The sequence below is a fragment of the Miscanthus floridulus genome, chromosome 5 (assembly GCF_019320115.1).
Source record: "Miscanthus floridulus cultivar M001 chromosome 5, ASM1932011v1, whole genome shotgun sequence".
Taxonomy (NCBI): Eukaryota; Viridiplantae; Streptophyta; class Magnoliopsida; order Poales; family Poaceae; genus Miscanthus; species Miscanthus floridulus.
This window is the reverse complement of record NC_089584.1, coordinates 107,536,901-107,608,989: the sequence shown is the minus strand read 5'-3', so window position 1 is coordinate 107,608,989 and position 72,089 is coordinate 107,536,901. Positions and strand designations below refer to the sequence as shown.

The 72,089-nt window shown below is 49.0% G+C and overlaps 1 protein-coding gene and 1 pseudogene across 1 annotated transcript; one reads left to right on the top strand and one right to left on the bottom strand.

The window, feature by feature from the left end:
• Positions 1-36,293: 36,293 nt before the first annotated feature.
• Positions 36,294-37,151, top strand: LOC136455093 (uncharacterized). Its single transcript, XM_066455254.1, has one exon. The coding sequence runs from the start codon at positions 36,294-36,296 to the stop codon at positions 37,149-37,151; it is 858 nt and encodes a 285-aa protein (XP_066311351.1).
• A 22,221-nt stretch (positions 37,152-59,372) lies between these two features.
• On the bottom strand, positions 59,373-62,586 carry LOC136452941 (uncharacterized; annotated as a pseudogene).
• Between the last annotated feature and the right edge of the window lie 9,503 nt (positions 62,587-72,089).

The window sequence follows — 72,089 nt, the reverse complement described above, 5'->3', positions numbered from 1 at the left end:
CAGCACTAGGACCGAAGACGTCGACTGGGTGGTGCTCGGAGTTGGAGAGGAGGCAATAGCCAGAGCTGCTGGCAAGCGGCCGGCGGCCAACAAGCGTCGTCAGGCCATCTTCCCACTGTTAGATGATGAAATAGAGGATGCAGACATCTTCTGACTTGTCCCTTGAAAGAGGAGACAACTCGAGTCGACCGAGCAGGGTGGCTCCTCTGTGCTAGTAGGGATCGCATCACCGACCACTGCAATGTAGAGGACAAGCGGCCAAGGGGTCGAGCACCAAGCCTCAGCGCCGGTACTGGTCGTGGAAAGAGACCCGGTGACACCTACAGAGCACGTGGAGCAAGCACGGACAAAGAGACACGCCTTCGCCACATCATTCCGTGCTTCCAAGCTATAAGTATCTGTAACCTTGATGTAAGCTTACAATTTATATTTGAATAATGTTGTCCTTTGAACTTATCTCTGATACATTAGGTCAGCATCCACCAAAAATCCTAACCAGCTAGCTAGGTGTGGCATGGCTTTGCCAGCAATGGTAGAGAAAACTGCACAGCAGCCAGTCATGGAGGAACCTATAGAAGAAAATCCACCAGAACCTCAGAAGACGAGTAGCCAGACGACAATCCCCGAGCAGTTGGTTGAGCAGAGAGCCGAGCCAAGTTCAAGTGCTCCGAGCACTAACCCTACTAAGGGGGATACTTCGGCACCGAGGAGATCAGACCAAACCGAGGAGCAGCATCCGGAGGTGGCACAGAGCATGCTTGCCGATGCTATGGCTCATGGGAAAGCCATAGCGATCGTAGAGACTACAAACTGCAGACCAGCGCCGCTTCCTGAACAAGAGGCCGAAGAGGACGAAGTAGAAGAGGTCCTGGGCCGCCCCCAAGACAAACGACAACATGTATATGTGTCGCGCTGGTAGAACAACCAGTGGGTTATGCATAAGGAAATCCCAGAGGTCGAAGAGACCTTGAAAGTTGAATGAGCAGCAAAACATCTAGTGATGGAAGTCCAGGTATGTTTGGCTTGACCACTTGATCCTGCTATTCAGTCGAATTGTCTGACTTAGCTTGTTTACATGCAGGACTTGATGAAGACCGCAAAGTACCGAAAAAAGTGCTTCAACCAGATTCAGGGGATCACAGCAAGCAATAGAGAACTGGCGGCCGAGGTGGAACGCTTGCGCCACCAACTTGAAGCCGCCGACTAGGAGAGGACGGAGCAAGAGGCACAAAACCAGAACCTAGTCGTCCAGCTCAGTAACAAAGAGTAGGAAAAAATGAGTAAGTTGTCATTTTATCACAGCAAGTGCATGACACATGTTGTTGCATTGTTGGTAGTAACAGCTGTAGTGCAGGTTTAGAAGCCGAAGTAGTCCATATCCAAGAGGAGAATAGCCATGTGGCCACAGAGTGTGGTCGTCTGAAGGAGGACAACGAGAAACTAGCACATGACCAGTCTCAACTCTAGGACCGCACAACTAAGATAAAGGAGGAACTGAAAAGTAAGTGTTCCAGACCACCTTGCTCATTCTGTTGCCCGCCTTATCTTGTCGTGCCGTTACATTTTAATGTCTTGTACGGTTTGTAGTTTTAAAAGTCAATGCCAAGAAACATCTAAAAGCCGTGATAAAAGATCATGACGGCTGGAAGGCGTGATGCTTAGAGACCACCGAAGATCAGGACACATGGAAGAACTGGTGCTAGGAAGTGGCAATTGGCATTATGCCCGTCCTCGACCTTATCGACCTAGCACTTATAGAGGAAGTGCCGAGGACGCCGTAGCTCGGACTGGTCGAGAGATGCTGAAAAGCATGGGGATGGTTCCAAGAGTTCATGAAGGAGGCGGGTGAGTACACAGGTGCACATGTGCTAAGCATGGTGCATGCCCACTACCCCCTGATCGATCTCAAGCGCCTGGAGGTTGGGTACCCGAAAGAGGTAGACCCAGACAAGGCTGAGGAGCTTCGGATGATCCAACTGGACCTGTCTTCAAAGATAATTGGTGACATTAACCTATGTGGAGGTGGGACAGCACCTGTACAGGGTACGCCATCGACAAGTTAGCTGGAAACGCCATCAGTTGCGAGCCAACCAACGAAACCTGCAGTCTTGACCAGCCAGGCATCAGTGGGGCCATCCTCTTTAGCTCGACCAGTACAAGAGTCCCTAAGACTCAAGCAGGATATCGGAAGCAGCAAGCAGCGGGTGCCGCGTGCCCCGACCAACCAATAGAATAGGCTAGAGCTGTAGAAGAAGGATGTAGTTGTGTTATTGTAAACTTGGGCCTCTTCAGGCAAGCTTATAATAACATAACTATATATCATCATAAGCTTGTTTGCTTTGTATAAAACGTATTTAAGCTTGAAACTCATGTTGGTGTAACTAAGTGAGAACATGTTAACGTTCTGTTTAGTTGTACCATTATACTCGACACGTCATCCCGAAAAGTTTGTGTGGCCCTAGTTTGTCATGTGGTCGGAGTGTGAGGTGCGTGACCTGTGCACATGTAGACATGGACAAGTCAAATCAGGGGGGACCTGCTAATCACCCGTAGCATAGAGAGCGGATCCCATGCATGCATTGGGAGGAACTAGAGATAGGGCCTGTTCCGAAAACCATAGAAGGAATGGTGGTCGGCTTTTACCGGCTAAGTTAGAATAACCATAAAATTCGAAGTAACACATTAGAGTGGTCGGAGAAATCATAATAGCTTTATTGAAGTAAATCAAAAGTACAAGAGGAGTACATATCTTAGTAGTTAAGCATAGAAACATCTAAGCTTGTCGATATACCATGAATTTGGTACGTCCGTACCGTCTAGGTGAGCTAACCTATAAGACGTTGGTCGTGTGACTTCCTTGATCATGAAGGGCCCCTCCCATGGGGTTGCGAGTTTATGGACACCAGCCTGATTTGTCTTCCACTTCAGGACTAGGTCCCCGACCATGAAGAACCGCTCTTTAATGTTCTTGTTGTAGTACCTGCATAAAACAGCAAGGTATTTGGCTGTACGTACACAAGAATCGAGCCGCTTCTCTTCTGCACTATTCACTTCTAGCTCCCGTACTTCATTGACCTTGCTCTTATCGAAGTTCTCTACCCATGCTGATCTAAAAGCTATATCTGCTAGGAGGACTGCCTCAGCGCCGTAAACCATAAAGTATGGTGAGACGCCGGTGTTACGATTGGGCTGAGTTTTGAGGCCCCAGACCACGGCTAGCAACTCTTTGAGCCATCTTCTGGGAGCTTTGTCATTTTCTCTATACATCCTCTTCTTCAATGCATCCAAGATCATGCTATTTGCTCGCTCGACTTGCCCATTAGCTCTAGGGTGCGCCATCGAGACGTATTTTACTACTATGCTTCTTTCATCGCAGAAGTCCCAAAAAGCGTTCCCGGTGAACTGAGTACCCAGACCAGTGATGATGCTATTGGGTATGCCAAAATGGTGGATGACCTAGTCGAAGAACATGACAGCCTTTTCTGAGGATGCCTGTACCAGAGGCATGTATTCTATCCACTTAAAAAATTTGTCGATCAGCACAAAGACGCATGTAAATTTCCTAGGAGCCGGTTTAAAGGGCCTGATCATATCCAGTCCCCAGCATGCGAAGGGCCAAGAGGCTGGTATTGTCTGGATCTCATGTGCTAGAACATGGATTCTCTTGGCGAAGAACTAACAACCCTCACAGTGGTGGACTAGCTTCTCTATATCAGCTACTACTGACGGCCAATAGAACCCTGCTCGAAAAGCCTTACCGACCAGCGTTCTTGAGGCCGCATGGTTGCCATAGGAGCTAGAGTGGATTTGGTCTAGGAGATGTTCGCCATCCTCCTGGGTTATACACTTCATCAAGATTTCCTTCTTTGCGTTCTTGCGCCATAACTTGCCATCGACGAGCAGATACTGCTTACTGCGATGCATTAGGTGCTCGTTTTCTGTCCGATCAGTGTAACTGCTGCCATGTATTAGGTATTTGATGAAAGGTATTCTCCAGTCGAGCTCATGAGTGGTCGGAGGTGGCTTGGTGGTTCTCGACGCCGAAACCGTAGCCACCAATTGCTGGTCTGGAGGCTTGTCGACCGTGGAATCTTCCTCTTCGATGGAAGGCGTGAGCAGGTCTTAGACGAATACGCCATATGGAACTTTGGCTCAAGATGATCCTAACTTTGACAGTGCATCTGCTGCTTGATTTTTGTCCCAGACCACGTGTATGTACTCGATGCCATAGAACCTGCCTTCTAGCTTTCTGATCGATTTGCAGTATGCATCCATCTTTTCACTGGTCATGTCCCTATCCTTGTTGAGTTGGTTGATGACCAGAGCTGAGTCTCCATAGACATAGAGATGTTTAACGCCGAGCTCAACCGCAATGCACAAACCATGTAGGCATGCTTCATACTCGGCGGCATTATTAGATGCTGGGAAATAAATCCTAAGGACGTACCGGAGCTGCTCCTTGGATGGTGACACAAAAAGGACTCATGCTCCCGCACCATTGATGTTGAGAGAGCCATCAAAGTACATCGTCCAATACTCGTCGGACCCTAGAGAGGTAGGCGTGCTTAAGTCTGTCCACTCGACGATGAAATTGATGAGTGCCTGTGACTTGATTGTAGTACGGCTTGCAAATTCCAAGGAGAAGGGGCATAGCTCCATTGCCCATTTGACGATGCGCCTGTTTGCATCCTTGTTGCTAATGATGTCTCGCAGCGGGTACTCAGTCATGACCACCACTCGATATTCGTCGAAGCAATGTTTCAACTTTTGAGATGTTATCAGTATGGCGTAGATCAACTTCTGAATCTGTGGGTACCTGGTCTTGGACTCATTGAGCACCTCACTGATGAAATAGATTGGTCACTTTAGACATTGTAACAACCCAAAAATCCACACACCAAAAATACCAACTACAAAATTTTTCTCAAAACTTCCATGTGATGATGAGTGTCATGTAAAGTAACCAACCCAGGAGTTGCATTAGAAGTAACCCAACCTAAGTCAACACATAAGCATAGCATGTCATATGTTGATTATGATTATTTAATTTCTATCAAATAGATGTTGCATACATGTTAACTTAAATTGTGATTTGGATTCTCATTGCTTTATGTTATGCTTAACAATTCCATAAAGTTATTATTAAACAAAATTCCCCAGACTCCAATGAACAAGTTACCTCAGTTTTAAATTCGAATTCTAAACCAAATTTGAATTTAAACAATGGAAAAGAAATGAAAAATAGAAAAGAAAAGAGAAAGGGAGAAGAAGGCCTTGTAGCCCAGCCGCTCGGCCCAGCCAGCCCAGCACGCGCACGTAGGCCTAGCAAGCAGGCCTAGGCTACCACAGCTGCCCGCGCGCCCAGCCCCGCCAGCTGCCGCTACCACTTGGGCCCGCGCGTCAGCCGCGCGCTGTTCACCTGCACGCCCCTCTTCCCTTCGTCGCAGTCGCTGCCAGCGGACCCCGCCCGTCAACCATCCCCTACTCATCTTCCCCATGCCGCGCCCAACCGTCAGCCGACCAGAGGCCGACAGCGAGTGCAGAGCGGGCCAGGGGGTCACACCCGAGCCATGGCCTTGCCCCCCCTTGGCGCAGCGCCCACGCCAACGCCATGCCAACCACCCACGCCCCGCAAGCCGCTCGATGCGCTCGGTGCGATCCTTAGCCATCCACCGTGGAGCTCGAAGCTCCGGCTATAAGAGCCCTAGCCCTAGAGCCCTAGCGATCATCCATCACCCGCCGCCATTTGGTGGCCATACGCTGCGCATCGGGACCAAGAGAGAGGAGGGAGAAGGGGAAGGAAGGAGAGGAAGAAAGTGTCGAAGCTGCCGTGGGGAAGGAGGTCGTCGGAGCCAAAGACGGCGCCGATGCTCCATCACTGACGTGGCTCGGCACGACACTGCATGGCCACACAGAAGCTGCACGGCCTCGAATCGACATAGCATCGCCATCCAGTCCTCCACGCCACCCACGGTGAGCTTTTTCCCCTCTTCTGGTCTCTCTCTGCCACCGGACCTCACCGTCGGCCATGGCGCTCCATGCCTGGAGCGCGTAGGCCAGTGCCTTGCCTCAGCCACTTGGAACACATGCACCCACGCGCACACCGAGACCATCGTGACACCCCACCGGAGCCCGTAGCGCACCAGCGCGTGCATCGCCGTCGGCACCATGTCACCATGGCTGCTGGAGCCCCTAACGGCCACCTAGGAGACTGAAGCCCCGCTTAAGCCCTGGATGCCTTCATCGTGCACCCACGGAACCATAGAAGCCCCCTCTGCCCAGCACTAGCCACCCGGGAGCCAGCGTGCGTGACCTCACCACCGACAAGCACTACCGAGCCACCGCTCGCCATGGCCAGCACCTTGGGGAGCTCTGGTCGCCACCTTGACCCCGCAAACACAGTCGCTGTGGCCCAGGGAAACTTTTCCCCACACCAATTAGACACCAGCCTCGCCACAGAGGCTCATCAGTGAAGATCGCCGCCGATAGGAGCACCGCCGCGGGAAAAACAGGGGAACACCCCCCCCCCTCGCCGGCCACCTGCGCGTGCACCCGGAGTACCTAGACCACGCCTAGGAGGCGACGGGTGGACTCGGTCCACCGTAGACCAGTCTGTGGTCCATGGACTAGCCTCACTTGGTCCACCATAGACCGCAGCCATGGACCACAGCCCAATAAGAGCCCACGGCCATGACGTGATAGCGTCACAGCGTGCCACGTGTTCGGCCCGGCCCAGCCTAGATCAGCCCAACCCGAAGACCAACCGGCCCAGTTAGGACCCAGCCCGTATTAACCATTGACTGGTCAACGCTGACCATTAACCTGGCCCCACCTGTCAGTGACACGGACACCCTAGACCCACACGTCAGAAGCTGACATCATGATGACGTCACGTGGGACCCACATGTCAGAAGCTAGCACAGTCGAGGTGACGTCACGTTGACATCAGCTGCTGACGTCAGCAGACCAGGCCCACATGTCAGTGACCGTGACGGTTGACCGTTGACCGTTGACTCATCGTTGACTGACGTTGACTTTGAACGGACCCACCTGTCAGTGACCCAATAGCTTTTGGCCCCACCTGTCGGTGTGGACGACGTTGATGACGTCATGCTGACATCATGCTGATGTCAGCTGGGACCCACCCGTCAGCTCAGAACTATGATGCTGACATCAGCAAGCCACATGGACCAACCACAGCATGACACGTGTCAGCCCAGGATTAATTCAGCCTTTATCCAATTTTAGAAATGATTTAAACTTCGGAAATTCATAACTAATTCATACGACCTCGAAAAAATACGAAACTAGGACCAAAATTCATCTAACATCAAGCTCTACACAATGAACCCATGTTTGAGTGCATTTGGCTCTTTTGAATTTCCCTTGCTTCTTTATGCTATTCTATAGACGTCGCTAACGCGACTATAATGCGAACGATGCAGACTCGGAGGAGAACCTGACGGACGAGGACCGTGAGTACCATGAGGAGAACGAAGACGACTACACTGAAGGTGCCACATCCCACCCAATCTCGTAGCACCTATTACACATGGCTAATATAGAACTGCTATCGCTTTACTTTACTGCTACAATTATATTATGCTAGCACTTGCATGGTAGTATGCTTGCTTGAAAGCCTTTACCTTGACGCATCCTTACCCCTGCATACCCTACTATTAGGCTAGACACATGCTTATTGCTATATATTTCATTACTTATACTTATACTACGCTTATACTACGTGCGTGGTGGAAACTGGTGTTACCTGGACTATGGGGAGAGTGCTGCGTGTGTGACTTGGGTGTGTGGAGGGTGAGGGTTGTGTCGACCAAGTTGGAGCATACAATGAGCCTGGGGCAAGTCTTGCTATGGGATGCTACCTGGGCACCCCTAGAAATGGATACCTATGGTGGGTAAATGGTATATGAGGTGGACCTAGGTGTGAACCTGTGACGGGTGGAGCCTAGGATGGAGGTGCTGTGGTGGCACGATGAATGGAAACCCTAATGGAGACATTCTGGCTTGGTCATCCCTAAGGACTTACTAGTACTCAGATTCACCGAGAAGCCTTACGTACCACTCGCCCTATATGGTGCGGGAAGGCTAGACTACTTGGTAGGATATTGCCACTACTGCTAGGTTGATAGCGGACAGTGTAAGGAGGTACGGGGCGTGGAGGATTTCCCCCACACCCTTCCGAGACTTCATGAAGACCTTGTGGACCCGGCTCATAACTCACAGTTTCAGCCACCCTAGACTTAACTTGGGGTGAACCAGGGCTGAATGGTAGAGTGGCATTATCCTAGGCTAGCAAGCAGCCGGAATCAGCCTAGTTGACGACGGTCAGCGAGAAAGGTAGATCTTATGGTTATGTAAAACCTCTGCAGAGTGTATGGTTGATCGATCGATACATGTGCCAACTTGTCGGCTATGGACCTTTCCTGGGTTTCGCTTAAACTAGATAGTGAGATGAGTCCTTCTCTTCTTCCCCCGTGAGAGAGTGTCGGTCATAGCCAGGGGCTACGGGCCTTGAGACAGTGCCGAGAGGGAGTTGGCCTGTCGACTAAGCGATGGTATGGTATGGTGATGGTATGGAGATGGTGGTATGTCGATCCCAGGATCGAAACCTGGCTCAGAAAAGGGAATGGATTGGAATGTGTGTGGGAATGGTGTTAAAACTTGACAAACTATTACTATTTACTTGATATGCTATTGCATAGGAAACCCCAGCTTTATATAGGTTCCTTTGACTATGTCCCACTTACATCCAATTTCCACAAAGCAATGCTCATAGGGATGGGAGTGGCCAGTACAAATCGTACTGATAAATTTTGGCACATAGGTTCTACTGAGGAGTATAGCTCTGAGGAGTTTGACGAATGAGGGGTTCGTGTCTACGCTTGAGTTTGGCGATCTTATATTTAAGCTGTTCTGAATGAATGCTACTTTTGATTCTGCTAATGTGGTGATGTAATAAATTATGTAATTCCACACTATTTGTACTCTGATATTATCGTTGTATGGATGTGATATTCAACTAGAATTTGGGTAATATAATCTACAATGATCTTATTACACTTCGACGCTGTGGATTTCCCTTTACGGAAATTGGGGTCATTTCAGTTGGTATCAGAGCCATACTTGACCTTAGGACGAAACCCTTAGAAATGGATGATAGAATAGGACGTAAATAGCCCTTCTTTTGGTTATATACCAACCCTGCATTTACTTTTATGCAAGGCTTATCTATTATTGACCTGCTAACACCTGTCCCCTTGAAACATGCAGATGGCAACGAACGTCGATTGGCCGTCACTAGGACCGCTACCTCTAGACCACGCCAAGCTTACCTTTGACCTATGTGAGCTCGAGGGTTTTGCACAGACCCTCTGCCGAGTTCTCATCATGTTAGGTGTCCCCGACGAGCTTGTTAAGGTCACCTGCACCGGGAAGCCAGCTAAGGAAGGAGGAATCGAAGGACCGATTATCACCTTAGTGGAGTCCCCAGCTAGCACTACCTTACCTTCTGTCCCAGCTTTCACTGAGTTGACTATAGAGGACACAGTCGAGGAGGGACTGCGAGCTATCTCACATAAGGCACTTCGTAGAGTGATGAGGGACCACTACGAGCACCTAAAGACGACAGAGTTCCGTCTACTTCCCTAGGCCCTCAACCTCAGCCTTACCCCCAGTGAGCAGAGTTTCGCAGCAGGCAGAGTTATCCTTACCGAGGAGGATAGATGCCTTCGTGTCTCAGCTATTCACCTACAAGAGCAGGACAGGTACGTGACCTAGCTAGAGCAGAGGAGACATCAGGACCAGGCCCTCCGGTGGGAGTACCAGGAATGAGATTCGTAGGGAGCACAAGAGCGAGCTAATCTACTGGAGACAGTTGCCAAGCTGTAGGACGAGCTCGATCGTCGTGAGGAGGACCACAGAGCCAAGGTTGCTGACTTACAGGACAAAGCAGCCGACCTAGGCAACCAGAACTGCTACCTCGACAGCAAGGTCTTGGAGTTGCAGAGTGAGTTGGATGACAAGAAGGCTGAGTTCAACCGCAGAGGAGATAGAGAGAGATCCAAGGGGATTGATATGCTGAAGATCCAATCTCGGAACAAGACCCTGACTCAGGAGCTAGAGGAGTTCAGGAAGAAGGCCGTTCGCAACCAGGGTCACCTGATCGAGGCACTTAGACAGACCGAGTACCTATAGGACAAGTGTGAGAGGACATGGCAGGCTTGGTAGAAGTCTGATAGGAAGTGCCTCAGGGAGATGAAGGGTATGTGGGATCAGCTACCCAAGGAGATTCGCAGTAAGACGAAGCCTAGGATAGAGGAGTTTGAGTTAGCCCCAACTCGCCTCAACCTAGACGCCTACCCTACCCTACTAGGAGCCAAGCCTACTGAGGAGCTCGCCAAGGCTTTGAAGTACGTGTCCCGACTTCACAAGTCTGATGAGGAGATCGAGATCGAGAACAGTTGTATCCCAGCTGTGGTGTACGAGTTAGAGTAGATGACCCTGCGTGGTCATAAGTCATGTCAGTAGCTTCCGTAAGTTGTACCCCATGATGTACCCCTTATGAGATGTATTATGAGACACTATGAGTAGAACGATTCTCGCATGTCTTCAAGTGTAGCTACTGGAGATGATGCTATGTAATAAAAACCATGTAATGAATGTTTCAGATCTTATTGCATCTTTATGAATCTTATTGCTTCTTTTGTAATGAGTGTTGGATAGCATAAATGTTTTTCTTTAAATTGTCAAAATCATGTAATCATATTAAATTATAAGAACTTATGGCACAAGCACTAAACTCTCTATGATCCGTGTTGCAGATGCCGAACCGCCGTTCTAATCGCCTAATGAATCGAGGACGTGTGCCCACCCCTGAACCAGTTGAACCCAATGGGGGACGCGGTGGCAACAACCGTGGTCGTGGCCGTGGCCGTGGACATGGAGGGATACCTTTCCACCTAGAGAATACTCCGCCACCTGAGGAGAACATTCCTCCACCACCACCACTGAACCTGGCAGAAGTGATGGCACAACAGACCCAGCTTCTTGTAGCTCTTGTTGAAGGAGCAAACCGTCACCAGGGGGGTCAGCAGAATGACTTCCAAAGGAAGCTAGAGGGATTTCTAAAGCTAAGGCCACCTACCTATGATGGCACCGACCCTGACCCGCTTGTAGCCGATGACTGGCTCAAGGAAATGGAGAAGAAGCTTGACCTCACTACTTTCACTGATGATGAGTGTGTTGGAGCTGCCACACACTAGCTCACAGGTGCAGCACGTGCCTGGTGGGATAGTTTCAGTGACTCCCATGAGGACCCTGCCCACATCTCGTGGGATGAATTTGTTGAAGCATTCACTGAGTATCACATTCCCAAGGGTATCATGGAGGCCAAAGCCGAGGAGTTCCACAACATCAAGATGGGAAAGGACAGGGTGACTGAGTACACTACTCGTTTCACCAACCTTCTGCACTATGCACCTTCTTATGTTGTGAACTCTGAGAAGGAGAAGTTGTACTATTACCACAAGGGACTTAACCCGCACATCAAGCTGAAGTTTGGCGATATTGAGAGCAACACATTGCGTGCTCTGGTGGATTGCTGCATCTAGATTGAGGAGGACCATGCTGAAGCTGGAGAAGAGTACAGGGATAGGAAACATAAGCCTAAGGAGTCTCTCTGTGGTCGTGATCACAAGAGGTTCCACAGAGATGCACCATCCAGGGAATGCTCTCGCCATAACAGGGATGACAACCCTGGATCGAGTAAGGGAAGTGGAGGCTACACTGCCAAATACTCCCGCCCTGCTCAGGATCATTACCCCCCGAGACCATTATGCTTAGGATCACAATAGTTAGGACCGTTTCAACCGTCCCCGCACAGCGAATGAACGCCCAGCACAGAACCGCTCCGCACCAAGCACTGGAAATTGGAAGGCACCCACACCAACCCCTACAGGGGGTACGCCTTTCACCTACTTTGCTTGTGGCCAACCAGGTCACAAAGCCACTGAGTGCCCTCAGAACTCAGCTGCACAGAAGTCTCAGTTCAAGGGATCAGCTACTCGTGGATGTCTCAACCATTTGGACGCCGAGGAAGCACAAGTTGCCCCTGACGTTGTGTACGGTATGTTTTTAGTTAATGGCAATACTACATCAGTTCTATTTGACTCTGGAGCAACTTGTTCTTACATATCATTCAAGTTTTCATGAGATGATGACCTATCTGTAACCCCACGTGAAGAGCCTATCATCACCAGCTCACCTTTAGGAGACCTAAAGTGCAACCATATCTGTAAGGGAGTGAGTCTTACCATTGAGGGTCTTATCTTTAGAGCCGACCTAACCCTGCTACCTTCCACTAACCTAGATGTCATCTTAGGTATGGATTGGTTAACCATTCACCATGGTATCATATCATGTTCACCTAGATATGTCCAAGCAACCCACCCATCAAGCCAAGTCATTAGATGTGAACCCTAGTCTAGAAAGTCCACCTCTATCCTATGTGCCCTTAAAGCAAGTTCAGAATCACAAAAAGAGAAGAAGACAGTTCATGATGTGCCAGTAGTCAGAGACTATCCCAATGTATTCTCTAAAGAATTACCGGGTATGCCACCAGACCGTGATGTTGAGTTCATCATTGATCTATTACCGGGAATAGGACCCATTGCCAAGAGACCCTATCGCATGTCAGTTGATGAACTGACTGAGCTCAAGGAACAGCTTGATGAGCTCATCTCGAAGGGATATATCAGGCCTAGTGCTTCACCCTGGGGATCCCCTGTTCTGTTTGTCAAGAAGAAGGATGGCTCAATGAGAATATGCATTGATTACCAGAACTTGAACGCAGTCACCATCAAGAACAAGTACCCCCTGCCAAGAATTGATGATCTGCTTGATCAGCTTCGAGGTGCAAAGTATTTCTCCAAGATTGATCTTAGATTAGGCTATCATCAGATGAAGATTCGAGAAAGTGATATTCTGAAGACAGCTTTTATGACCAGCTATGGGTAGTTTGAGTTCACTGTGGTGTCCTTTGGACTCACGAATGCTCCCGCATACTTCATGAACATGATGAATAAAGTTTTCATGGATGAATTGGATAAGTTCATGGTGGTATTCATTGATGACATCCTTATCTACTCTACCACCATTGAAGAACATAAACATCATCTGAGAACCATGCTTGAGAAATTGGCCCAACATCAACTCTATGCAAAGTTCAGTAAATGTGAGTTTTGGCTATAGGAAGTTGCCTTCTTAGGCCATGTACTATCAGCTAAAGGTGTCGTAGTTGACCCAGCCAAGATTGAAGCCATGAAAGAGTGGGATCAACCCTATAATGTGATAGAAATCAGAAGTTTCTTGGAATTGGCTAGATATTATCGCCAATTCATCGAAAACTTCTCCAAGATAGCCTGTCCAATGACTAATCTTCTAAAGAAGACCAAGGAGTTTGAATGGATACCCGAGGGTAAACAAAGCTTCCAGGAATTAAAACAGAAGCTTACCACAACTCCTATACTATCATTGCCTGATATCAGCAAAGATTTCATGGTTTATTATGATGCATCCCGTCAAGGACTTGGTTGTGTATTGATGCAAGATGGAAGAGTAATAGCTTATGCTTCTCGACAGTTGAAAGAACACGAGAACCGTTACCCAACCCATGATCTAGAGCTAGCAGCAGTTGTGCATGCCTTGAAGATCTGGAGGCACTACTTGATAGGCAACAAGTGTGACATCTACACCGATCACAAGAGCTTGAAGTACTTTTTCACTCAAGAAGATTTGAATATGAGGCAATGCCGATGGCTTGAGTTGATCAAGGACTATGACCTAGAAATTCTCTATCATCCGGGAAAAGCTAATGTAGTCGCAGATGCTCTTAGTCACAAGAGTTACTGTCACACCTTGATCACTGAATCCATACCACCTGAGCTCAAAGAAGAGATTGATGATTTCCAACTTGAGATACTACCACATGACTTGTTGAATGAGCTCCGCATATAGTATGATCTCACAGATCGCATCCGTCAAGCTCAGAAAAGTTGTGAAGAGATTGAGTATCTCTGTGGTCTGATGAAGCTAGGCTACAAGACCAATCACTAAGAAGATGAACAAGGAACCATCTGGTTCAAGAACAGAATCTGCGTTCCATCTGACCTAGTACTATGAGGGGAAATTCTATCGGAAGCTCACGATTCCAAATACTATATTCACCTTGGAGGGTCAAAGATGTACCAAGACCTGAAGAAACACTTCTGGTGGAAAGGCATGAAGACAGACATTGCAGGACATGTGGCATTGTTGTGACACCTGCAACAGAGTCAAGGCTGAACATCAAAGGCCTGCAGGATTGCTAAAGCCTCTTGACGTTCCCGAGTGGAAATGGGAGAACATATCCATGGATTTCATAGTTGGATTGCCCCGTTCATAGAAAGGCAATGATTCCATCTGGGTGATTATTGATTGCTTGACCAAGATTGCTCACTTTGTACCAGTAAAGACCAAGACCAACGCCAAGAAATTAGCGGATCTATATGTTGAGCATATTCTCAGACTGCATGGAGCTCCCTCTAGTATTGTATCTGATCATGGTCCTCAATTTGTGTCCTGATTCTGGGAAGCTCTACACAAGTCTATTGGAACCAAACTTGATTTCAGTACTGCTTACCACCCACAGACAGATGGATAGACAGAACGAGTAAATCAGATCTTAGAAGACATGCTTCACGCTAGTGTACTAAATTACGGCTCTGATTGGGAGAAATGCCTACCCTATGCAGAGTTCTCTTACAACAATAGCTACCAAGCCAGTATCAAGATGTCACCATTTGAAGCTCTGTATGGCAAACCTTATAAGACACCCTTGATGTGGTCCCAACCGGGAGAAAGATCATTCTTTGACTCTGCTAAGATTCAAGATGCAGAAGAAGGAGTTGCTCAGGTAAGAGAGAATTTGAGGATTGCTCGAAGTCGATACAAGAGCTATGCTGACAAAAGAAGAAGAAAACTAGAGTTCAATATGGGGGACTTCGTCTATCTCAAGGTATCCCCGCTATGTGGAACGGTCAGATTCCATGTGAAAGGCAAGCTTGCCCCTAGATTTATTGGCCCATACAAGATTTGCAAGAGAATTGGAAAGCTCGCCTACAAACTTGAGTTACCTGAGGAATTGATGGGTGTACATCCCGTATTTCATGTATCCCAGCTACACAAATGTTTAAGAGTACCCGATGAAGCAGTCCCAACTGGTGCACTTGACATTTAAGATACACTTGAGTATAAAGAACATCCTATCAGAATTCTGGGCAGAGATACCAAAGAGACCCATAGCAAGACTATTCCTATGTGCAAGGTTCAATGGAGTAATCATACCGAGAGAGAAGCAACATGGGAAAAAGAGTCTGACCTCCGGCTACGATATCCCTACCTCTTCGAAGAGTACGTTACGCTTTAATCTCGGGGACGAGATTCTGTTAAGGGGGTAGGACTGTAACAACCCAAAAATCCACACACCAAAAATACCAACTACAAAATTTTTCTCAAAACTTCCATATGATGATGAGTGTCATGTAAAGTAACCAACCCAGGAGTTGCATTAGAAGTAACCCAACCTAAGTCAACACATAAGCATAGCATGTCATATGTTGATTATGGTTATTTAATTTCTATTAAATAGATGTTGCATACATGTTAACTTAAATTGTGATTTGGATTCTCATTGCTTTATGTTATGCTTAACAATTCCGTAAAGTTATTATTAAACAAAATTCCCTAAACTCCAATGAACAAGTTACCTCAGTTTTAAATTCGAATTCTAAACCAAATTTGAATTTAAACAATGGAAAAGAAATGAAAAATAGAAAAGAAAAGAGAAAGGGAGAAGAAGGCCTCGAAGCCCAGCCACTCGCCCCAGCCAGCCCAGCGCACGCACAAAGGCCCAGCAGCAGGCCTAGGCTACCGTAGCCGCCCGCGCGCCTAGCCCCGCCAGCTGCCACTACCACTTGGGCCTGCGTGTCAGCCGTGCGCTGTTCACCCGCATGCCCCTCTTCCCTTCGCCGCAGCTGCTGCCAGCGGACCTCGCCCGTCAGCCATCCCCTGCTCATCTTCCCCACGCCGCGCCCAACCGTTAGCCGATCGGAGGCCGACAGCGAGTGCAGAGTGGGCCAGGGGGTCACGCCCAAGCCATGGCCTTGCCCCCCTTGGCGCAGCGCCCACGCCAACGCCATGCCAACCACCCATGCCCCGCAAGCCACTCGATGCACTCGGCATGATCCTTAGCCATCCGCCATGGAGCTCGAAGCTCTGGCTATAAGAGCCCTAGCCCCAGAGCCCTAGCGATCATCCATCACCCGCCACCATTTGGTGGCCATACGCTACGCACTGGGACCAAGAGAGAGGAGGGAGAAGGGGAAGGAAGGAGAGGAAGAAAGCGCCGAAGCCATCGCGGGGAAGGAGGTCGTCGGAGTCGAAGACGGCACCAGCGCTCCATCACTGATGCGGCTCGGCACGGCACTGCACGGCCACACCAGAGCTGCACGGCCTCAAATCGACATGGCATCGCCATCCAGTCCTCCACGCCACCCATGGTGAGCTTTTTCCCCTCTTCCGGTCTCTCTCTGCCACCGGACCTCACTGTCGGCCATGGCGCTCCATGCCTGGAGCGTGTAGGCTAGTGCCTTGCCTCAGCCACTTGGAACACATACACCCACGCACACACCGAGACCACCGTGACACCCCATCGGAGCCCGTAGCACACCAGCGCGTGCATCACCGTCGGCACCGTGTCACCATGGCTGCTGGAGCCCCTAATGGCCACCTAGGAGACCGAAGCCCCACTTGAGCCCTGGACGCCTTCGTCATGCACCCACGGAACTATAGAAGCCCCCTTTGCCTAGCACTAGCCACCGAGGAGCCGGCGTGCGTGACCTCACCACCGGCAAGCACTGCTGAGCCACCGCTCGCCATGGCCAGCACCTTGGGGAGCTCTAGTCACCACCTTGACCCCGCAGACGCAGTCGCTGTGGCCCGGGGAAACTTTTCCCCACACCAATCAGACACCAGCCTCGCCACAGAGGCTCATCAGTGAAGATCGCCGCCGGCAGGAGCACCGCCGTGGGAAAAACAGGGGAACACCCCCCTCGCCGGCCACCTGTGTGTGCACCCGGAGTACCTGGACCACGCCTAGGAGGCGACGGGTGGACTCGGTCCATCGTAGACCAGTCTGCGGTCCATGGACCAGCATCACTTGGTCCGCCATAGACCGCAGCCGTGGACCACAGCCTAATAAGAGCCCACGGCCATGACGTGGCAGCGTCACAGCGTGCCACATGTTTAGCCCGGCCCGGCCCAGACCGGCCCAACCCAAAGACCAACCGGCCCAGTTAGGACCTAGCCCGTATTGACCATTGATTTGTCAATGCTGATCGTTGACCTGGCCCCACCTGTCAGTGACACGGACACCCTGGACCCACACATCAGATGCTGACGTCATGATGACGTCATGTGGGACCCACATGTCAGAAGCCAGCACAGCCGAGGTGACATCATGCTGACGTCACGCTGACATCAGCTGCTGACGTCAGCAGACCAGGCCCACATGTCAGTGACCATGATGGTTGACCATTGATCGTTGACTCATCATTGACTGATGTTGACTTTGACCGGACCCACCTGTTAGTGACCCAATAGCTTTTGGCCCCACCTGTCGGTGTGGACGACGTTGATGACGTCATGCTGACGTCAGCTGGGACCCACCCGTCAGCTCAGAACCATGATGCTGATGTCATGCTGACGTCAGCAAGCCACGTGGACCAACCACAGCATGACACGTGTCAGCCCAGGATTAATTCTGCCTTTATCCAATTTTAGAAATGATTTAAACTTTAGAAATTCATAACTAATTCATATGACCTTGGAAAAATACGAAACTAGGACCAAAATTCATCTAAAATCAAGCTCTATGCAATGAACCCATGTTTGAGTGTATTTGGCTCTTTTGAATTTCCCTTGCTTCTTTGTGCTATTCTATAGACGTCGCTAACGCGACTATAATGCGAACGATGCAGACTCGGAGGAGAACCTAACGGACGAGGACCATGAGTACCGTGAGGAGAACAGAGACGACTACACTGAAGGTGCCACATCCCACCCAATCTCGTAGCACCTATTATGCATGACTAATATAGAACTGCTATCGCTTTACTTTACTGCTACAATTATATTATGCTAGGACTTGCATGGTAGTATGCTTGCTTGAAAGCCTTTACTTTGACGCAACCTTACCCCTGCATACCCTGCTATTAGGCTAGACACACACTTACTGCTATATATTTCATTACTTATACTTCTACTACGCTTATACTACGTGCGTGGTGGAAACTGGTGTTACCTGGACTATGGGGAGAGTGTTGCATGTGTGACTTGGGTGTGTGGAGGATGAGGGTTGTGTCGACCAAGTTGGAGTATACGATGAGCCTAGGGCAAGTCTTGCTATGGGATGCTACCTAGGCACCCCTAGAAATGGATACCTATGGTGGGTAAATGGTATATGAGGTGGACCTAGGTGTGAACCTGTGATAGGTGGAGCCTAGGATGGAGGTGCTATGGTGGCACGATGAATGAAAACCCTGATGAAGACATTCTGGCTTGGTCATCCCTAAGGACTTACTAGTACTCAGATTCACCGGGAAGCCTTACGTACCACTCGCCCTATATGGTGCGGGACGGCTGAACTACTTGGTAGGATATTGCCACTACTGCTAGGTTGATAGCGGACAGTGTAAGGAGGTACGGGGCGCGGAGGATTTCCCCCACACCCTTCCAAGACTTCATGAAGACCTTGTGGACCCGGCTCATGACTCACAGTTTTAGCCACCCTAGACTTGACTTGGGGTGAACTAGGGCTGAATGGTAGAGTGGCATTATCCTAGGCTAGCAAGCAGCCAGAATCAGCCTAGTTGACAACGGTCAGCGAGGAAGTCGGATCTTGTGGTTATGTAAAACCTCTGTAGAGTGTATGGTTGATCGATCGATACATGTGTCGACTTGTCGGCTATGGACCTTTCCTAGGTTTTGCTTAAACTAGATAGTGAGATGAGTCCTTCTCTTCTTCCCTCGTAAGAGAGTGTCGGTCGTAGCCAGGGGCTATGGGCCTTGAGACAGTGCCGAGAGGGAGTTGGCCTGTCGACTAAGCGATGGTATGGTATGGTGATGGTATGGAGATGGTGGTATGTCGATCCCAGGATCGAAACCTGGCTTAGAAAAGGGAATGGATTGGAATGTGTGTGGGAATGGTGTTAAAACTTGACAAACTATTACTATTTACTTAATATGCTATTGCATAGGAAACCCCAGCTTTATAATGGTGTTAAAACCTGAATGCTACTTTTGATTCCGCCAATGCGGCGATGTAATAAATTATGTAATTCTGCATTATTTGTACTCTGATATTATCGTTGTATGGATGTGATATTCGACTGGAATTTGGGTAATATGATCTACAATGATCTTATTAGACTTCGACGCTGTGGATTTCCCTTCGCGGAAATTGGGGTCATTTCAGACGTGGCCGGGCTCGTCGCGCTCGACCACCATGGCCGTGGAGACCACTCGATTAGTAGCCGCAATGTAAAGCAGGAGTGTTTTGTCTTCTCTGGGAGCAGTGAGGACTGGAGGTGACGTTAGATATTATTTCAGCTGTGTGAAAGCAGCGTCTGCTTCCTCCAACCACTCAAACTTTTCGGATGCTTTGAGTAGTTTAAAGAACGGCAATCCTTTTTCGCCTAATCTTGATATGAAACGGCTGAGGGCGGCCATGCATCCAGTAAGCTTTTGGATATCCTTCACCTTTTTGGGCAGCTTCATGTCCAAGACAGCTTTGACTTTCTCCGGGTTAGGGCGTATGCCGTCGTGACTGACGACGTTGCCAAGTAGTATGCCAGAAGGAACACCAAAGATGCACTTTTTTTGGTTTAATTTCCATTGGAATGTGTTAAGGGCTGCAAAGGTGTGTTCTAGGTTGTCAACAAGGGTATGTGCTTCCTTGGTTTTAACAACTATATCATCAACATAAGCCTCAACGAGGTCGTCTTTTATCTCGTCTTTGAGGTAGGCCTGTATAGCGCGTTGGTAGGTAGCCCTGGCGTTCTTGAGCCTAAACAACATTATCGTATAGCAGTAGGCATCGAAAGGCATGATAAAAGATATCTTGATCTGGTCGTCCTTTTTGAGAGCGATCTGGTGATAACCAGAGTAGCAATCGAGAAAGGAAAGCAGCTCACAACCGACGGTTGAATCTATGACCTCGTCTATACGAGGTAAGCCGAAGGGGTCCTTAGGGCAGTGTTTGTTGAGATTAGTGTAATTAACGCACATTCTCCATTTATTATTCTTTTTGCGTACAAGAACCGGGTTGGCTAACCACTCCGGATGATACACTTCTTTGATAAATCCAGCTGTCAAAAGCCGTATAACTTCTACCCTAATCGCCTCCTTTTTGTTGTGAGCGAACCGTCGTAGCTTCTGCTTGATAGGTTTGGCCTTGCCGTTGACATTCAAGGAGTGCTCGATCAAGTTCTGAGGTACACCGGGCATGTCAACAGGTTTCCATGCGAGCACATCCACGTTGCTCCTTAAGAACCTGATGAGCACGTCTTCCTATTTGGGATCCAGGTTGGCCCCGATAAGAGCTGTTCTGCTGGGATCACCATCGACCAGCTGGATCACCTTGTGCTCCTTGGACTTGATGTTCTTGCATGGAGCCTCGAGCTCTAGGATCTCTAGGTGGTCGGCCGAGGTCTTCTTGGCGTCGAGCATGGTCTCGGCCATACGAATAGAGAGGTCATGAGCCTCTGCTATTTTGAAACTGTCGTCCTCACAGGTATAAGCTGCGTACATGTTGCCTCGGAGGGTTAGAACTCCTTTCTCAGTAGGCATCTTGAGCTCTAGATACCTGTAATGAGGTATGGCCATGAACTTGGTGAGCGATGGCCGACCAAGAATAGCATGGTAGGTGCCATCGAAATCAGCGACCATGAAGTTGACGTAGTCAGTGCGGAAGTGGTCTGGGGTCCCAAATTGCACAGATAGCGTGATCTACCCGAGAGGTGTAGAGCTCTATCCAGGGAGAACACCCCAAAACTGTGCCTTGTATGGCTTGAGGTCTGCCTAGGCTATCTTTAGGGTGGGCAGACTGTTCTTGAATAGTATATCAATGAAGCTGCCGCTGTCGATCAGTACTCTATCGAACTGAACCTTGTTGATACAAGGATCGAGGACCAGGGGAAAACATCCTAGCTCAGGTATTGTGGCCCATTGGTGCTTTCTGCTGAAGGAGATTTCATGGTAAGACCACGGAGGGAGCCATGGATTGGTGAGGAGGTTGTCGGTGTTGGCCACGTTCAAGCAAGCGTGGGTGAGCAGCTTACGTTCTCGTTTGGTCTCGATGGACACCTTGCCTTCGATGATGGTGTGCACGCGATCGGTTGGCTTGACGTACTTGTGATGAGGATCTATGTCTTCATCGTCATTGTCCTCGTTGCGCTGCTCCCCTGCGTCGTTAGGCTTGTTGAATATATCCGGAGCCTGTTGACGCGTGTAGATAGACTTGAGAACACGGTAATTTTCCATGGTATGGTTTGACTTAGGATGGAGCTAGCAGGGCCCTTTCAATGCTTTGGCATAGTCGTCTTCATAGTTATGATGTCCGCCACCTTTTTTAACGATGTTGACCTCACCGTCATCTTCCCGAGCACGCTTGCCCCTGTAATCATCACGGCGGTTACGCCGCTGATTACGTTGGTCGCGGTGGTCATGGGATTCATTGCACTGGTTGCGGCGGTCAAAATTGTCGTTTCAACCATGGTTACCGTGGTAGTCGTCGCGGTGTAGGGGGTGGTCGGAGCGTGGAACCCTTGCTGCTTCTTCGATAATTATCTTTTTAGCGTCGTCGGCGTCCGCATATTTCTTAGCGGTGGCTAGGAGCGTTGTGACCGATTTAGGTCTCTTGTGGAGGAGCTTGTCCCTTAGGGTGTCATGGAAGCGGAGGCCAGTGATGAAAGCCTCGATTGCCTCATTGTCGGAGATTGATGGGACCTTGATGCGCATCTCCAAGAAACATCAGACGTACTCGGGCAGTGGCTCATCTTTTTGATCCCGAATCCATTGCAGATCATATTTGTTGCTGGGTTGCTCGCAAGTAGCAATGAAGTTGTCGATGAAGGCTTGCTTGAGCTCTTGCCAAGAATCAAAGTAGTTCACCAGCAAGCTGACCAGCCATTGGTGACCTACATGGCCAACAACGATTAGGAAGTAGTTAGACATGACGTGCTCGTCAGCCATGGCTGATCTGCACGCAGTTTCATAGAGCATGACCCATAATTGGGGGTTCTCCTTGCCATCGTACTTCTAAAGTTTCTCAAGCTTGAAGTTCTTAGGCCATATGACTTGGCGAAGGTGCGGAGTAAACTGCTTCAAACCCAGCGGGCCATGGGTAGTGTCATATTCCATACGGCAATAGCTTTCATGGGATGCACAATCATTGGCTCTCTGGTTGATGCGAGCGCGCAGATCACGTCCATCGAGGTAATGGCGGAGATCGTTATTGCCATCGTGGTGATCTCGATTGCCATCTAGATTAGCCCTATGACCATGGTTATTGCGGTGATTGTTGCGGTTGTCTCGGCGGTTATCGTCCCGGACGTCGCGGCGGTTGTCCTCCCAACGGCGGTTGTCATCCCGACCACCATCATGGCCACCGTTTCTGCCTTGGCAGTTGTCTAATGGGTCGTTGTTGCGCGAGCCATATTGGTTGGGTGGCTGTGAGCGACTTGAGTACTAGCGGCTGTGGCTTGACTCGATTGAGACGGATGGAGCCCGGGCTTGATTTACAATCTCTGCGGTCTGGGCCATAGCAGCTATCAGATAGGCTTGTATTTCATCGCGAACTGCCTGAGTTTCCGAGGTGTTGGGTAGCCATTGCATTGTCACCATGGCGACAGCTACGTTGGCGCTTGGAGTCCTAAAGACCTGTTTGTCCCCCACCCTGTCGAAAGCATTATTGAGGTCGCGTGGCTGGACCCTTTTGTGTCCTGCCTCCTCTTCTGCTTCAGCTTCGATTTGCTGACGATTAAACTGGTCAATATTGTGTGCCTCGCGTGCAATCCTTTCTTGTTCTATTTCGCTAACTACTGGCGGTTCGTCATTGCTGACAACATTGATCAAATCCCCTCGCCTTGGCGGGAAAGACAGGAATTGTGGGAACCCTGGGGCATGGTCTGGGATATCCAGATCATATTCGATGCCTTCATCATCATGATGCTAGAGCTCGGTGTGGACGGAGGCATTAGATGCGATGCCAGACGAGGAGCTAGAGTCACCCTCTTGGACTATGTGGACGGATCCTTCTTGATAATCCTCAATCTAGATCATGTTGACAAAGTTGCGTGGCTTCGGCCAAGGTCAATGTACAAGACACAGATCTGAGCAGCACTGTATATTATACGCATAGTTGGAGGCAGCGTTTCGCAGGCCGTAGGGCTAGGCCTGGTAGTTCTCCATCGAGGCTTCGCACTTAGAGAGCTAGAGTTCTGCCGTGGAGGCTGGCTGGCGACGAGCGGAGCACCCTTTAGGAGTAGATATGACCACGAGATCTGTACCATGTCATGCAGGACAACCGGTTCGAGCGGGTCAGGTAGATCTATTGTGGGGAGCATTTACCTGCTCATTAGGTCGACTTTGAATTGCACTTACTAGAGCTAGGGTTTTGGCGAGTTTGGTGCTGACCCGATCGATGGAGTCGAGTAGGTCGGTGTTGTCGATCTGCTTCCCTTTGTAGCAGGGAAGTGGACGACGAGTGGTCGGCGTGGCTGGAGATGATGCAGGCATGGTCAGAGCCAGATGTACCATGGTCGGAGCCAGATCCATCGTGGTTGAAGCCGTATCCACCGTGGTTGGAGCCGTATCCACCGTGGTCGGAGCCGTATCCACCGTGGTTGGAGCCGTAGCCGATGCAGGTGAAGCAGTGGTCGATGCAAACTAAATCCACGCCTCCTCCATGGTCATGGTGATGAAGTCGTCGAAGCCGATGGTCTAGGTGATCTGGCCGACGGTGAATGTGAGGCCGTTCGACGTAGCCATGGAGACAGAGATGATGACCATCTTGTTTGCTTAGAGAGCAGTACGCACACCCCCTACCTGGTGCGCCACTGTCGACAGAATATGGTCGGCAGTCTACCTAGGGGTATGCCCAAGGTAATAGATTATCGGTAGACAGATGCGCAAGCCACAAACAAGATGGTGACGTAAGACAGACATGAGGGTTTATCTAGGTTTGGTCACCAAGAAGGCGTAATACCTACGTCCTGTGTCTGATTGTATTGCTGTATGTCAATGAGAGATGTTTTTTAGAGAGGTCCCCTGCTCGCCTTATATAGTCCAGAGAGCAGGGTTACAGATCTGGAAACTAATCCTAGCTAGTTACAATTGCCATAGGTGGCCGGATAAGGATTCCTATTCTAACTGACCAGGATCTTGCTTAATTACCAAATCTATCTTGACTCCTTGTGCGGGACTCCGAACAGGTTGGCTGGGCCGCGCGTCGTCCTTTGGTGGACTGGACCCTCTGATCTAGGTCGGCCCAAGCCTAGCCGTAAGGGTATAGGGGTCAATACCCCCACACCGCCTAAACAGGGCCGGTGGCCGGAGTCCGCGTCCCCACCTCCTCCTCCACCGTGCTCCTTCCTTCCTCTGCTGGAGTGCTTGGCGCAGTCACCGGGCGACGCGCGGGTAGCACCGCTATAGTGCGCCCTCGGTGGTGGTGGGTCGTCCGTGGCGTGACGTGCCACCGAGTTGTTGCTTGTGGGATCCTACAGTGCTCCAACGCAACCGGAGCAGGCCCTCTCTCCCCTGATGCCACCCCCTTCTTCCCCTCCACTGGTAGGTCCAAATCCATGCGATGGGATGAGATCTCCCTCACTAACGACAAGGACGAGTGCTCCCCCTCCCTCGAGGCTGCTCGTTGGGCATTGGCATAGCCTGCTTAGGCGGGAGCACCTCCCACAGTTGACGCCGCCTCCCTGCATGCGGCGTGGACTGGCGAGATCTAGGCCAACCCCAGCGGCGCGGACCAGCGAGCAGGGGCGAGCATGGATTGGTGAGCAGGGGCAACCTCCACCGATGGTGCGGATGCAACCTCCCCCGTGCGAAGCTTCTAGGTGCCGGCGCGCCTCGCTGTCGTCGTTCGCTCCAGTGTTTTGCGTCGTGGAGAGATACGACACTTTTTTGCCTTCTGTCATGTGCTGGTACGCAAAATGGGTGTTTGGTTGCATTCTCTGTTAGAGCATGTTTTTGGACGTAAAACACTGTGCACGACGTATTTTAGGTTTGGGTCGCCCTTTGCCTACGCTGTTGGAGACCGTCTAAGCCGGCTGCGGCTATTTTACTGTCACAGAAAAACATTATAGCATAACTGATAAGTTTAAGCGAACACTTATGTTCCTTTCTCCGTGTGTAGGTGGGTATGTTGTGGCGTGCGTGAGGGGCGGGCTACTGGCGGGGGGAGCTATGTACGTGTTTTTTTTGCTAGGGCGTTCATCCGGACATGTATATCCGGACGCGTCCTATTTCTAGGCTTGTGTAGTGAATTGGGTCCAACAGCAATCAGTCTTCTTCCCTCTATGCTCTTTCCTTCATCTTTACCTAGCGACATAATCCCTACTCAATTCGCTCGTTGTGGCTTCAATGCATCAGGCGTTTGCCCTCATTCTGCCCGACGCCTCCATTCCTCTCTACGCCTCATCTACCGCCACACCATGCCCCCTCCTCTAGAGCCTCGTTGACACCAGCGTGGTTGACAAGTCGGACGTCTTCCATAGCGTGGGGGACAACAATGACGACCTCCTTCGGGCACTCATCAACGTGGACCTCCCTGGTAGGGACCTTGATCTCGGCGTGTGGAGGCTCCTGGCCATCATGGTGCTCTCCTTCACCGGCGTGTCCACACTGCTTGGGTACCTCGTCCAAAGCAGCAAGGTGACATTGCGCAGCGCATGTTACATGCTTACGTTTCAAGTGTTTCAGATATTTCGTCTGGATGTTGCAAGTGTTTCATCTTGATGTTGCAAAAGTAGATCGTGATGTTGCACATATTGCAATGGCTATACACGCATATTTCAAATGTATGTTCCAAATTTTTTATCTGTTTTTTCAAACATTCATTGCAGGTGGTTCATTTGGATGTTGTATATGTTTTCACACGTATGTTGCAATTATTTTATCTAGATGTTACATATGTTTACAATGGTTTCCAAGAGCTTTTATGTGCTTTTGCAAGTGTTTCGAATGCTTATTGCAAGTGTTTCGGCTATTTTGTACGAATGTTGCAAGTGTTTCATCTAGATGTTTTTCTTTTTCAAAAAAGTAGATCGAGATGCCGTACATGTTGCAAAATGACTCATTTGTCATAACCGCCTTCTATAGCTGCTTGGACGTTCTGCATGCGCATGAGGGGAGCCGAGGGATGGAGATCTTTCAATCTTTTTTTCTCTATTTTTCATAAATTAAGCATATGAAACGATATAATGTCGTTGACTTATCTTTTACTTGTGTGCTTCTCTTTATTTCTCTTTCCTCTTGCACACACTGCTCGCACCACCGGCACATTTACCTAAACAAGCCCAAAATGCTCCTCCGACAGAACCACCGTCCACGTCGTCTTGAAAATTTGTCGCCGTCCGATCTGCCGATCGACGGTCCAAAACGCTCGAAGCGGATTTCGCCGGAAGCAGCTTCTCCTGCTTTATCCGGCTTCTTAGCTGCTTCATCTTGGCTTCCCTGGCTTCTCATCCGAATCTGACCTGGCAAATATATACTTGGGCTTCCGATTCTCGTTCTAGATTCTTCTCCCAACTTCCTCTCTCCCTCACCCGTCGGTCTCTCCCTCTCCCTTGTTCCAGATTCTTCTCCCAAATTCCTCTCTCCCTCACCCGTCGGTCTCTCCCTCTCCCTCTCCCTCTCCCTCTCAATCTCCACGCGGACAGGGGTGGCGACGGCGCGGGCGGGCACGGCGGCTGCGGCCAGCCTCCTCCTCCTCCTCTCCCCTCCTCCTCTTCTCCTAGCCTCGCGCCGTGCCGGCCGTGCCTGCACCGCCCGCTCACCGCGCGAGGCGCTGCTAGGCCATGGGGCTACGGTGCCTGTCCCCGGCCATGGCGTGGCGCAAGCGGGCGAGCCGATGGCCGTAGGCATGGCTGCCCCTCGGTGATGCCTCCTCCCTCTGCTCTGTGTGTGCTCGTGTGCTACAGGAAACCCTAGCTGTCCGTGCTAGAGGTCGCGGGCGCCCAGCGCCGACCCCACCCCTGGCGGTGGTGCCCTGCTTCCATGTGGAGATGCTCGCCAACGACAGCAGCGGTGGCTGCGTGGATGACGAGGTAAGCTCCCAGCTCTCCTCTCTCTTGCCCTCACTTTCTCTATCTTGATGAAGCTCACATCTCGCAGCATAGACCTTGTTTGTGCAAATATGGCTCCAAACTGGTCCAGGGAAAAAAGTTCTAGGAGTTTGGCTCTGTTTAGCACGAGCTATTTCAACTGTTTTCAGTGCCTGATCTACGTGATTGTTTTCAATGTGTGCACAGATTGTGCTAAATCTCCTTTCTTTGGTGTGCAGTTGTATGAACTATGAAATACCTGGCTCCTCGCTTATTGATATGTTGAGTCTCAGTTTTCCAATGGAATCATTAGTTGGCACTATTTGTATGTTGTCTTCTAAGCACCTTACTTTCAGAGCTAAACTAACTGGTTATGGTCTTGCCTTCTCTCAGGACTACACTGAAGATTATACTTCCTGTATTAACAATTACATGCTTTAGTTTCCTTTCTCAGTTTTATCCTTTATGTGTTTGTTGATTTTCATGTCACTTACAGGTGTAATAGTTTATCTGTCATTCTACTTTACTGCTCCAGGCTTCTACAGGTAGATTTTGTGAAGTTATGGAAGAGCTCTTTTTTTGCCAACTAACTTCTCCCGTGCATGTGTCTTATGTATGAAACCGCTTGAGGCTTTCTTCAGCTGATAGCAGATGTCGCTTGGTAACCGGCTGTCCAAAGATTAATTTTCTTTACTGTTTTTTTTACTTTAGTATATGTGTCTTTGGTTGTAAATTTGGAGGTCTTTAATTTACTTGCTTACCTCATAATTCTGATTGCTATTTCTGCTTCCTCTCCAAAAATGATGTAGATCAAGGAATTTAGGGGTAAATGATCCAGAGCTGAATTTAAGAGTTCCATAACAAGGCCATTTGTTTTCTCAATTGGAGCTCAGCCCCACTTTTTTCCCAGATGTAGCTAGACGCACACACTGAGGGCTTTAGTTGTATACCCACCTTTTATTTACTTCAATTTCTCCTTAGTTGCAGCTTCAAATAACTTGGAACAAATTAACAATGTCCAAGTTTTTGTGAATTTGGGAACAGCACTTTAGCTCCATAGGTCACTATCTTATTTCTTTTTTAAAGATTCACACTGAGGGCTTTAGTTGTATACCCACCTTTTATTTACTTCTGTTTCTTCTCTATTGCAGCTTCAAAAAACTTGGAACAAATTTACGGTGCCCAAGTTTTTGTAAATTTAGGAACAACACTTTACCTACATAGGTTACTATCTTTTTTTTAAGATTGTGTTTAGGGTCTCTTTAGTTATATACCTACGGTTTACTAACTTCTGTTTCTTCTGAACTGCTGCTTGAAACTACCTGGAAATCATTAAATATGCCCAAGTTATGGTGAATTCGGGATCAAAACGTTTGCTACGTAAGTTACTATCTTTTTTCTTTTTTTTTCCCAGATTTCCTTTTCGTTCTCTTTCTGGAGTAACGCACAAAAGCCTTTAATCTTCAGTGCTTGAAATGCAAGAGTGATTTTGCGAATGTAAGGTCCGATAAAGCATTTCGATCGTTATGGAGTAGTCATTCAGTTGTGTAAGTTGTTCCTATATGAGCTTCTACAAGTTTTCAAATTCCTGACCCATGCATCTAAGGTCTCATGATCCATGCAGTTCATACCAGCTTCCATATGATCTTCTGTGGGCATTTAGTTAGTGTTGTTTCATGCTTTAATCCTGACTGAACTGGTGTCGTTGTCCTGATCTTATCCTCAGTTCTTCTAAGCTCCCTTCGCTCACCGAACTTTTTTCACCTATTCTTAAAATTTGAGCTCTGTTTCAAGCAAGAGATTAAATATTAGTTTACTATGCCTTTGCAGGAGTATTGATTTTTTGGTGCTATGGACAGTACTAAAAGACATGGATGTTCAGTACACCAAATTGCATAGTTTCTTCACCAGGTAAAACTATTTTCCATTACATTTTACAGCAAGTAATGCGCCTGAACCATCTTCACAGTGGCCCGTTTGTTTTAGCTTTTGGCTGTATTAGTCAGTCTTCATGTGTAACAAACTTAATAGTTATCTTCTGCATATGCAATGAGTCTAACAGAGTCCATGCCTCCTTTCTTTTTAGTACAATAGTTTCGTGATATCAGAATAGTTTCCTTACAATCAATCTATGCTGCTTAAACAGATGGTTCAAGCATCACCTGTGCTGCTCCATTTCCAGGAGAAAAATTGGTCAAGTTGCTGCAGTTATCCGTTCTCTCTTCATCATTTGTTATATCGTAACCCCCCTGCCAAGTTGCCACAAATATTTGTCTAGCACATGCACACATGTTACTATTTGCGCTTTCTCGCATGTGCGCACAATCCCTAAAAATTGTAGCAACATAACATCCCAACTTAGCAGCCCTCTTACCACTCCTTATTCCCCACTTTCTAAAGGAGTTACAGTGTTCTGGCATTTGTACTAAAACAAGCTAAGAAACCCATTTTTTTGTTACGCATGGTTGTTGCCATTCTTCGGATTACTCCCTGGGGAATAGGAGTGCTTTGCTGGCTCGAAGACGCAGATGATGCAACTCAGCTGATGCTCAGTGCTATCACAGATGAATAGCCTATTTGATTGCATGTCTCAAAGTTGTGGAGGCTCATCTATCTCAACATCTTCTTTAGCTGGTTTCAAAGTCTAGCATTGCCAAAGTCAATCTGCCTAATTTGGTTCACCTGTAAAATCGACAACTTATGTAGTGGCAATTTTGTTCCTAACTTCTCGCGATTATCATTCGCTAGAGTTAGCCATGTCACAGACGAACGAATCCTCTTTAATAGTCTGCTCTAGTCAGAAAATAACATTTCACTTTATAATCGTTGCAGCCTTGAAAGGCAAATGTCTACGTGTGATCCACCTCTATTTACTTTGTTTTAAATCTCTGTGCTAAGTTTCTAGATCTGAATTAGTAGGGACAGCTGCAGTATGCTGTATTGAACTGTGCTGACCATCATTGGGCTAACACATCAAGCCGGCTAAACCTTGATCATTTTGTTTTTTTATCCCGTCATTCAGGTCCTTGTTCTATCGGTTTCGTTTCCCTGCCATGGAGTTTGACAGTGGGAGCATAATGAAGCTCTCCTATCTGAAGGCGTGACGAAACACAATGCTCTCCTATCTGAATGTACGAGGAGACACATTAGGTCAGTGGTTGTGGTTTGTGCAGTTCACGCTTCACAGTTCACATACTCATGCACCACGATGACACTTCAGTCTGCAAAGTGATTTGAAATTTCATCTGTTACTTGGCATTTGCAGCTTTCCGGTGTCCATTTGACAACCTGAAAGTCATTGGTCAGGATCACAGGGCTCATGGCAGAGATTCATCAGAAAAAGAAGGTTAGTATGTCTACCTATTTATGTAGTTACTGTCAGTTAGACTACCCACTTCTAGGCCATATTTGAGTTATCATGTCGATTTACTTAGGCCATACCCTTCATTTAGTGGAAAATTTAGATAAAATGTTATGCTCTCAGAGTGTTTTTTTATTCTTCTGAGAGCGAACTACATCACTGTACATGACATGCAGTTTTGTTTAAAGCTTAAATAGACTAATAGCCTGTCATACGATGCTGATTCATATGAGATAATTTGATAGGTTAGCTATCTTATATCTCCAAACGAGCTAATTCATATGAGGCTAACTAACCGAACCATAGGGACAATAAAGAAACTGAGCTGCACCTGTTGTTCACAACGTCCGATCAACTTCATGTGTGATGACATGCATTGCCTTATGTTCCAAATTTATAAAGAAAACAACCTAAAATAACAATAGGTTCCCCATTAAAACCACTTCTTACCTTACTTTTCTACAAGTTGTGCTTTTGGGTTGACCAAGGTGAACAAGCTATTGATGTTAGTTAACTAAAATTTGTTATGCAGATAAGGCAACATGGTTCCTTTTGTTTCTGCACTAATGCAGGTACGTGTTTCCTCATGTCTAAGTTTGATTGCGAGAAAGGGATACACTTTACATGCTCCTCACAATATTGAAGTCCTTTTATGCTCTCAGCCATGTAACCGCATCTTATCTGCTGTAAGTCAGGGTCATTTCTTGTGTACGTGATTAAAAAGTCTTTTCTCCTTACTTTAGCGAATATTATCTGAAACGTCAAGGTCCATTCACAATGCATCCATAAGTTAATATTATTAGTAAGCATGCAGAGGCAGACTATTTGGATACATAATAATTGTCGGATCTTCGGGTTGACAATCGGCTATTCATTCATTTGGCCAATTTCGATTTGCCAAAGCACTCAGTGTTCCCATAGGTTGCTGTGTTGCCAGATCAAAATTGGCAAGATCAGTTTGCCATGGTTCACATAGTTTATTCAATTTGTTAGTGAATGGCCAATAAATCTGTCCTACACTTTGGTAGTCTACCCTTACCTTATTAGTTCATTTTTGGTATGGGTGCTAGCATGGCAGTCTGCATTCCTGATTTTGAGCAAAATTTTCTGTTCTTCCTACAGTGTTGTTTCTTTGTGTACTAAGACAGATATTTGTACACGCACATGAGTGGGAACCAACACAAAAAAGAAACAGGCGATGAGGGGAACCAGCACAACAAAAAAACAGGTCACGAGGATAACGACAACTTAGAGTTGATTCCTACTTAGAGTTGTATACTGATTCTTTTTTTGTAAGATTGACTCTATAGAGAAACATTTGATATCCCTTTCATGCTATAGTTACTGTTCCTATTAGTTCAGACAAGGTAAATGCTGCTATTAGTTTCAGTTAATAAGTTTTGAGTTCATTCTTATTTTTTATGTTGGGGTGTAGCGGTTTCATGGCAATGTTAGCTGCTTCCCGTCTTTTAGGTAAGAAGAACAGCAACATTAGTCAAATCCTTTGATTTGGTTGCAACTGGTTTCTTTTCCCTTTACCGTCACTAACTGCAGCTAAGAGGTTTGAACCTCTGCCTAGCAGTTTTTTTTGTACTTACAGTTTGGTTCAGCTTTCAAAAACTCTGTTCAGTAACTAAATAGAGGTAAAATATTCAGAGTACTGTGATGCAGTTGGGATGGTGCATCAGGATGCTTAAAATTGTGGAGATCACGTTCATGCAATAGTGAATACTCTATTATGTTTTTTGAGTGTCAGTGTTTCAATATTTTTGTGTCAGTAGAGATTCTGCTTTATCACTATTAAATTGCCTATACTCAGTTTCAATATTCTCTGTCTGTCAGCAGTGCATCAAGCCGGTTTTCTGCATTAGCAGCTAGAACAAGTATTCAAGTGAGTAGGTTCAGAAAAAATGGAAGGAGCTATCTCGGCATGTTAGTTTTTCAGTACTTTTGATCTCTAATTCTTTGTGTACATAGGTAAATAGTTTTAATAATTGACATCTCAGTTTTGTCAGTATGGTAGCTTTTGCAAGTTGTAACTATATGATTTTTTAGATATCAAATCTAGATGGAGCTCATCACATGAACTTGAACATCAGCGTGACCATAACAATGTATTTTCCATTAATGTTGATTATTCTATCTTTCATTTCATTTGTATCTCTTTTATTCAAATGAGTGCTTACTTATTTTTTGCAAGATCTTCTCTTTGTTGCACGTGTAAAGCTGATGGTGGAATTGTTGCTACACGTGAGCAGGTCGCATATTTGATTAGATCTGGTTGTCGATTGTTGTAATTTCATTCACTCTTTATTGTTTTATTTTTCTATAAAATCTGGGTGTAATTGCCTTTCTTTGTCTACCAGATTTTGCTCTGCTTTCAGGAAACTAGGCGTCATGTAATGATTGGATATAAATCTGATTGATGGACTAAAATAAAATCATCCGAAGGATATGTAGTCGCTCTCTGATACTGCTGCACGGGTGCGCGAAGGCGCGCGCCCTGATACTAGTGGCTCACAAGTCGCAACACGCCTAGCGCCATGCGAGGGAGAGCTAGCGGAAAAAATGGATATATGTTGTATCCACCGTGTTTCGGTGCATATCGTCTCTGATCTGGTGTCACGCGTCCAGTCTCAAGGATTCAACAGCACTCATCTGTCTGCCTTTCGTGGACTTACATGGGCCAAGTCAATCATAAATCAGTACAGGTAGACGGAGAAAAATCTAGAGGATTTGATTATTTAGGCTGTACACGTGGCAGCAGATCAGAGACGTATACGCTAGAGCGAGGATCTATCCTATTTTTTTTCCGAGCTAGCGACCTGCGCCCGTCCGTGAGAGCGAGGCAGAGGGAGACCAGGGATGATGGCCTAGCCCTGATCTGGTGTGTCTGTGGACTCGAGCCCGCGAGAGAGAGCGACACGCCATGCCGCTGCCACGCTTTCCGGGATGGACGCCCATGAAGATGAGGGAGTGTAGCTTCCCTCGTCTATCCTTTTGATCATTTGTTAATGATTTTGCAATGTATTTGACTAAAATCAATCGGTAGAAGGAACCCTAACTACTGGTATTTGGATTTTCCCAAGAAAATCGATGAGGCTTTCTTGTATTATGTATAAGACCCCTGTTGAATGTGCGTGAAACCTATTTGTTCTGTATATTTATAACTGAACCTTGCTTTGATGTTTAACTGCAAAATTGTTTCAATTTGTTCTCAGGTCATGTATTTTATTTTATCCATATATGACTTAGTTCTTGCAAAGGTTCTTTTTTCCTCGGCTCATGTACCTGTACGTGAGAAATTGTAAGCATAAACCTACACTAGCCCAATTCATATTCCTCTGCCTCCATTGTGCAACTCCTTGAGGCGTGAAGTAGGCAACCAATAGATTGAGGGTTAGATACTTTTTGCAAATCATGTTCAGAGCAACAAAAACGCACCCTTGCTGCTTATGTACTTTGCAACTGAGCAACAAAGGAAGCCAGGGGCACGGGCACCTAAATCAGGACCCCTACTTTGATTTGGGTGCTCCTCATATTTGTTGGCTCAATTTTTTTCTTCCACTCCAATGGCAGCACCCAAATTTGGGCCCTAAATCTATTCAGGTAGAGAATGACAAACATGACATGCTTGTCATTGTCTCTTTCTTCTTCCTCTGTACAGGGAGCGATGGATGCATGCGTTGGGCGTACCACCTTGAACGGCAGTTTGGGGGAGGGAGGAGCCTTGGTGGCCACGCACGCATATGAGCGGCGGCCCGGGGAGGAGGAGCCGCGACGGGCGCACATGCGTGTGAGAGGGAACCCGAGCAGAGGCATCGACGCAGACCGGAGGAGCCGTTCACGGCGTGCGAGAGGGAGCCCGAGCAGAGGCCGCAACTCAAGGCCATAGGGAGGGAGGAGCTGGAGGTGAGGGAGGGTAGGGAGGAGCTAGAGGGAGGGAGGCGAGGTCGGATCCGCGCCGTCGCGCTTCGGGTGGTCGTGCAGGCCTTATGCCGCCGCATCCGTCGTAGGCCATGCCGGAGGGAGGGACGAGCACGCAAGGAGCAAATCGAGCGGCTAGGGAGAAGATCAAGCTGCTAGGGAGCAGATCCAACCGCCATGGAGCAGAGAAGCGGAGCGGGGGATGCGAGGGACGGAGCTTGTCATGAGGAAAACGAGCGGAAACCGTCGTTTCAGGGCCTGGCCTAGAGCTCTCATGAATGGGTGCTGGAGGGAGGATTTCGGTGCCCACCCAAAATTCAGGGCTCAAGTAGAAGCCCAGCTGAGCACAATTTTTTACCTTCACCCATAATTGTGGGATTCAAGGAGGGGCCTGCTGGAGTAGCTCAACTGTAATCCCGTGAAAGCTTGGCCATGGCGATGTGTTAAAAAGATAGTATTTTTCAAAACTCAAGCACTGTTCATCCTACAGTCAAATCAAGAACCTAAAAATGTTTATAATTTTTTTTAAAAAAAACTGTTTACAAAGTTTGGGAGAGGATCACTCCACGCCATGAATGCCCAAACTTACACAGCAGCGAGCTAAATTATATCCACAACGATTGCAAGACCTGGGATGTATGTACTCTCTCCATCCTAGAAGATCTCTCAGTTCCACAAAAGTGTCATTCTCATATTCTGAGAGTCAAATATCTTTAATTTTAACCAAATATATATAATAGATTATTAATATTTATGGTGCTTAACAAGTATATTAGATTAGTTGTTAAATATATTTTTATAATATTTTTTAGAGATATAAAGGTTGCTAATATTTTCTATAAATGTAGTCAAATTTTATACATGCACAAAATCGCAGGCAATTCTTTTTGGGATGAAAGGAGTATAGATTATGTCCACTCTGATAGTCCACGAAGGTTGTCATGTGGGGCCAAGTCTACAGGCGCATGCGCACCCGCGACGTGCGCAGGGACGCTGAACGCGCGGCGCGCGTGGCTCAGGCCCAGGCTGACTCCACCACGAGTGGCTAGATAGGAAATGTTAGATTGGAAAGTTTAGATTGGTTTTCTATTTTCAGTTCCTAGAATCCCGTGAGTTGGGCCTCTGGCCATATATGCCTGTAACCACAACTGTGAAGGATAAGCAAGATTATTTCCATCTAATCTCTTTCTCTTTCTTCTCCAACGAAGCCCAGCCAGCCGAGGGGCAAAACCTCGCTATTGGAAGACACGGCACGAGATTACGAGCTCCGTAGTCGAGGGCCAGCTACCCTAGATCACCACGCCCTTGACAACCTAGTATCACGATCCCGGCGTTCCTCGCCTGTTCGTTCCTCGTCATCACCGCCGCAGCCGCCCTCTGCCTCGCAAAGCCCACCACCACCCACCACCGCCGCCGCCGCCGCTACCACCATGGGAGACGACGCCACCAACAACGCCTCCCTGTAGACCTCCCTGGACACCTTGGTGAAATCCATCCAGACCCTCCAGATCACCGTGGAGGCCAATTCCCAGGCCATCAAGCGCCTGGAAACCACGATGTCGGGCAGCTCGGCGTCCTCCGGGCCTCGGTCGGGATCTAGGGAGCACCATCAAGACCGGCCACCGAAGCACTATCGGATGGATTTTCCGCGCTACGATGGCAAGTCTGATCCGCTGATTTTCATCAATCGCTGCAACTCGTTCTTCCATCAGCAGCGTATCATGGAAGAGGAGAAGACCTGGATGGCCTCCTACAATGTGGAGGATGCCGCCCAATTGTGGTACATGCAAGTGCAGCAAGACGAGGGCACGCCATCTTGGCGGCGCTTCACGGAGCTGCTCAACCTGCGCTATGGGCCACCGCTGCGCTCTGCCCCTCTAGCCGAGTTGGCCGAGTGCCGCCGCACGGGCACGGTCGAGGAGTACCAGGACCGGTTTCAGGCCCTTCTTCCCCGCGCTGGTCACCTCGATGAGGTGCAACGGGTCCAGTTGTTTACGGGCGGCCTTCAACCGCCGCTCAGCATCGACGTGCGGATCCAGAACCCGCAAACCTTGGCGGCTGCCATGAGTCTGGCCAGGCAGTTTGAGCTCCGCGAGCAGTATGTTCTGCAGGCGCCCAAGCCCGCGCCTCGGGGTCTGCTGCCGGCGCCTCCACCATGTCTGGCCCTGCTAGCACCGCCTAGAGCCAAGGCTCCCATGCCGGCGCCGATCATAGTGGAGGGGCGCACCATCAAACGCCTCTCCCATGCGGAGCAGGAGAAGCGCTGTCGCCTTGGCCTCTGTTATAATTGCGACAAGAAGTTCACCCGTGGTCATAACCGCGTGTGCAAGAGGCTCTTCCTTCTCGAGGGTGTTGAAGAGGAGGACGACGCGGAGGATGCAGCGACCGAGGATGCGCTCGTGCTCTCCCTCTAGGCTATCGCCGAGGTCACCTTTTCCGACACGATGCAGATCACGGTGACGCTCGGGCTAGCATCCCTCATGGCCCTCCTCGATTCTGGCCGCACCCACAACTTCATCTCCGAGGCGGCTGCACATCGATCCGGTCTCCCTCTCCAGTGTCGACCATGCCTCACAGCCATGGTCACCAATGGTGAGCGAGTTACCTGCTTGGGCGTCATCCGCAGCGCACCGCTGTCTGTTGGGGGTGACATGTTCCCTAGGGACCTGTTCGTCATGCCCCTGGCTGCCTACGATGTGGTGCTGGGCACCAAGCAACTAGCTGCACTGGGCCCCATCGTCTAGGACTTCAGCAACTGCTCTGTCTCCTTCCAGCACCAGGGCCATAGCTTCTGTTGGTAGGGCTTGGCCGGGCCCAAGGCAGCGGCTGTGAGCACAACTTCGGCCAATAGCATGCTTCTGGAGGAGCTCTTGGGCAAGTACGGAGACGTCTTCACTGAGCCCCAGGGCTTGCCGCCACTGCGCAGCCATGACCACAACATCACCCTGGTGCCGGGGGTGCCGCCGGTGGCCGTCCGACCCTACCGCTATCCAGTCCTGCACAAGGACGAGCTGGAGCGTCAGTGTGCGGCCATGATGGCCCAAGGGCTCATTCGACGTAGCTCTTCGGCATTCTCGTCGCCGGTCCTCCTCGTCAAGAAGGCCGACGGGTCATGGCGGTTCTGCGTCGACTACTGCGCGCTGAACGCCATCACCGTTAAGGATGCATTTCCTATTCCGGTGGTCGATGAGCTCCACGGTGCCCACTTCTTCACCAAGCTTGACCTCCGATCTGGCTACCACCAGTTCGCATGAAGCCGGAGGACGTCGCCAAGACCGTGTTCCGCACACATGACGGCCTCTACGAGTTCCTGGTCATGCCATTCAGGCTCTGCAATGCCCCTGCCACGTTCCAGGCCCTCATGAACGATGTGTTGCGTGCCTACCTCCGCCGGTTTGTGCTTGTCTTCTTTGACGACATTTTGATCTACAGCACATCCTAGGCGGACCATCTGCGCCACCTCCGCGTCGTCCTCGACACTCTTCACCGACACTACCTCTTCATCAAGCGCTCTAAGTGCTCGTTCAGCGTTGACTCAGTCTCCTACCTCGGCCACATCATCTCCGTGGCTGGTGTGGCCATGGATCTGGGCAAGGTTTAGGCCATCCATGACTAGCCTCAGCCTCATTCAGCACGTGCTGTGTGTGGCTTCCTTGGCTTGGCGGGCTACTATAGGAAGTTCGTCCACAACTATGGAGCCATTGCCGCACCTCTCACGTCTCTCCTAAAGAAGGAGGGGTTCACGTGGAACGACGACGTAGCGGCTGCTTTCAGCGTGCTCAAAAGGGCGGTGGCGTCAGCCCCTATGCTGGCCTTACCGGACTTCACCAAGCCCTTCATGGTGGAGTGTGACACGTCCACCTATGGCTTCGGCGCGGTGCTCATTTAGGTCGGTCACCCGATCGCCTTCTTTAGCCGGCCGGTCGCACCGCGCCACCGCTCCCTCGCCGCATATGAGCGGGAGCTCATCGGGCTCCTTCACGCCGTGCGACACTGGCGGCCATACTTGTGGGGTTGTCGCTTCCTCGTCAAGACTGATCACTACAGCCTCAAGTACCTCCTCAACCAGCGCCTCACCACGATCCCGCAGCACCATTGGGTGGGCAAGTTGCTCGGCTTTGACTTCTCCATCGAGTACAAGTCCAGGGTGATGAACACGGTGGCCAACGCTCTCTCTTGACGCGACACCGACGAGGGTGCCATCCTGGCGATTTCGGCTCCCCGCTTCGACTTCATCGACCGCCTCCGTCACACCCAAGCCACGGACCCGGCCCTGGTCGCCATCCACGACGACATCCACGCCGGCACGCATGCCCTACCGGCCATCCACCATGGTGCCATACCTCCTGAACTAGTGCGTGTTGACCAGGCTCGCTTGGCTCGTGGCGTGCATCAAGTTCTTGTTCAGTGGCGCGATGAGCCAGCTACATCTGTCTCCTGGGAGGACCTCGACGACTTCCGTGAGCGGTATCTAGACTTTCAGCTCGAGGACGAGCTAGACCTTAAGGGGGGAGAGATGTCATGTGGGGCCAAGCCTACAGGCGCAGGCGCACCCACGACGTGCGCAGGGACGCTGAACGCGCGGCGTGCGTGGCTCAGGCCTAGGCTGACTCCACCATGAGTGGCTAGATAGGAAAGGCTAGATTGGAAAGTTTAGATTGGTTTTCTATTTTTAGTTCCTAGAATTAAGGAGAGCTTTTGCCTCCCGTGAGTTGGGCCTCTGGCCATATATGCCTGTAACTAGAACCGTGAAGGATAAGCAAGATTATTTCCATCTAATCTCTCTCTCTTTCTTATCCAACGAAGCCCAGCCAGCCGAGGGGCAAAACCTCGCTACTGGAAGACACAGCACGAGATTACGAGCTCCGTAGTCGAGGGCCAGCTACCCTAGATCACCATGCCCTTGACAAAGGTAGAAAGGCTATTGTTGTTATTTAAAAAAAGCTATTGTTATCTCCTGACGGGGGTTTTCTCAAACTATGGGCCACCGGGAGCTCGATCTAACTCATTTGAAAGGACAAACGAGTATGCTTGGGTTGCAAGGTGATACTAGGGGAGTGTGTTGTTTCTCAACATAAGCTTTTGGTGGCAGACTTTCATTTTCAGGTGCGTGCCCGTAGGGATAAACAAGCTAAGATTGAAAGAACAAAATGGTGGAAACTAAAAGGGGAGACGTCAGAGGTATTCAGGGAAAGAGTTATCAAAGAGGGTTCTTAGAAGGAAGAAGAAGACAAACAACATGTGGGAGAAGATGGCAACCAACATTCAGAAGGTGGCCTCAGAGGTGTGTGGAGTAACCAACGGAAGCGGAGGCGAGGCTAAAGATACTTGGTGGTGGAACGAGGAAGTCCAAAGGGCTATTAAGGAGAAGAAAGAATGTTATAGATGCTTGTACCATGACAGGAGTGTGGACAACATAGAGAAGTACAAGGTGGCAAAGAAGACTGCAAAGCGAGCTGTAAGTATGGCAAATGGTAGAGCGTATGAGGATCTTTACCAACGTTTGAGTACGAAGGAAGGAGAGAAGGATATTTATAGGATGGCTAGAGTTCATGAGAGAAAGACAAGGGACTTCAACCAAGTTAAGTGCATTAAGGATGAAAGGGAGCATCTCTTGGTGAAGCAGGATGAGATCCGACATCGATGACAAGAGTATTTTGATAAATTATTCAATGGTGAGAATACGGACACAACCTTTCAGTTGGATGACTCTTTTGATGACACCAATAGACGTTTTGTGCGGAGAATCCAAGAATCTAAGGTCAGAGAGACGTTGAAAAGGATGAAAGGAGGTAAAGCGATGAGACCGGATGATATCCCAATCGAGGTGTGGAGATGTCTTGGGGACATAGCTATAGTATGGCTAACCAAGCTGTTCAACCATATTTTTCGATCGAACAAGATGCCTAATGAGTGGAGGAGAAGTATATTAGTACTGATCTACAAGAATAAAGGGGATATTCAAAGTTGTACTAATTATCGGGGAATTAAGTTGATGAGTCATACCATGAAGCTATGGGAGAGAGTTATTGAGCATCGCTTGAGAGCAATAACGCGGGTCTTTATGAACCAATTTGGTTTCATGCCCAGAAGGTCAACCATAGAAGCCATTTTCTTAATAAGACAAGTTATGGAGCGGTATAGGGAGAAGAAGAAGGACCTACACATGGTTTTTATTGACTTGGAGAAGGCTTATGATAAAATACCAAGGAATGTTATGTGGTGGACTTTGGACAAACATAAAGTCCTAACGAAGTACGTCGGGCTCATTAAGGACATGTACAACAATGTTGTGACTAGAGTTCGAACAAGTGATGGAGACACGGATGACTTTCCGATTAGGATAGGACTACATCAAGGGTCAGCTTTGAGCCCTTATTTGTTTGTCTTAGTAATAGATGAGGTCACAAGGGGATATTTCTTGGTGTATGCTTTTCGCGGACGATGTAGTGCTAGTTGATGAAAGCCGAACAGGAGTGAATCAGAAACTGGAGTTATGGCGGAAGACTTTGGAGTCCAAAGGTTTTAGACTCAGTAGAACTAAAACTGAGTATATGAGATGTGACTTCGTCACTACTATTTGAGAGGAGAAAGATATTAGTTTGAAGGTCAAGTAGTGCCTAGGAAGGATAACTTTCGATATTTAGGATCAATGTTACAGAGAGACGGGGATATTGATGAAGATGTTAGCCATAGAATCAAAGCAGGGTGGATGAAGTGGCGGCAAACATCTGGTGTCCTATGTGACAAAAGGGTACCACAGAAGCTAAAAGGCAAGTTTTATAGGACGGCGATTAGACCTGCTATGTTGTATGGTGCAGAATGTTGGCCTACGAAAAGACGACATGTTCAACAGATAAGTGTCGCGGAAATGCGTATGTTGCGTTGGATTTGTGGTCATACAAGAAGGGATCGGGTTCGGAATGATGATATACGTGATAGATTAGGGGTAGCATCAATTGAAGAGAAGCTTGTCCAACATCGGTTGAGATGGTTTGGACATGTCCAACGGAAACCTCCAGAGACACTGGTGCATAGTGGAATCCTAGGCCAGGATAGTAACGTGAAGAGAGACAGAGGAAGACCGAAGTTGACTTGGGTAGAGGCAATAAAAGGAGACTTGAAAGGATGAAATATACCCAAAGACTTAGCCTTAGATAGGAGTGCTTGGAAGACAGCTATTCACGTGCCTGAACCTTGATTGCTTCTGCTGGGTTTCAACTCTAGCCTACCCCAACTTATTTGGGACTTAAAGGCTTTGTTGTTGATGATGATTTTTTTTATTGTTGTTCCGACGACATGCAATTTTGTCATTATTTAGTTATAGAAAAAATGTAAATTGTATCTTGTGAGTTATTTTTTTAGTTGTACTATTTGTTTGTGTAAGATTATTGCTTGAATTTTTTTTTAAATCAAGCACTTGAAATATAGCAACTCCCGTGTTACGATACATTGATATACTAAAAAAAGGTTACAGAACACCCCATACGAATACTGCTAAGCCAGGAGACTTCAGTCATGCTGTACCTTTTCTTTAACTAAAAACATGCTTTATTACCCATACGAGTTCGCACACATGTAAACCATCCTTAAGTGATAGAATCAAATAACACAGGACTATAAGAATGTAGATATAGGCAAAAGAATTATATAATATCGATGGGAATTTTCGTCCTAAACCGGTAAATCGTCACAGTGGTCGGAAAAGGTAGAAGCCATTACCATTTTCGTATTTTCAGCTTCTATTTTCATTTCTCTTTCAAAAAAAGTACAATAAAACACCAAGAACGAGCCCCACTAAACTAGTATATGTAGTAATATTCTATTTACACTTTAGTTTTGACCGCTTTCACCAGCATTGATTAAGGTACGTAGGCAAGCTTCACTCTCAGCTCATAACGGATCATGGACAGAATTTAAATTAATTTCCAGTTCGTGCTATGACGCGGGGATTATTTGGTAGTGGTTGCAGCGCAGTTATGGCTACAGTACTGTTCAGTTATTAGTTTTTGCAGCCATAGCAGCTTCCTTCTTTACGATATATACTCACTCCCGTACCTAAATAATCAAGAGCAAACCTTTCCGCCCTATATCACTTAGGTACAACACTTTTTAAAGTGCAGGTTTTAGTTCTTAACTTATTATAACGCGCACCGGAGGTCCATATCCTTTCGTTTATGTTTGCTTTTTACACAAACCATCCTCTATTTCTTTTTTTCTTTTTTGCATGCATATCTCTCCCCGTTGTCCAGCCGTCCTCCATGCGCGTTCTTTGGCTCACCGGCCATGCCCTACCTTGCCGCCGGCTCGACTCCATGCCCACATGCGTCATGATGTTTGCATGTTGCTCGCATCCCGCGCCAGCCCACTTCGCTTGGTTTCAGTTAGGCGCCTGAAAGGTCTTAAATGACCAGAGATGGGTAAATAGCCTATAAAAAATCTTTATAAATTCACTAGAGTAAAGGGTTAGTAACTTAAAAGGCGAAATATAATTTTGCTCTAGCTCTACAAGGGTTGCAAGCCACCTATACCATAATTCTAGTTGATTAATATCTCTAAATCAATCAATGGCTAAGTCACTACTCTCTAACTAATGAGCTCTCAAACTAGCTACACTAAAGAGTCTCACTGGACAAGCTACTCAACTTAACAAGCAAGCTCTCCAACTAATTACACTAAACTACCTTGCTACACAACTATATATCAAAGTAAATACAAAAGAGTGAGTGAGATCATTATACCGCCGTGGCAAAAGACAATAAATACCAAGTGAATCATCAGAAGAATTCCAATCACAACTGACATAAGATTTTTCTACCGAGGTTCACGTGCTTGTCGGCACGCTAGTCCCCGTTGTGTCGACCAACACTTGGTGGTTGTGGCAGAACCACCCGAAATAGCATGATTCCGGAGGCGCTCGTCCTCCACCAGACACTAAGCACCCCGAAAGTTGGCTACATCGGATGGTTCCGTCGAGCACACCCCAAGGGAGAACTCAAACAATCCACGTCTTTTATCTAGGATCCAATAATGAGAACGAGTTTATAATACTTAGTCCATTTCATACAACAAGAGTTCTCGGAAATACATTATTACAATACCAAGTTCAGAGTGCGGAATTTAAACAGCGGAAGTAAAATAAACATCTAACAACAAGATACAATGATCCGTCTGTGCCTACCAGAAGAATTCTCCACACAACAGCCACTTCTCAAGCTACACCTGCAACAGGGGTAAATAAACCCTGAGTACACAATGTACTCGCAAGACTTATCCGACTAGTGGGAATAATTTTCCGACTCTAAAGGATATGATAAGCTTTATGGTTTGCTGGGTTTTCTTTTTGTTTGCGAAAAGCATTACTAGTAGTGAATCCTTATGTATATGTTTTATTAGCAGTTATGATTAGTTCATTAGCTAACCATTCTATGTAAGCATATGTTCTACTTTCAAGCAAGAGTTGAGCAATCAGATCCATGTATTCCTTTTGATCTTTCAGTTCTTACTACGGTGCTAGATCATAGTCAAGCCATACCGTAGCACACGGTGATTCGCGAACTAATGTATCCCAGCTGGTTACCCTGAAACACACATCCCGCTTGTACCCGAGGCACAAGCAAAACCAACCCACCACTCTCCTATCAAGAGGTCCAGGTCCCCATCCAAACTTGGACTCTAAGCCCCCATCCTTGAGTCCCGGACTCAGTGTGGTGCTTAGACCTCCACCATCCCCATCTCCAATCAGTCAGTCTGAAAAGAGCCAGAACCTACAAGAGAGCAACGAGCCTTCCCGCTCCCATAAGCAAGTATGTGCTCAGGATAATAAATCTGTGACCTGACTATAATCAACAGCAACTGACGATTCTTAACCGACACGGATCGACACATGGGTGTACCCGGGTATCAGGCACATCCAAGTATGTGTATATATGGGTGGTTACCATTTTAGGTGATTGGGCATGTATTTATATTCGGGTATGTGTCACGGTACATGCATACGCGAATATATGGGTTTAACTACTACTACGGGTTATTATTAAAAGAAATGAAAAGCAAACATATCTAGAATTTAAATGGGCACAAAAAATTGGGAGAAAGGGCATGGTTATGTAAGATTTTATTTTAGAAGATTTATGGTGCAAGAATTATGGAATTCAGAATTAAGACGGACAAGATATAAATTATTAAAGTTTATCGGCTAAACACGAATGAAAAGGACCATGGAAATTATTCTACAATTTTAACTAGTGGAAAATGAGTGGAAAATGTCTAGGTATGATATAGGGTGACTCTAGTTTATTTTAGAATTTTCTGAGAATTTTTCCATAATTAATAAGCTTACCTTTTATTTTCCTGTGTACAATTCCCGGGTGCACCTAGCGTTTTACCAGCTGGCTGACGCGTGGGTCTAGTCCATTGCCAGGCTGATCGGTTACTGTGCTGTGCACCCATGTGCTGATCTATGAATTGTCGTCCTCCTCTCTGTGATGGGTAAGCATCAGTGACGCACTACGATCCAACCCGTGGCAGTGTCCTGGCCGGAGACGCCCCGAGCAAGTCTGTCCGCGTGCGCGCGACAAGCTCGACGGTGAACCACAGCGACATGGCCATGTTAGCAGCATGGAGGTGGCACTAGGGCTACGACTAGCGTGTGCACAACGGAGATGAGTTCTAGTCGAGGCTAGAAGTGCGGTCAACTCGACGCGAGATGGCGAGGTTGAAGCTGGCTACGATGAGGCGCGCTGGGCCTTAATGGCGCGATAGCAGGAGCAAAGCTCCAAAAATTGGAGCTCGGCCTGGCCATAATCAAGGCGGGGTGGGGATGGTCGGCAAGAGGACATAAAGGCGGAGACACAGGCATGAGAAATTGATGAGAGGTCCTCGCTCTCTGACTCGCCGTGACCGCGACGGAAAGCAGAGGAAGAAAGAGAGAAAGAGAGAGATGGGGCGAGGCAGGTGGACTCGGCTCGTCCTCGCCTTGGTCGGACGCGAGCAGCGAGATCAAGAGACCCACGCGCCAGCGCTAGCCGACAGGCGCGCGCGCCCGATCAGCGTGGCCCGCGCGCCGCAGTGTCATTAATGACAAGGCGACAACGGTTCAACCACGTGCGCGCGGCAGTGGCGTAGGGGTATATCAGACAGGCGTGGATGCGACGACGATGCGACGACAGTGGTAGTGTCACGACGCGAGGCAGTAGTGGACGGATGCGATGGTAGCGTAGCGCGGCCGCGGCGGCACCAATGGCGGCAGCGCGAGGCTGGGCAGAAGGGAACGGGGCCAGCGGCTCGCTGCGGCCGGCCTCAGCCAAGCCCAGGCAGCCCGACCGGCCAAGCGCGGCGGTACGAGGTGATCGCTCGGGATGCGGTCATGGGCGCGATGTGGGGTGGCCGCGCGGTGACCGCGCACACATCGCCACCATCCCGAGACATGTGACGTGCATGAATTTTAAAGCGCTCAACATGATCAAATGGTTGCTTCTAAACCTAAACCATCTTCACCATGCTCAAGATGGCACATGAGACTACCAAATCGAGCTATAACACTATACTACCCCTTAGCCCAATCTCTCAAAATAAATTGCTAAACATATCAATGTCTAGCTGTTGACAGACTTGGAAATTTTCTAAGTTTTGAACTGAACTTGATTTCAATTTGTGATTTCTAAGCTAGTGGAAATATTAGCTAGCAATATCATTTTTCGACCGCAAGTATGTCACCATCATCTACAAAGTTTGTACTTCAAACTTCATTTAAGTGTCACATACATGTTCTATAGCACTTTTGTTCAATAAAAATTAGTTTCAAACCCAACTTGATATGCATGAACTATCAAATCAATTTTCGTTTAGCATTTTTATTGATCATTTTGAGTTATAGAAATTGATCTACACACTTTATCACATGCATTGACACACAAGTATGATGCTCATGACATGTTTTAGTAGATGATTTACGGTGTAACACCGAGGGTGTTCCAATTCTACCCCCCTTAAACAAAATCTCGCCCCGAGATTTCATATGCCTAGTGTGGGAAAGGAGATAAGAAATAAATTTTGATTTAAGATAATTACCTCGGTGAACTAGAAAGAAGGTGGGAATAATGCTTCAAGATATAGCTTTCTTGCTCCCACGTTGCTTCGTCCTCTGAGTGATTTTGCCACTGAACTTTATAAAACTTCACCATATTGTTTCTGGTCGCTCTTTCTTTTTTATCCAAGATCTCGACAGGATGCTCAATATAAGAAAGATCAGGTTGGAGAGTGAGTCCTTCAATTTCCACCACTTTCTCAGGAATCCGTAAACACTTCTTTAATTGAGAAACATGAAAGACATTATGTACTGCTGACAAAATATCCGAGAGCTGGATACGATAGGCAACAAAACCACACTAGGCCAAAATCTTGTAAGGTCCAACATAGCGAGGGGCTAGATTTCCCCGGACACCAAAGCGATGCACCCCTCTCATGGGTGACACTTTGAGATACACATAATCACCAACTTCAAATTGCAAGGGCCTTCTTCGCTTGTCCGCATAAGTTTTCTAATAGCTTTGAGTTGCCTTCAAATGACACTGAATAATGCTAACTTGTTCTCGAGCTTTTTTTTATAAAATCAGGTCCGAAATAACCACTGTCTCCCACCTCAACCCAATTAAGAGGTGTCCAACATTTCTTGCCATACAGGGCCTCAAATGGTGCCATTCAAATGCTTTCTTGATAACTATTGTTATAAGAAAACTCAACTAGAGTCAAGCATTCATCCCACTTCTCAGGAAAAGAAATGACACAAGCTCTCAACATATCTTTAAGTACCTGGTTGACCCTTTCTGTTTGCCTATCAGTCTGTGGATGATAAGCTGAACTTTTGAGGAGACTAGTACCAAGATATTTCTGGAGTTGCTCCCAGAAACGAGAGACAAAGATTGACCCTCTATCAGAGATGATAGTAAGAGGAACCCCATATAGGGTCACAACCCAATCAAAATATAACTTCGCATACTTCTTGGCTGAATGCCTTGTATCCACTAGGAGAAAATGAGCAAACTTGGTAAGGCGATCCACGATGACCCAAATAGAGTCACACCCCTTTGTCGTGCGGGGCAAACCCACAACAAAGTCCATGGAAATATCCTCCCATTTCTAAATAGGGATAGGCAAGGGCTATAGAAATCCAGGCATACGCATATGGTATGCCTTAACCCTTCCACAAATGTCACATTCCAAGATGTATTTGGTAACGTCCTATTTCATATTTGGCCACCAATACAAGTGACGCAAATCATGATACATCTTGTTACTTCCCAGATGAATAGATAACTTGGAATTGTGAGCTTCATCCAAAAATTTTCTCCTAAGCTCATCACTTGAGGGAACCACCAATCGGTTCTTGAACCTCACTACACCTTGATCATCAACACCAAAATGAGGACCACGCCCTTCAGCAATTAACTTCTTGATACTCGGAATTTCTGCAACATCTTGCCTTTGTTCTATAATAATTTGGTCAAGTAAATCCGAGACTAAAGCAATGTGAGCTAGCACCTTAGCATGGTTGAGAGACAAGGATTCTTCTTCCACTTGATGCGACTTCTGACTTAAGGCATCAGCTACCACGTTAGCTTTTCCTAGATAGTAATGAACTTCTAAATTATAATCCTTGATTAGCTCTAGCCATCTCTGTTGCCTCATGTTCAGCTCGGACTGAGTGAAAATATATTTGAGGCTCTTATGATCCGTATAAATATGCACTTTATTTCCCAACAAATAATGTCTCCAAATTTTTAGAGCGTGCACCACAACAACTAGCTCTAAATCATGGGTGGGATAATTCACCTCATGCTTTTTCAGCTGACGTGAAGCATAAGCTATCACACGTCCATCTTGCATAAGCACACATCCCAATCTAGTCCTAGAGGTATCACAATACACATCAAATGGCCTATCATTATCTGGTTGGGCGAGAATAGGAGCAGTGGTAAGAAAATGCTCAGAGCTTGGAAAGCTTCTTCACAAGCTGGACTCCATACAAACTTGACATCCTTCTTAAGTAGCTTGATCATTGGCTGAGCTATTTTGGAGAAGTCAGGAATGAAGCGTCGATAATAACCAGCAAGACCAAGGAACTGATGGATCTGATGCACTGACTTTGGAGACTTCCAATTTAACACATCTTACACCTTGCTTGGGTCCACAGAGATACCCTCAGGTGTTAGAATATATCCCAAAAATTATACTCGATCTAACCAAAACTCACACTTGTTGAATTTGTCATACAACTTGTGTTCCCTTAATCGATTTAGTACTATCCGAAGGTGCTGTGCATGCTCTTCATTGTTCTTGGAGTATATTAAAATATCATCAATGAACACCACTACAACTTGTCCAACTCTGGCATGAAAACTAAATTCATGAGATACATGAAAAATGCAGGAGCATTGGTGAGACCAAAGGATATGACTAGGTATTCATACAGCCCATACCTAGTAGAGAAAGTTATCTTTGGTATATTTTGTGGCCGAATCTTAATTTGATGATACCTAGAATGAAGATCAATCTTTGAAAACACTTTTACACCAGCCAACTGATCGAACAAAGTATCAATACGAGGTAAAGGATACTTGTTCTTAATGGTTACCGTATTGAGAGGGCGATAATCCACACACATATGAAGTGTGCCATCCTTCTTCACAAAATAGCTAGACAACCCCATGGTGAAGAACTAGGACGGATAAAGCCCTTCTCCAATAATTCCTCTAACTGTTTCTTCATTTCTGCTAGTTCTTTAGGAGCCATGCAGTAAGGATGCCATGAAATAGGAGCAATGCTAGGTTCTAACTTAATAGTAAACTCCACATCCCTATCCGGTGGCAACCCAGGTAGATATTCAGGAAAGAAATCCGAAAAATCACAGACCACAGGAATAGAAGCAAGATCAAGAGAGGCTTCAACATGAGCAACAACTGGTAAGGCTAGATCGGAGGGCATAAGAAGATACATCCTATCCTTGGAAGAAGGAAGCCGTAACTCAACAACTCTCTGCTTAAGGTTCAAGACTACCCCATAAACTCGCAACCAATTCATGCCCAGAATTGCATCTATGCCTTGCCCAGGCAGCACCATAAACTAGAGACGGTAAGTGTGAGTGGCTAGCACTAATCTGTCTGTGTCTGTCCAAGTATTAACGCACAATTGCACACCCAGAGTACTGATTCTATAGGCAATAAGAATAACCATAAGAGATATATTATGCCTCTGTGCAAACCCCATGCTCATGAATGAATGTGATGCTCCAGAATCAAATAACACATATACTGGGTGGGAGTCAATGGTAAACATACCAGCCATCATAGGTTCATTTTGCAAAATCTCCTCAGCCTCAGTGAAGTTGACTTGCCCAGAGCGGCTTACGGACACCTTCTTCTTGATAATCGTCCTCTTGACCAGACAGGAGTTGGCTAAAGGAAGGGAAGACTGCGTAGGCTGGTTTTGTGAACACTCCTGAGCATAGTGGACCTCCTTTCCACACTTGAAATAAGCACCCGACTTGTTCCCCTATCCCTAACGAGGTAGAACTTGCTGTCCCTGGGACTGCTGTTGCACCTATAGAGTAGATGCACAATATTGGATGCGAGGTGCCTGGTAAGCCTGCTGAGACTGGCGGGATGGCTATCCACCTAGAGAGTGATAGGACATCCTCCTAACAACCTGCACCTTCTGAGCCTGTGGTTGACTAGAAGATCCAGTGATCACTCACTTGCGCTTCCACTTTGCCTGAGAATCACGCTGAAGTGCCTCCATAGCAATGGCTGCATTCATCAGAGCACCAAAAGTCTGATATCCCCTAGTGTACAGCTCCTTTTGCAAGATACAAGAGAGGCCGTGGTAGAAATGGTCCCTCTTCTTCTCATCAGTGTCTACATGGGTCCTAGCATACTATGCAAGATGGTTGAACTTGTTCACATAATCCATTACAGTCATACTCCCATACTTCAGATCTAGGAACTCAGTCAACTTCTGGTTCAACAAACCAGCGGGAATATAGTACTCATGAAAAGCAGTGGTAAACTCCTGCCAAGTCACATGGTGGTCCACAAGCTACATGGCATTAAAAGTATCCCACCATGCACTGGCAGACCCCAGAAGCTACTGTGCGACAAAGCGCACCTTCAGCTATTCAGTCACAGTGAGTAGCTAAAACTTCTGCTCTATAATACAAAGTCAATACTCCACATCCAGAGGCTCAACAGTTGGTGTGAACGTGGGTGGTTGTGTCTTCAAGAAGTCCTGGTAGGAATAGGGACCCTTGAGACCATGGGCACCACCCTCGTTCCCGCCATTGCCACCGAGGCCTCCATGGGCGAAGCCACCAATAGCTGGGCAAGCATCTCTAAGGCATGGGCTAGCTCGCACGGAGCAACCAGCATCTCTGCATGGGTCATCGGAGGTGGTGGTGGTGGAGGAGGAGGAGCCAGAAGTGAGGCCTCGTGGCTGTATCCATTGGTGTTGCCAATGTCCTCACCGCGACCATTATCACCCTGGTCTGCCCCAATGCTGGTAATCATCTGACCAGACCTCAAGTTCATCTATAAACAGATAAGAATCAACCATTAGGGACAACCCTCTAGAATAGGAACAAAAGACTTAGAGAAACGATAAGACTTTTATTAAAGCATTCTTTTAGGTTATCCTATCAATTCACTAATCCAAATTATACGTGTGGGAGGAAGTTTAGTTTAAGCAAGATTCTCTTTTCATGATGCATGCATTGGTCTACTCGTTCACTCAAGCCGAAATATAGCGGCATTCGCAAAAAAATTCAGCATATCGCACACTCACTTTCCGCTTGCTAAACGATTCTTACGCAGCATAAGTTAGTGTACCTGTAGAAGATTAATTAAATAAAACCAGTGCCGCTATCCTAGATAGACCATATAACTAGGGCTTATACTTATTTACATAATTTTATCGCATCCTACTTTTTACAAAATTTTCTTGGTCAAACTTTAGGTTTTGAAAAGAGTTTAAAACTCGTAATACATTATTGGCTCTGATACCACCTATGGTAGAACCACCCGAAATAGCATAATTTCAGAGGTGCTCGTCTTCCACCAAACACTAAGCACCCCAGAAGTTGGCTACATCAGATGGTTCCATCGAGCACGCACCAAGGGACAACTCAAACAATCCACATTTTTCATCTAGGATCCAATAATGAGAACGAGTTTACAATACTTAGTCCATTCTATACAACAAGAGTTCTCGAAAATACATTATTACAATACCAAGTTCAGAGTACGAAATTTAAACAGCAGAAATGAAATAAACATCTAACGATAAGATATAAGGATCTATCTATGCCTACCAAAAGAATCATCCACACAACAGCCACTCCTCAAGCTGCACCTGCAACATGGGTAAATAAACCCTGAGTACACAATGTACTCACAAGACTTACTCGACTAGTGGGAATAATTTCCTGACTCCAAAGGATATGATAAGCTTTATGGTTTGTTGTGTTTCCTTTTTGTTTGTGAAAAGCATTATTAGTAGTGAATCCTTATGTATGTGTTTTATTAGCAGTTATGATTAGTTCATTAGCTAACCATTCTATGTAAGCACTGTTCTACTTTCAAGCAAGAGTTGAGCAATAAGATCCATTCACTCCCTTTTATCTTCTAGTTCTTACTACGGTGCTAGATCATAGCCAAGCCGTACCGTAGCACACGATGATTCATGAACCAATGTATCCCAGCTGTGTACCCCAAAACACACATCTCGCTTGTACCCCAGGCACAAACAAGACCAACCCACCATGCTCCTATTAAGGGGTCTAGGTCCCTGTCCAAACTTGGACTCCAAACCCTAACTCCTGAGTCCTAGTCTCAGTGTGGTACTTAGACCTCCACCATCCCCATCTCCAATCAGTCGGCCCAGAAAGAGCCGGAACCCATGACAAGAGAGCAATGAGCCTTTCCTCTCCCATAGGTAAGTATGTGCTCAGGATAATAAGTCTATGACCTGACTAGAATCCACAGCAACGAACAATCTTTAACCAACACAAATCGGCACATGGGTGTACCCGGGTATCAAGCACATCCAAGTATGTGTATATATGGGTGGTTACCATTTTAGGTGATTGGGCACGTATTTATATTCAGTTATGTGTCACGGTATGTGCATACACGAATATATGGGTTTAACTACTACTACAGTGATGACTACTACTATGGGTTATTATTAAAAGAAATGAAAAGCAAACATGTTTGGTTGAAATGCATATGGGGAACCATTTGTTTCATCAAATTCCACATCATGAACCTCCTCAAGAGTATCACTAACCAAATTCCAAACTCTATATGCTTTGCTAGTAGTTGAGTATCCAAGTAGGAATCCTTCATTATATTTCTTGTCAAACTTGCTCAATCTAGTGCCTTTCTTCAATATATAGCATTTAGGACAAAAAACCCGAAAGTATGCTATGTTGGGCTTTCTTCCATTTAATAGTTCATAAGGTGTCTTCTCCATCATAGGGTGACAATAGAGTCGGTTGCTATAATAGCAAGCCGTGTTGATTGCTTTGGCCCAAAATGAATGACTCATATTGTACTCACTCAACATTGATCTTGCCATGTCAATCAAAGTCCTATTATTTCTTTCAACTAGGCCATTTGATTGTGGAGTATACTTGGCCAAAAATTAATGCCTAATTCCAAACTCATCACATAAATCATCCACTCTTGTGTTCTTTAATTCACTTTCATTGTCACTTCTCACTTTCATGATGGTTGTTTCAAACTCATTATGAATTCCCTTGATGAATGTCTTGAAGGTTGCAAACACATCACTCTTGTCAACAAGAAAGAACACCCATGTGTATCTAGTGAAATCATCCACAATCATAAATTCGTATTTGTTTCCACCAATGCTAGTGTATGTGGTTGGTCCAAACAAGTCTATGTGCACTAACTCAAATGCCTTAGATGTTCTCATCATGCTCTTCTTAGGATGTGTGTTACCAACTTGCTTTTCAGCTTGACATACACTACATAGCTTATCCTTCTCAAATGTGACATCTTTCAAGCCTCTAACTAAGTCATGCTTGATCAACTTGTTCAATTATTTCATTCCAATATGACCAAGCCTTCTATGCCATAGCCAACCCATGCTAGACTTAGTGATCAAACATGTTGACAATTGAGCTTCTCTAGCATTGAAATCAACGAAGTATAGATTTGCATATCTAAATCCTTTGAATATCAAGTTAGAGCCATCTACACTTATGATCTCTATATCATCCATATCAAATATGCACTTGAAACTAAGATCACACAATTGAGCTACCAACAATAGGTTGAAGTTCAAGCTCTCTACTAGTAGCACATTGAAAATGCTCATGTCATTTGATATTGCAATCTTACCAAGACTTTTGACCTTGCCTTTACCATTGTCACCAAATATGATACTATCAATCCCATTGCTCTTATTTTCATTGATTGAATTGAACATTCTTGGATCATTGGTCATATGTTGTATGCACCCACTATCAAGCACTTAATGCCTCCCTCTGGCTTTATAATTGACCTATAAAAGAAAATCAATTCTTTTTAGGTACCCAAACTTGCTTAGGTCATTGAAGGTTAGTTACCAAGGTCTTTAGTACTCAAATGGCCTTCTTCTTTGGGCCCACAATTAATGTACCAATGAACTTAGCCTTCACACCATTGGCACCCTTAACAAGCATGTAATAAGAATCAAATCTAATTGAGGATACAACAGGTTGCTTGTTCTTGTTAGTCTTGTAATATTACTCTATATGCCCAACTTGCTTGCATCTATTGCAAAACCGATCATTGCCCTTCACAAAGCTAGCTTTGAGAGTGACAAAAGCCACCTTGCCTTTCTTAGGGGTATAGCTTAATCCCTTTTTGTTGAGAGAAAACCTTTGGCTATCCAAGTACTTTAGCAAGTGGGCATCTCCACCATAGGCATTGCCTAAGGCACGAGTGAGCTCATTCGCCTCCTTCTTGAGGGTCTCATTTTCCACCATTAGTGAGGCATCACAAGTGAAACCATCACTCAAGGGTGAAATTGAAGTAGAAGTGCTACAAGAAAGGTTAGTGGGAGCAACTACAATGGGCTTATAAAAAGATTCATCAATAACATCACATGTTAGTCCCACATCACAAGACATAATCACTTGCTGCTTCTTAGCTTCCTCCATTTTGACTTGCTCAATGAGAGAGGAGTGAGCCTTTTCAAGCTTAGAGTGAGCTTTGCCAAGCTTCTCATGGGCTTCTATTAGCCTCTCATGAGTGGCATTTAGCTCATCAATAAATTGCTCAAGAAATTTGACTTTCCTGCTCAATTCTTTGCACTCCTTTCTCTTCATCTCAAAGCAAGTGTGCACTTGCTCACACATGTCCATTAGCTCCTCCTTGATGTACTCATCATCATCATCATCACTCCTACAAGCATCACTTTCATATTTATCATCATCACTCACATCATATTTTATCTTGGTAGGCTTTACCATGAGGCATGTCGATGGAGTGTCAAAGATGGAGGGCTTGTTGTTGATGACGATGCTTGCTAGTGCTTTCTTGATAGATTTCTTGCCATCATCACTAGAGCCATTACTATCCGAAGAGCCATCACTATCCCAAGTTACCACATAGCCTCCACCCTTCTTCTTCTTTTGGAAGGTCATCTTCTTCTCCTTCTTCTTCTTCTTGTGCTTCTTCTTCTTATCCTCATCATTGTCACTATTGTAGGGACAATCCACTACAGTGTGATCGGGGCTCTTGCAATTATAGTATCTTCTTACATATTCTTTGCTTTTGGTGTGATCTCTTCTCTTTCTTGCTCCATAGCCCTTCTTCTTCATGAATTTATATATCTTGCGCACAAATAGAGCCATGGCCTCATCATTAATGTCATTAAGATCCTCATCATCACTTAATTCTTTCTTGGACTTGCCCTTGTTCTTGGATGATGAGATAGCCTTGAATGCTACACTCTTCTTCTTCTTCTTGTCTTCGTCTTCCTTCTTGTCATCCTTGTCAACTCCTTCCCTTTTCACATGGTATGTCTCTTATGTCATGACATCACCTAGTACTTGGTTAGGGGTAATCTCCTTCAATCCTCCTCTTATGATAAGTAATCTCAACATCTCAAATCTTAGAGGTAGGCACATCAAGAATCGATAAGAGACATCATCATCCTTGATCTTCTCTTCCAATGCCTTCAAATCATTGACAATCACTTGCAATTGATGGAACATCTCCGAAATGCTCTCATCTTTCTTCATCTTGAAGCTTGTCAACTTATCCTTAAGAATATACAATTTGGCACTCTTCACCGTCGGTGTGCCCTCATATGTTTCCTCCAATCTCTTCCACACCTCATTAGCTCTATCACAATCCTTGATTTGCTCAAACACCTTGGAATCAATGGCATTGTATATGGTGTTGAGAGCCATTATATTGCATTACTTATTGGCCTTGTCTTGCTTGGTGAGATTGTCGGGATCAATGATAGCATAGTCACTCTCAGTCATATCCCACACTTGATCATTGATTTAACCAAGATACATCTTCATCTTTCTCTTCCAATAATCATAAAATATGTCATCAAAGAACGGTGGTTTATCCCCCACATGGTTGAATGCAACTTGAGCCATAATTTGACACTGAGGTTGTTAAGCCTTCAATCAAACGGTGACCACGGCTCTGATACCACTTGAAAGGACCTAATATGGCTAGAGGGGGATGAATAGCCTATTTAAAAATCTACAAACCAATTAAAGCAATTTAATTAGTATGACAAATAGCAAAAATCAAACTTGCTCTAGCTTTACAAGGGTTGCAAGCCACCTATCCAATAATTCTAGTTACTATGATCACTAGACACACAATTTACTAAGTCACTACTCAATAAGAGCTCTCACACTTGCTACACTAAAGAGCTCCACTAGATGAACTCAGGCTACAAAACAAGCTCTCAATTCTAGCTACACTAAAGAGCTTGCTACAACTAGTTTGCGGGAATATAAATGAGTAAGTAAGGTGATTATACCGCCGCGTAGAGGAATTAACCAATCACAAGATGAATACTAAATCAATCACTAGGAGAATACCAAGGGGCAAGAGACAACTAAAGTTTTTCTCCTAAGGTTCATGTGCTTGCCGGCACGCTAGTCCCCGTTATGTCGACCAACACTTGGTGGTTCAGCGGCTAAGAGGTGTTGCATGAACCTCGTCCACACAATTGGACATCGCAAGAACCTACCCACAAGTGAGGTAACTCAATGACACAAGCAATCCACTAGAGTTACCTTTCGGCGCTCTGCCAGGGAAGGCACAAGTTCCCTCATAATCACTAGGAGATGGCCACGAACAATCACCAACTCGTGTCAATCCTCCTCTGCTGCTCCAAGCCATCTAGATGGCGGCAAATACTAAGAGTAATAAGCGAATTCGGTAGCGAAACATGAACACTAAGTGCCTCTAGATGCAATCACTCAAGCAATGCACTTGGATTCTCTCCCAATCTCACAAAGATGATGAATCAATGATGGAGATGAGTGGGAGGGCTTTGGCTAAGATCACAAGGTTGCTATGTCAATGAGAATGACCAAGAGAGAGAGCTTGAGTTGGCCATGGGGCTTAAATAGAGAGCCCCCATGAATAGAGCCGTTGGCTCCTCTATCCCCTGAAAAACGGGGCGACCGGACGCACCGGTCGGTTTGACCAGACGCAGGACCCAGCGTCTGGACCTCAGATATTCGTCATGTGTCCCCGACTTTAAATGTTGATCACCCGATCTCAATGGTCATCAGTGCACTTAAGTTGTGACCGGACGCGCTGCTCAAAGTGACCGGACGCTCCAACATTGGAGTCCGATCGTTTCCAGGAAGGTTCCAGAGATGGTTTTTCATGACCGGACGCGTTCGGTGGCATATGACCGGACCCAGGCGAGCATCCGGTCAACACAGTCTCTCTTTGTTGCTTGCGTCAGCATACGTCACTAGGTGACCGGACGCACCCCCTGCGCGTCCGGTCCCTTTTTCACTTCAGCGTCCAGTCAAGAGACCGAGGGCAGCCTTCACTACGCGTCACTGACCGGATGCAGGGTCAGAGTCCGATCACTGCCTAAGGCAGAGTTCGGTCAATACGAAATAGCACTTTATGACCCTAAACTTCACCACCCTTGATCAAATATGCCAAACACCAAGTGTATCATCTTGTGCACATGTGTTAGCATATTTTCACAAATATTTTTAAGGGTGTTAGTACTCCACTAGATCCTAAATGCATATGCAATGAGTTATAGCATCTAGTGGCACTTTGATAACCGTATTTCGATACGAGTTTTACCCCTCTTAATAGTATGGCTATCGATCATAAATGTGATCACACTCTCTAAGTGTCTCAATCACTAAACCAAAAAGCTCCTATCAATTTCACCTTTGCCTTAAGCTTTTTGTTTTTCTTTGTTCTTTTCTAAGTCCAAGCATTTGATCATCACCATGCCACCACCATCATCATGTCATGATCTTCATTTACTTAATCACTTGGAGTGTGCCACCTATTTTATAATCACTTTGACAAACTAGGTTAGCACTTAGGGTTTCATCAATTCACTAAAACCAAACTAGAACTTTTACCCAGGCATAAGCAAAACCAACCCACTACACTCCTGTCAAGGGGTCCAGGCCCCCGTCCAAACTTGGACTCCAAGCCCCCACTCCTAAGTCCCGGACTCAGTGTGATGCTTAGGCCTCCACCATCCCCGTCTCCAATCAGTTGGTCCGGAAAGAGCCGTAACCCACGACAAGATAGCAACGAGCCTTTCCGCTCCCATAAGCAAGTGTGTGCTCAGGATAATAAGTCTGTGACCTAACTAGAATCCACAGCAATGGACGGTTCTTAACCGACACAGACAGGGAAAACAGTGTAACCAAGCTATGCCCCATTAGCCATGGGACACAACCTATTACACTCACTAATACCCATATCATATCTCTGCCCGGTCTCCATTTCCTTTTACCATTTTATCAAGAGAATAATAATAATAATCACCATATCCGCCTACTTCTTCTTCACATCCTCGCTCGGCCACCTCGCCGTCAACCTCCACCTCCCGTACAACTTCCCCGCGGTCTCGTAGAAAGACATGCCCGAGACCGTGCTGCGCTATCCCGGGGTGCCGCCGATCCGCACGATGGATATGGTGACTACGGTGCAGGACAGGGAGAGCGACATTGCCAGAGCACGGCTGCACCAGTGCTCGCGCATGCCTGAAGCGAGAGGCTTTCTCGTGAACAGCTTCGACTGGCTGGAAGCACGGGCCCTGAAAGCGCTCAGGTGTGGGCTTTGCACGCCCGGTCGCTCAACTCCGCCTGCTGTCTACTGCATTGGGCCCCTGGTACCGCCCGGGAACACGGGAGGAAGCTGGGAGAGGCACGTACAAACCCCCTCCTGTTCTTGTGATCCGACCCAGCCTACACTAAAAACAGCCACAGGGCCATCACCTCCACAAGACATAGCAACAGCTAACCGGGTAGATTAATCACACAATTCACAGCACAAAAGCCAAAACCAAGAGCATTAATACACCTCGCTCGGGTCGGTCTCTCACTCGTCCTGGTCCTGGCACAGCTCCTTCCTGAAGCGCTGCGAGAAGAGCTTGCAGGCGTCCATGCAGAGATCGACGGCCGCGGACAGCGCCACGAACACCGCGACGTCGCCCATGCACGTCACGTGCTGCACGCCGACCTGCACGGTGGGCCGGCTCGCGCGCCCCTCGCCTTCCACCGTGGAGCCCATGACGAAGCCGCCGGCAAACGGCCACGCGGCGCCCGTGGTGACCTCGGGGAACGTGGCCGGGTCGATGACGAACTGCCCGCCGCGCTTGGTGCTGATAGACGACTCGGCGATGGGGACGGCGCACTCGTGGGGGCCCGAGTCGAAGACCAGCTCCAGGCGGTAGCCGAGCGCGTCGACGGGGCCGCGCTCGCGCCAGGCCTCGAGCCGCGCCCAGGGCTTCCAGCTGGACGGCCCCGCGCCCGTGGCCTGGAGGATGAGCCAGGAGCCCGGGGACGGCACGAACGGTGTCACCATCGACGCCGCCGCCACGTGGAACCCCGACAGGTCGTGGATGGTCACCGTCTAGCCCTTCCGCTGCTCGCGCCGCGAGTGCGCGCCGTCGCGCCCTTCGCCGTGGAGGGTGCTGCTCAGCCAGGACCGCAGCCTGCGGCTGGTGCTCCGGGTCATGGACAATTGCGGCGTCAGCGATCTGGTCAAAATTTGCAGCGCGCATGCAAGATTAGTTTACATGAACGTAACGTGCAGGTGCATGGTTGCATTACTGGTGAATCCAGTAAAGTTTCGCACAGATATCATATTCATGGCGTGGCGCCAAGTGTGCATGCGACAAGATTAGCAGGTACTAATGGCGATGGTAATCCGACCTCGTGTCGTGCTCCTGAGTTGGACGTGATATATGGAAGATTTTGAGCCAGCTATGTGCGCTTCGTAGAGCAAATTTAAAAATACAGCTAGGTTGGTAAGCCCATCACATGCACGGTTGGTGTCTGTCTATGTCTGAGCATGACGGATGTGTTCAGATTTAATTGATCAATGCTACCTATAAGTAATTTTTTTTCTAGAACCTTAGGTCTTGTTTAGTTCCTCACTAAAAGTTTACATCCTATCCCATCGAATGTTTAGACACATATACGAAGTATTAAATATAGATTAAAAAATAACTAATTGCATAGATTGCGACTACTTTGCGAGACGAATCTTTTAAGCCTAATTAGTTTATGATCTGACAATAAAGTGTTACAGTAACACATGTGCTAATGACGGGTTAATTAGGCTTAATAAATTTGTCTCGCGATTTACTGACGGATTCTATAATTTATTTTTTTATTAGTATCCAAACACCCTATAGGACACCCGATATGACGCCCTAAAATTTTACCCTCAGGAACTAAAGAAGGTCTTAAGCTAGCTAGCTGGATGTATGGGGATATGAGCAGCACTGACACTGAGGTTTCTCTAGAGAACCAACTTGATTGCTCAGACCGCAGGGCTAATGAGAAATTGGATCTAGTTTGTTTTTACTTCTATTTTAACAATTATGTAGACAGCGATGTGTTCACCAATTCATTTTTTATCCCAACGAGAACTGCTAGCTTCCATGGCGAATAGATAAATTAAAATTAAGCGCAGGTTGCAATATACATTTATCAAGTGGCATTGCCATTGCCAATATATATAATGCTTGTAGTACTCCTATGATAACCAACAAAGTATCTAAGAGCTGGCATCCTATTATGAAAGATGTGAAGAAAAAAATCAAAAGCAAAATTGAAAAGAAAGGATGGATGCTTTAAAAGGACATAATAGAATTATGCAAACTAGTTACAGTTAGATATATACACTTCATTTGACTAGCAGACTAGCTCATGTTAATTGTCACTGGCTTATTTATAAATCTCCATCCGCTATCCGATGACCAAACTCCATTATTGTAAACTTATTTTGTTTGCCCAGGTTTGCTAATTTAGAGTTATCTGTTGATCCTTGAGTTTTAAACTTTTGACCATTGGATTTCTCTATCAATCTCTCTTAAGCTACTTAAGATCTTGTTTGGATATATGTGTATTCACTTCAATCCACGCGTATTGAAGTAAAATAAAATGAAATTTAGTTTAATTCCAATCCAATCCACTTCATCACATGTAGACTGAGATAAACATATGCGCATCAAACAAAGCCTAATCGTACCCATCCGTTCATTTGGACCAACAGTTAATGCTCCACCCATGCCCGCTCATGCCTAGCTAGCATTCTTGGTCCAGTGCATGTCTGCAACTACGAAGTGTGAACTACACAAGCACTTAGTAGCTATGAAATCAGATTCAAACGACGAACGACGATCAAACTAAATACTGACAGCGCGAAGACAACGGCCTTCGCTTGATCTTATCAGTTAGCTTAATAATTAGAATCTACAGTATTTTTTTCTCACAACAAAATAGCTGCAGCCGGTTTTAATACCAGCCGAACAGGCATGAATGAGCAAGCAAATTGATGAAGATGTTGCAAGTAGCAGACAGAAATATGTGTCACGTAAACTGCACGCGAAGCTATACGCCTATACCAACCTGCTCCTGGCTGCCCTCCGGCCGGCGCTGAACCGGCTGGTGAAGACCGGCTGCCGCTGCTGCCCTCCGCCGGCGGCTCCTCCGGGCACCTGGTACACGACGGGCCCGCACTCGGGCTCGCCGCCAAACTGGAACACGTACCGTGGGTCGGGCTCGGCCCGCACGACCATGTGGATCTGCGGGCGCGCGGAGACGACGGCCGCCGCTGACGAAGAACCCGACGACGCGGGCTTCCCCACGTCAACCCAGCCGTCTCGGGCGACGACGGTCTCCCCGGCCGCGGCGCGCGCCACGTCAATGGCGACGCGCACCCGGCCCAGCGCGCGGGAGACGCTGACGCCGCAGCTGCTCCCCGTCGGGTCCGTGTGCACGGACACCACCAGCTCGGCGGGGCGCGCCGAGAGCCTCCGCACGGCTTCAGCGTCGAGGCTGAGCACGACGGGGTCCGCGTGCGCCGCGGCCGCGGCCGCGCTGGGGTCCGAGGCGGCGGAGGCGGACGCGAGTGGCAGCAGCGCGGTGCGGGAGAGCGAGGAGGGGTGGTGATCCTGGAGGGTGAGCGTGCAGAAGCAGGGCGAGTTGGAAGGGTGCCCGGCGCCGGAGCTGGGGCACGACACTGCAAGGAGCTTGAGCAGGAACTGGTCCACGGTGAGGCGCACGAACGCGCAGGGGTCCATGGCGAGCGCGCGGCCGGTGATCGCGAGCTCTGCTCGCTCGCTCAACTGCAGCGCTTGCGCTCGCAGCGAATGAAATGTGCAGTTGCCAGCGCTCAGGTAGGGATGAAAACGGTACGAATATTTTTCGATTATTTGAAACCGAATCCGTTTAGAGGGGTTGGGATCTGTCCATATCCGAGTCTAGATATTCAACATCTGATACCGTATCCGTATCCGAATACTCAAATCGCATATTTATGACGTCGATATCCAATCGTATCCTATCCGACATAGTTGACACTATCCATATTCGAATCTGAATCCAGACAAAAATATGAAAACAAATGTAATATCGGTGATATCCGTCCGTATCCGATCCGTTTTCATCCCTACGTCCAGGGTTATATGTGGAGCCTTTTAGCCGTGTGTCCTTAAAAACGTTTATAATTACACATAAGTCATTTAAAAAGTTTGACCGCACACAGATGTCACTGCTCTAAACTTCTTTGCCTTACGAGTCATTTTATCCTTGTTCTGTTTGTTTTTCGCCGTTTGGTAGCCCTTACAGGTGGAACCGGCTAGTGAAATTGTCCATATTGCCCTTGGGCAGTGGAGACCGTGTTGACTACGATTGACCGCGACCTCAGTCCCTCACTCTCCCCATCTCGCTCGAGTCCTCTTCCCCCACACCCTAACGGCGTCGGCTGGGAGAGAAAAAGACAATCCGGCCCTGCTTGCCGCTGCGGCGCGGCGAGAAGAACCCCCCAATCCCCGTGCTTGCGGCGTGGAATGGGGTAGTGGAGCAAGGAAGAGGAGGCTTGAAGGAAGAGAAGGTGGATCCTCCGGATACGCCGTGAATAAGGGGGTGGGCGTAGGCGACCGACCTCCTTGGCTTCCTGATGGGTGAGTACTTGTCGGTGTTTTGGAACCGGGGGTCCCTCAACCAACGAGTGAATTTGTGCTGCGTGCCCCTAATCCCGGATGGTGATGCAAAGAGACACAAGGTTTATACTGGTTCAGGCAATCGAGGCCCTACGTCCAGTCTGAGAGATCGATCTTATGTTCCTTGCACCGGAGTGCTCGTAGTAGGGGGTTACAAGCTAGGTGAGAGAGGGAGCTAGCCCCAGGTCTCGGCGAGGGTGGTGCGGGCTACTTGAGGCGTTGTTCTCAAGCAGCGTAGAAGTGTGTAGTTCTATCGGTGTGTTCGTCTCTCTTTTTCCTCCCCCTACGAGGCCCAAGTCCTCTCCTTTTATAGTTGAAGGGAGGACGAAGGTAGTACATGTATCACTATGCGACGTCGTGCCAATAGAAGTGGCACGTCCGAACCCTATGGCCCGTTCCGGTGGTGGCGTGGCCATAGGAGCGATCCGTCCTTGGAATACTGGAGCGGCGTGGTTGTCCCATCAGGTCCTATGCGTCGTGGGAGCCCTGGGAATGTCTCGGAGCGGACGTGACGGCGAACGTGCAAGCCCTGGTGGACAGATTGTGTGTGAGGCCGAGGCCTGGTCGGTGCCGAGGCTTGTACTGCGGTGGGGGGTCTCGGCAGGCACGAACCCCAGGATTGCCGAGGCCCCGGTGTACAGTGCCGAGGCCTTGCGCAGGCGGCGGGTCGTGGGTGCAGCGTTTGGACACAGTGGCCGGTAACCCCCGTCATACCCTGTCCCAGGCGCTGATCGTGGACACAGTGCTGGGACATAGTTATCGGTAACCCCCGTCATACTCTGTCCCAGACGCTGATCGTGGACACAGTGCTGGGACACAGTTACCGGTAACCCCCGCCGTGCCCTGTCCCAGCCGGTACGGCGCTGATGCGACTTCGGGTCGCGTCGGCCATTCTGTGACGTTGAGCCGCTGTCCGGCTGAGATTGCGGGAGTGGTTGGAAGTATTAATGAGACGTGACGCGCTGTCGGGAGGGTCGACCGAGGCGGGGGGCGACGGACCACGGACAAGCCGGCCCCGAGCGACACAGAGAATGAGGCCTCGCGCGAGACGGAGATCAGGCTCCTTGCCGAGGCCTCGCGCGAGAGGCCTCGCGCGATACGGAGAACGCGCTTCCTACCGAGGCCCTCCGTGGAGAGCCACGGGCGGGGCGGAGACGGCGTTCCTTGCCGAGGCCTTCCCTGGGGAGCCTCGCGCGAAGCGGAGTTGGTGTCAGGGTGCCGAGACCTCCTGCTCTATAAATGGGGGTGGCGTGTCTGAGCCCTGTAGCCGGCCACTGTTGTGGTATGGTCGATGGAGTGGCCCCGTCCTTGTCGTGCAGAAATGACGCGCCGGTCATACTTGATCTTGTGCGTCGTGGGGCTCCAGTACAGCTTGATGCAGGACATGGCGGGCGACGTGCTGGTCATCGTGCGATGACGTCGTAGGGAGCTGTGGCTCTGCAGATAGCGGGGCCGAGCCATCGTGGGGGGTTCGGCGGACATGGATCCTCAGGCTGCCGAGCCCCTTAAGCAAACTGCCGAGGCCTTAGGGGGAATTATTGGTCCTGGGTACTGATTCCGAGGCCACAGTATCTCAGACGTGGCTCCCCATGCTGCATTGTTCTCGGAGCAGGAGTTGGCAGCACAGTGAGGCATGGGCGTCAACCATGTACATAGTGGTTAGCACAGTGGCGGGTAACATCTGCCCAGTCCTGCCTCCTGTCCCGTCGGCCATTCTGCTGTACTGTGCCGAGCATGCGGCCGATGTCAGGGGCAGCAGTTGGCTGAGTTAATGCGACATGACGTTTTGTCAGAGGGACGGGTGAAGGAAGAGGCAGCGGAGTGCTGCCGAGCCCGCCTCGCGCGAGACGGAGGGTCGGCGGCCCGGCCAAGGCCTTTGGTGGGGGATCGCTCGAGGTCAGCGGTGAGGGGGCCTCGGGCGAGTCGAAGAATCGGCCGAGGCCAGCAGTGTTTAGCTGGTTTCGACTTTTACGAAGTCTAAGCAGTCATTTTTTTGTTCTTGCTTAGGGTACCCCTTCTCACTGTATCCGACAGTAGCCCCCGAGCCTTGGGGGGAGTGGAGGCACTCCCCCTGAGGTTCTGACAAGAATTGGCTCTTGATAGTCCCTGTTGGGATGGTGTTTTGTACTTGAGGTTTCGGTGGGTGCGCGCGAGCGCACCCGCCGGGTGTAGCCCCCGAGGCCCTGGAGGAGTGATTTCACTTCTTCGGGGGCTTTTTTCTCTCTCGAGCGAGGGGTTTTCATCGTGTTCGCCGGGCCCGTGGGTGCGAGTTCGGATCACAGGGCCTCGACGATGCTGCGGAAAGAGCCCCTTAGCCTCCGCCTGGAGCAAGAGGGCCGTCAGGGGTTCCCCCGGCTTTTTGTACGACCCTCATGCTTCCTTTTCGCTCGGAAGGAGGGGTGGAAGATGCCATGCTACCCTCGGTGGGCGCGAGCGACGGCATTTCCGGTGAGCTGTTATCGGGTAAGTCCGAGTGGAGGCCCGTACCCCGTTCGCTAGGGGTCAGCTAGCGGTCCGGAGACGCGCTCCAAGAGTACCGGCGGGTTTCTCTAGTGGGTGCCGAGGCCGTTCGCTGGGCCTTGGTGGCTCGGTGCCTCCCTACGGTGGGATCCCATTCGGAGACCTCCCTGCCAGTCTCGGACACGACACAGGGCATGCTCGTACAGGCTCGCCCGTAGTCGTCCCTGACTCTTTTGCCCTGGGGCAGCTATCGAAACCCCTGGGGGCCCAGCCTTCGAACCCCTGGACCGTAACGGGCTCGGGTCGCTTGTCTTTATCTTGGGTGCAGGAAGAGCCCCCGAGCCTCCGCACGGAGCAAGAGGGTGGTCAGGGGTCCTCCCAACTTTTTTGTCCGTCCCCCGCACGTCCTTTTCGCTCAGACGGGGGGCTGTTTGCCGAGCCCACTCGAGTGCGAGCCTGAGCCGCTGGGTCTCGGCAAAGTTGCAGGAGGAGCCCCCGAGTCTCTCGCACGGAGCGAGAGAGCGGTCAGAGGTCCTCCTGGCTTTTGGTTCGCCCCTCGCGCGTGAGGGTCTGTCCGCCGAGCCCCCCTCGGGTGCAAGCCTAGGTCGCGGGGTCTCGGCGTCTTTTGCAGAAGGAGCTCCTTAGCCTCTGCATGGAGCAAGAGGGCCGTCAGGAGATCTTCTGGCTTTTTGAACGACCCTCGCGCTTCCTTTTCGCTTGGAAGGAGGGTTTGTTTTGCCGAGCCCCCTCGTGTGCGAGCACAAGTCGCTGGGCCTCGGCAATGGTTTGCAGGAAGAGTCCCTTAGCCTCTGCGTGGAGCAAGAGGGCCATCGGGGATTCTCCTGACTTTTTATTCGACCCTCACGCTTCCTTTTCGCTCGGAAGGAGGGGTGGAACATGCCGCGCTACCCTCGGTGGGTGCGAGCGATGGCATTTCCGGTGAGCTGTTATCGGGTAAGTCCGAGTGGAGGCCCGTACCCCGTTCGCTGGGGGTCGGCTAGCGGTCCGGAGACGCGCTCCAAGAGTACCGAAGGGTTTCTCTAGTGGGTGCCGAGGCCGTTCGCTGGGCCTCGGTGGCTTGGTGCCTCCCTATGGTGGGATCCCATTCGGAGACCTCCCCACCGGTCTCGGACACGACATGGGGCGTCCCAAGCATTTCGCTTGCTTGGGCCTCGGCCTCGTATAGGCTCGCCCATAGTCGCCCCTGACTCTGTTGCCCTGGGGCGGCTATCGAAACCCCTAAGGGCCCAGCCTTCGAACCCCTAGACCGTAGCGGGCTCGGTGCCCAGTTCCTTTGCCTGAAAGGAATCGGGGGGGTTATTTCTCTCCCTACGGCTAATAACGGCAGGCGCGTCTTTTGAGGTGGCTTTTTCGGGGAGGCGAAACGGCGCCTACTGCTGTTGTGGTCGGACGCGACGTGGCGTCAGCCGACGGGATGTACCTGCACGCGTGATTAATGAGGAGGGAGTGGGCGCGTGGGCGATAAGACCGGATCTGGATAACCGCGCCGGATTTTTTGGGGAAACTTCCCCAATTTTGTCGCCCGGTGGTTTCGTCTCGTCCCTGCATAAATACGCAAAGAGCCTTGCCCTCCCCCTTCTTACCTTTTCTGCATTCGCTTTCGCTGCCCCTGTGCCATTGCTGAGAGCATAGAGCGCCGGGGAGGAGAAGGGCAAGAGCGAGAGACTGAAAGAAAGAGAGAGAGATTACCGCCGTAGCAGCGACCTCCACCGCGCAATGGCTGGTGGTCCCGTCATCCTCCCGGCGGATCCCTGGGAGCGGTCTGACGTCACCGAGGAGAAGCTGCAGTCGCTCGTGGAGGCCGGTCTTCTTCGCCCGATCACCGACCCTGACGAGCCAGAGTGGATTGCTCCGGGGAACGAGTCGGAGCCGAGGCCGCGCGATGGCTATGTGGTGAGCTTCGTCGTCTTCCACGAGCGAGGCCTCGGGTTGCCGGCGGATAAGTTCTTGCGGGCACTCCCGCACTACTACGGCGTGGAGCTTCACAATTTCAGCCCCAACTCCATCGCACAGGCGGCCATCTTCGTCACCGTCTATGAGGGGTACTTGGGGATCGCTCCCCACTGGGAGTTGTGGCTCCACTTGTTTCGAGCGACGTTCACCACCAAGCCGGGGGGAACGAGGGGGGCTCGAAAGGTGCAGAGGGCCGGCGGCTGCACCCTTCACGTGCGCCAAGACCGGCAGTCCCTCTACATCCCGGCCCAGCTGTCATCGTCCAACCGTCGTTGGTACGACGGCTGGTTCTACCTCCGCAATGACGACGGAGGACTTCCCCCTTATACCGGGCGGGTTGTAGAGAGTCAACCAGAGAAGTGGGGATATGGCGTCATCAAGGTTGATCAGCCTAGGCTGGAGCCGCTATTGCGGGCCTTGGGGAAGCTACATGACCGCGGCCTTTTGGCGGCCATGGTCGTGGTGGCCTTTCACCGCTGGAGGGTGTTGCCGCTGATGGCCCGGTGGCGGCGGCTATTCGAGATGACCCCGAGCGACCCGATTGCCGGTATCAAGATGTCTGCCTTCGCCCTTACCGACGACGAGACCCTGCGTCGGGTGAGAGAGGCGGTAGACGGGAAGCCGAAGATCGACGATTTGATGCCGTTCCCGATGCGCCCGTCGCGGGGGTACATCTCACTGGTGAGTTGGATGTTGCTGACGCTTTCGCGGCCTTCTTGTTTTCCGCCTTTTTTGTCTGTTGTCTTACTTCGTCGTTCCCGTAGGGGATAAGGGACGTGCGAGACTCCCCGCCGCCCGTTCCCGAGGACGCCCGGCTACGAGCCGTGAATAGGGCGCGCGCCGAGGAGGAGGAGAAGAAGAAAGATGCCAAGGAGGCGAAGCGCACGAAGAAGCTCCTCGCGCGTGAAAAGCTGGACGCCCGTCGCCGGCGTCAGAAGCTCGACGGTCTCCCGTTGAAGCCGTCTCCCTCGTCATCGGTGTCAGATTCTTCGAGCGACGGCGGCGGGCGTGAGGTGGGGACGGCCTGCCTAGAACACCTCCCCGACATTAGGGAGATGGTGCCCGGGGCACCGGTAAGGAGCGTGACGCCCCTAGGAGGAGGAGGTGTCCCGGGGCCGGTGGCGGCCCGTCCCGGGGCCGAGGCCGACACGCCCGAGGCACGGGTGTCGAAGGAGCGTGCCGTCAGCCCGATGGGTTCGACGGTGGAGGTGGAGCGGGCGACGGTGGGGCCGACCCCATCATCTCCGCGAAGGGTCGAGGAGGTGTCGGGGTCCGGCGGAGGCCAGCTAGCACCGGTGGATACCGAGGCCGCGCTGCTGCCACCACCGGCGCCATTGCAGAGGAGGCTGGTGGTGTCGAAGCGGCTGCATCCCCGTTCGCAGTAAGCGTCTTTTCTGGTGGAGTCCGTAGTACTTCTTGTTTGTCCCTTGGTTGCATGCTGACCTTGGGAGTGTCTTTGCTTCCAGCCAGAAGCATCTGGTGGAAGATCCTGCCTTGGCGCCCCGTAAGGCGCTCAAGGTGAACGTTAGCTCCTCCGCCCATCAGGCAGCGGAGGCATAGGCTGGCGTGCAGTGTGGCGTGGCGTCGAGCGGGGCCGTTTCGGAGGAGGCGGCTGCCTAGGAAAAGGGTGCCGAGGCAGCCGCGGAGCGAGTGGAGGAGGAGGAGCCCACGCCTCGTGATGTCGTGAGTCTTGGGGCGAAGGAGGCTGGGGCGTCCACCATTGCCGAGGCCATTGAGGGTGAGGCTGGAGCCCCCAAGGCCTCCGAAGTTAGGGCGGTGGACGCTGGGGCCACCGAGGTAGAGATGGTGGAGGCCGGAGCCCCTGGATCCATCGAGGCCGAGGCGATGGAGGTGGAGACGGTGCAAGTTTTGGCGCCGCCCCTGGTTCAGACAATCTCGTCTGATGATTCCTCCCCAGGGAAGGAGGTGGCGGACGTTGAGGCGACCAGTACCGCGGAGCAGCCAGTCCCAGATCCTGCCGAGGGGAGTTCGGCCCTTGCCCGGCTATGGTCCGAGCCCCATGGGTGGAACTTCCCGCATGTTTTCTAGTGGGACCGGGCTGATCCCGAGGGGGAGCCTGTGTTCGCCCTTGAAGATATCGCAGAGGGGGGGCGGTGGGATACCCTCGAGCAGTACCGCCAACTGGCAGTGCGGTCGCTGCAGACAGCGATGACTATTATGGGACGGGACTTGCCCGGTGTCACCCAGGTAAGTACTTTCCTCTCCCGTGCCGCGTTGTTTTCTCTCCGAGCCCCCTCGCAATGTTTGACACGCGTTTTTTGTTTTGCCTCTTTAGGAGCTCGAGACCCGATGCCTTGGGAAATCAGTATTCCTATGAAGGGAGAGGGATATCTGGGACCAGCTCCGGCGGCAGAAGGGCCTACTCGCCGATGCTCAGGGGCTTTTGTCGGCGCGGAGTGCGGAAGTGGAGGACCTCCGCCTTCGTTGTGCTGACATTCAGGCCGAGTTGGCCAGGGCTAAGGAGCAGTCTGCCCCTCTAGTAGCGAAGATCAAGGAACTGGAGGAGGAGTGAGACGCCTTCAGGTCTCGGGCCCAAGAAGCGACGGCCTCTGCCAAGGCCATAGCCGGGCAGCTAGGTGCGGAGCAGAGCGAGCATCAGCTGACGAAAGTCGCCTTGGCCGAGGCTACCAAGGCGGCCGAGGCCTCTCGGGTCGAGGCCTTAGACTGGAAGAGCAAGGCCAGGGGTAAGTTCCGCCGAATCATGCTCTTTGTTCTTTTTGTTCTGGTTCGCGTTTGACTCCTAACCCCTCATTGCGACGTAGATCTGGAGAAAGAGGCCTCCCAGGCGGCTGAGGCCTCCGTCGCAGCGCAAGCGGCGCTAGATGTTGAGGTCCGGGAGCACGAGGCGCTGCGTAGTGCAGTCTGTACCACCTACGAGGCCCTGGACGTCGAGGGGGTCCAATCGGCCAGCTCCCTTGGGAGCCGCCTGATTGCGTTGAGCGGCCGCGTCCACGAGAGGCTCCGGGGGGCGTTGCACACGGGCGTCAAGCGCGCCCTGGCCGTCGTCTCCTCGCACTACACTATCAACCTCGAGGCTATCAGCGACGGCTACGTGTTGCCAGAAGATGACGAGGAAGCTGATGCAGAGGTCGCGAAGCTGTTGGAGGCGGCCGAGGCACCTGGCACAGCGCTGGCTGGTCTATTTGAAGAAGAGGTGGTCCCTCCCGCACCGGCCGCCGATCCTTGAGCTTTGACCTGGGTCGAAAGGGGCCATGTAACTGAATTGAGTTAGTTGCCGTATCATGACGTTTTTGTGGCCGTCGAGGCCTTTAAAGTATTTGCGTACGTGGGTCTTTTAACCGTTTTCTGTTCTACTTCCGAGCCTGTGCCCTCTGTCTCGATCTTAGGAACCCGCAAAGAAATCCCTCGAAACCTAAGCCGTCCTTCGGCGAAGGGTGGTGAGGGAGCCGCCGTAGCCCAGAGGCGTAGGCCGTTCTCCCGACTCGACTGGCCCTTTGGCCTCGAGACAAGCTTTTGGTCTTTGGGTTTCTTGTGTGGGTCCCATCGGAGCGCGAGAGAGTTTGGCATAGAAAATTTTTTGAAAGACCGTTAACAAACGGTGTTTGGGACTTAGGGGGTTCCAAACGGTGTTCGGGACTTAGGGGGTTCCCCCTTTTTAGCCCCCGAGGGAGGCTCGGCTTTGCAGAGGCAGAGCCGAGTCTCCCTTATAGCGCTATTGTGACGTCGAGCCCCTATTGATAGACAAGCTCTCTGTACAGAACTTCCTCGGAGCCTACGTTGTCCTTTGGGTGAAAAGGTGGTGAGGGAGCTGTCGTAGCCCAGAGGCGTAGGCCGTTCTCACGGCTCGGCCGGCCTTTTCGCCTTTGAGACGATCGTACTGTCCTTGGGTTCTATATAGTCGACTTGTCTATAAGGGGGTAGGTTCCCCTTGATGGGGGTTTCTCAAAAAATTTGAACAACTAAAGACGCTTCTTTAATGTATTTCGAGAAACAAAATATACAATGCTTGGAAATTTAAGGGTAGAAATGACGTAGCTGTTCTATTTTCCAAGCGTTGGTGAGGACTTCGCCCTTCTCGTTGGCTAACTTGTAGGTCCCGGGCTTCAGCACTTGGGCGACGATGTACGGCCCTTCCCAGGGTGGGGTCAGCTTGTGGTGGCCCTTGT

Excerpts from the sequence above, each read along its gene's own strand:
- LOC136455093 (XM_066455254.1), top strand. The coding sequence starts at position 36,294 with ATGTCGGGCAGCTCGGCGTCCTCCGGGCCTCGGTCGGGATCTAGGGAG.